Source organism: Magnolia sinica, chromosome 15, assembly GCF_029962835.1.
Source record: "Magnolia sinica isolate HGM2019 chromosome 15, MsV1, whole genome shotgun sequence".
Taxonomy (NCBI): Eukaryota; Viridiplantae; Streptophyta; class Magnoliopsida; order Magnoliales; family Magnoliaceae; genus Magnolia; species Magnolia sinica.
Genome location: NC_080587.1, coordinates 10,691,625 through 10,763,713, shown reverse-complemented (window position 1 = coordinate 10,763,713; position 72,089 = coordinate 10,691,625). Strand labels below are relative to the sequence as shown.

At 38.7% G+C, this 72,089-nt stretch overlaps 2 protein-coding genes across 14 annotated transcripts; one reads left to right on the top strand and one right to left on the bottom strand.

Annotated features, from left to right (window-relative positions):
- The first annotated feature begins 13,506 nt into the window (after positions 1-13,506).
- On the top strand, positions 13,507-19,964 carry LOC131227661 (dihydrofolate reductase-like). Its single transcript, XM_058223457.1, has 6 exons — positions 13,507-13,662; positions 15,431-15,523; positions 16,567-16,665; positions 17,445-17,486; positions 18,211-18,442; positions 19,685-19,964. The coding sequence occupies exons 1-6, from the start codon at positions 13,564-13,566 to the stop codon at positions 19,951-19,953; spliced, it is 834 nt and encodes a 277-aa protein (XP_058079440.1). The 5' UTR covers positions 13,507-13,563; the 3' UTR covers positions 19,954-19,964.
- A 7,519-nt stretch (positions 19,965-27,483) lies between these two features.
- Positions 27,484-51,460, bottom strand: LOC131226599 (CBL-interacting protein kinase 32-like). Of its 13 annotated transcripts, XM_058222167.1 has the most exons (17): positions 51,221-51,365; positions 47,720-47,959; positions 46,726-46,788; positions 45,211-45,282; positions 44,133-44,240; positions 43,575-43,655; positions 41,857-41,910; positions 40,880-41,005; positions 40,708-40,797; positions 38,814-38,936; positions 38,430-38,540; positions 37,705-37,818; positions 37,263-37,319; positions 37,101-37,175; positions 34,881-34,980; positions 32,523-32,541; positions 31,956-32,488 (listed from the first exon to the last, which is right to left on the bottom strand). In XM_058222167.1, the coding sequence occupies exons 2-15, from the start codon at positions 47,894-47,896 to the stop codon at positions 34,900-34,902; spliced, it is 1,332 nt and encodes a 443-aa protein (XP_058078150.1). In that variant the 5' UTR covers positions 47,897-47,959; positions 51,221-51,365; the 3' UTR covers positions 31,956-32,488; positions 32,523-32,541; positions 34,881-34,899. The 13 variants fall into 13 exon arrangements, with proteins under 13 accessions (XP_058078151.1, XP_058078149.1, XP_058078150.1 ...); XM_058222168.1 differs by lacking the exons at positions 31,956-32,488; positions 32,523-32,541 and adding an exon at positions 27,484-27,591; XM_058222166.1 differs by lacking the exons at positions 31,956-32,488; positions 32,523-32,541 and adding an exon at positions 30,972-31,345.
- Positions 51,461-72,089: the final 20,629 nt, after the last annotated feature.

Below are 72,089 nucleotides of genomic sequence, written 5' to 3'. Positions count from 1 at the left end.
CATTCATGGGAGGGTATTTTCATCCTCATCCATGACGATGTCGGAGAGCTCACAAACTGCATTGGTCTCACGACTTCTTGGCCTTTAGGGCTTTTAGTCGCTGGCTCCATCCACTACCCGCATGGGTATGCATTTGATGTGACGTATATGGGCTTTTTAGGGCCGCTAGCTCCACACTGTTGTCCCGAATAATATAGGTCTTATGCGTAGTTGGCCATATAGGGCTTGACTAGGCTGCCTTTAGACGGTGAATCAATACTTGATATATCGTTGTTGCTTGCTGTTGCTTGCATGATAATCTGATGATATTTATTCTTTATATCCAGCCAGCTTGATCTGATGATATTTATTATTTATATCCAGCCAGCTTGGCGATAATAATTAATTTTGATAAGTAACTCGTAGTGACGGCGACGGCGAAAATTTTGTCAATAGTGAATGACCAATAATGATAATGATGGCTGGGACTTCGATGATAGTGATGTGCTTGAAAATTTACCTTTTATTCATCATTCGTGAAGAAAGAATACAAGGCTTCGCCTTTAAAGGCTATTTCATCATTTCATCTGTGATTGCCTCCTTTTGATGGAGAAGAATTATCCTAATAATCTTCTAGATCAAAATCTCTCCCACTGTTAGGAGTAATATTTCTTGATGAAGCGAGCATTGATCGGTATACTGATGCCTCATCTGTCTTGATCTGTTACTCTGTATGCTCCATTGGAGTAGACTTCAGTTATGATATACGGTCCATCCCACTTAAGGTCAAACTTGCCCCCTGTTCTCCGAGTGACTACTATTGGCCTTTTCAACATAAAAATTAGATCCCCTTTCTTGAAAGATCGATGTTTAACTTTTTTATCGAAGGCAGTAGAAATTCTGGCCTGATATAATTGCAAGCGTTGCTGAGCTGCCAGTCTTTTTTCATCAAGAAGATCCAACTCTTTCAACTGTATTCTTGCGTTCTCATCATCTGTAATTGATTGATGCACTGCTACCTTTAGTGAAGCGACTTGTATTTCGATTGGCATGATAGCTTCTACACTATAAACTAATGAATACGGGGTAGCTTGTGCCATTGTACGATTCGTTGTTCTATAGGCTTATAGAGCTTCCTGCAGTTTTTCATCCCAGTCACGCTTATTTCCGTTCACCGTTTTCTTCAGTATTTTCACAATCGTCTTATTGAATGCTTCTGCCAGCCCATTGGCTGGTGGATCATAGGGTTTTGAGAACGACTGATGAATTTTGAACTTAAGACATAACTTCTCCATGCCTCTATTCTTGAAAGGAGTGTCGTTGTCTGTGATGATGTTCTTCGGGATACCATGGTGATATATTATCGCGTGCTGAATGAAATTAACAACATCTTTCTCTTTAACACTTCGGAGCACAATTGCTTCCGTCCATTTAGAGAAATAGTCCGTTGCTGCTAGTATATACTATTTTCCTCTGGATGACGGTAGATTTATAGGGCCGATGACATCGAGCCCCTATGTAGCAAAAGGCTATGAAGTAGCTGACTGATGAAGGTCTTTAGGAGGTACATGTATGATGTCCCCGTGGATTTGACACTCGTGGCATCGCTTCGCGTAGTCTATTGTATCTTTAAACATTGTTGGCCAGTAATATCCCATCCGGTGTACCCGGTGGAACAAATTTCTTCCCGCTTGATGCACCCCACATTTCCCAGAATGTGCCTCTTGCAGCACTTAACCTGCCTCCTCTTCACTTAAACATTGCAATAGTATTTCATTATAGGACCTTCTATATGATCCTTCAATACACATAATGAATCTCTTCGCCCTTTGCTTAACTTGCAACTTTCCCTCTGAATCTTTCGGAAGGATATCATATTTGAGATAATCAATGAAAGGCTAACGCTAATCATCTACTGTCACTTCTAGGCATGATATGAGGAGTGCTTCCATTGTGTCATTGATTATATCTGCCAAGGGCAAAAATCTCCTTTCTTCGATTATCACTTGCAGGGGACTTCGATCTGGGTGTGACAGTGCTGCTGCTAAACTGGCTAAAGCATCGGCCCTCGCGTTCTCGTACCGTGGTATATGCTTGATTTCAACATTCAGAAATTGTTTCAATAAATGCTGCGTCCTTTGACAGTATGACAGAAGTTCCTGTTTCCTTGTTTTAAATTCAGTCATCAACTGATTTATAACCAGTTTATAATCCCCATAAATTCGTAGTGCTTTTATTTTCAGTTCGCTGGCTATTTCCATCCCAATGATAAGCGCATTATATTCGGCTTCGTTATTTGTACATGCAGTACCCAGCGTGAAAGAGTAGGGCAACAAATCGCCTTGTGGAGTGATGAATATTACTCCAGCATTTACTCATGTTACCAGGGCTGCTCCATCAAAGAACACTTGCCACACATTTGACAATTCTGTCATCATGACCTGTTCATCAGGAAACTCATCGAAGATGGCTTCGCAGTTCATCATACGATGAGCCGCTAGAAAATCTGCCACTGCCCGTCCTTTTATTGCTTTCGCTGGTTTATACGTAATCGCATATTCTAACAATAGCAACATCCACTTTACCAGCTTCCCCGACAACATTGGCCTTGTCATAAAAAACTTGATGAAGTCTGCTCGGGATATTAAGGTTATGTCATAGGACAGACCAGAATGTCTTAATTTCTGAACTGCAAATACCAATGCTAAGCATATTTTTTCGATTGGTGTATAATTGCATTCTGTGCCAATCAAGGTTTGACTTAAATAATATAGTGCCGCTTCTTTCCCATTTTCGTTCACTTGTGCCAATAAGGCCCCTAGTGAATTCTCAGCTGCTGATATATACAAAATGAGAAGTCTTCCTTTCACTGGGGCCGTTAATACTGAGGATTGTTTCAATATTCTTTTATCGAATCAAAGGCGTTCTGGCAGGATTTGTCCCATATGAATTCTGCTCATTTCTTCATCAGATAAGAAAATAGCTGGCATCTTCCTACTAGGTTCGAGATGAAATGGCGGATATATGCTAACTTGCCTTGTAAGCTTTTTAGCTATTTCAACATTTTCGGGGGTGGCATTTCTCAAATAGCTCTAACTTTTTCCGGATCTATCTCAATACATCTGTGTCTCACCACGAAACTAATGAATTTTTCTGATGATACTCTGAACGCACATTTGGCCGGGTTCATCTGTAACTGTTTCTTTCTGATTCGGTGGAAGACTGAAGCCAAATGTTCGCGGTGTTCCTCGTGATGATTTGACCTGACCACCAAATCGTCCACATAACACTCAACATACTTGTGCATCATGTCTTGAAATATATTTTGCATTGCCCTTTGATACGTCGCTCCTGCGTTCTTGAGACCAAACGACATGACTTTATAATAATATATCCCCAATGGAGTTCTGAAAGTCGTCGCTTCCTCATCTTCAGGTGCCATTCATATTTGATTGTAACCGACGTAGCCGTTCATAAAGGCATGACAGCATATTGCGTAGTACTGTCTACCAACATTTCGGTTATCGGTAGTGGAAAGTCATCTTTTGGACATGTTTCGTTCAAATATCTGAAGTCGACGCAAACCCTGATCTGCCCATTTTTTTTACTAGGACTATATTCGATATCCACTTGGGATATTTAACTTCTCTGATGAATCCGACATTTATTACTTTGCTTATTTCTTTTTCTATCTTAGGAACCAAATCTGGGTGAAACCGCCTCTGTGTTTGCCTGATGAGTCTTTCGTCTTTAGAGATATTTAACCGATGCATCGCTACTGTCGGCTCTAGACTTGAAATTTTCGCGTACATCCAAGCAAAGACGTCTTTATTTTCCTTCAGAAGACTAACATATTGATTAGCTTCTTCTTCTGATAAACCAGCACTTATGAATGTATTCCGTGGTTCTTCCTCCGTTCTCAAATTTATCTCTTTCAAATTGTCAATTGTCGGCTACCCCCATCCTCCATCTACTTTGGAGCTGTCTTAGGCTTGTAATTATTTTAAGGTCCGTTTCTTCTATCTGTTTAACTGTTACTATGTTCACTGAAGCCTCTGCCCCCAGTCCTCGAAATTTTCCTTGCTTATTTTGATATACCCCGATTGGAATCTGAATTCCTTTTCCATAATTTAAGCCAACAGACTCTTCGTGATCAAAGCCCATTTTCTTCATGATTTTTCGACTCCCTGAGCTATATCTTTTCAGCTCTTTGGGTGTTAATCTTCCATTCCCTGCACCACTGTTAATTGCTTCATCTTTCTTCATTTCGGAGTGAGCATAGAATTTGATCGGCTCTGGATATCTTGCACTGGGTTTAACATGAAATCTTTTTGGAATGAGGGGAAACGACTTACTCCTTTCAGCATACGGGAGCGGTACTGTGTAATTTTACTGTAGAATTTTCAATTGTTCTGGCGATAACAACGTTAATGGCGGTTGTCCTGGCTATCGCAGATGTTTCGGGACAAAATAGAACTTCTTTTTCACCTTTTCTGCTATAGACGACTTCGTTTCTTTTTCTTTTACTATTTCCATGCAAGCATTTTCTGGGACCTTGTTCTCATCATTCTCCTTTTCTTCCTTGCTGGCGAATGCATCATAATAACTCGCATCTGCGAAAAAAGCTTCAGCTTCTGTATACGGTCTTGCATCAGCTAATACTTTGTGCTACACCCCGTTCTTGCAGCATTTGAAACACTGGTGTAGGGTAGAAAGTATGAAGCCATATTGATGCATCCACAGTCTTCCCAGAATGAGATTCTATGTAGTCATTGCATTTATAACGTGGCAGGCAATGTTTGTAGTTAATTCTCCTATCTCCAGCGTTATTGTGATCTTACCAAGTGCACGTTATCCATCTTGATTAAAGCCTTGTATCATCATTCCACTAGAGCGTAGGTTCGAGCCTCGATAACCTAATTCATTCAGTATTGTCAATGGCAACAGGTTTACAGTAGACCCATTATCGAGCATTATTCGATTTACTTGTTTACCGCGAATATGACCCACTATCATCAACGGCCTATTATGTTCCCCATCACAAACCAAGTCGTCATCGGAGAAGGAGATAATTGGCATACAATCTTCTCATTTCTCATTCTCCATCTCAGTCAGCAACACTCACCTTATACCTTCATTAAATAAGGCTTTAATCAGGCTTTATCGGGAGTCTTACGACAATTTTAGAGCATCATAGACACTCAATCGAGCTGGAATGCCTTTCAAGTGGCTTATAATATCATAAGTTACTTTTCCTGTCTCCTTTCCCATTTCTTTTTCGCTACTGTTATTATTGTTGGTGTGATTCTTGACTGCTTTTGTCTTTGTTTTTTTGCTTTTCAAATTTGGTGGGCTGGCTATCTTCTTCCCTGATGCAAGGTAGTCACTGCAACTTTGCCCATTGTCTTCTGATTATCCACCCTTGTCCTTCCCTGATAATCTTCTTGCATGGTAAGTACGTTTGTTGTCGCTCTTGTCTCTTTCTTTCTCTTTCCCGACTATTATCTTACCCTTGTTTATCATCCTTTGTACAATACACTTCAGTATATAACAATTTTCTGTCGGATGCCCCACTATGCAGTGATAATGACGGAAGTCTCTTTCCTTTGTTTTAGATACTTCTTCAAGACGTTTCGACAGGGGCAGTTTAATTGTTCTGACTTTTAGTAACTGATTCATCATAGGGAGTACGTCCTCTTTTTCAAACGCAAAACCCTCGTGAGAATTCAATGATCGGGGTTTTTTGTCGTAAAACCTTCCTCTGGGGCGGTTCGACTCTTCTTTCCTTTTTGTCATTTTACCCCTTACTTCTCTCGCATCCTGACTTCTCTTTTCGTGCTCAACCACATTTGTGATCAACTTCTGAGATCCTCTTCTAATCATTTCATAATTGAACACTGGCATTTTCTGAGTCATAAGCTTTAGAGCGTGCGCTTTTGTAGCCAAGTTGCGGAAGGTTTTGATGTCAGCACTGGTGAGACCAAACGCTATTCCGGTTTCTATAGAGTTTAGACACATTTTCACCTATTCTTTCTCTTCTGGAAATTGTCTGCAAGAAGCCCCCAAGGTCTTCCATCTGTCTATAAATTTTTCCACTGGCTCTCCCTCTCTCTGTCGCACAGAAGTTAGTTCTGTGATACTGACATCATATTCTGATGAGAAGAAGTTTGACATGAACGCATCCTGCATCTGTTCCCACATTCTTATCGACCCGAGTGTTAAGCTAGAATACCACCTGAACGCTTTATTTGTTAGAGAAGACCCGAATAATCAGAGGCAATACTGGGGCACTGTGGAGACATTTCCCATACTGGTGATGAAGTGCATTAGGTGTTCTTCCGATGACCCATCCCCGTTGAATTTCTGAAAATCAGGATGCTTGAAATTGTTCGGAAATGGGATATCTTCTACTTCTCTTGGGTATGACGTTCGATATCTGAATCTTTTTGTGCCCTCACGTTCTCTTTCTGACCTAACCACTTCTTCGACAACTTGTCGTACTTCTTCCTGTGTCACTGCTCTCATTGTGGGGGCATATCTGTGTGACCCGGTCCTCGGCAGTTACAACGCTTCGAGGTGTTGTTCTCGTTCATTTGCGTTATCAGTCACTGGGGGTATCGTCATCCGGGCTACGTTATGTGCAAGAGTCCCCAAGGCCTCCCCGTTGAATTCTTCCATTAATGCTTTTTGTGCCTCTGCCATTTCAACGATTCGATCCTCTGAGTTGGAGAAGACCGTCGGTTTGTTCCCGCCATGTGAACGGCAGCCTCTCCATTCCCTGACGAGGCAGTAGTTGATGCTGAATGGGAGTGTATTGACGTTATAGGAGTTGCTGAAAGAGGAGACTCATATGATCTTTGTGTATTTCTGGAGTAACCGGCCGATTGGGAAGACAGAGATTGGTGATGTGGATCCTGGTAGACTTGTTAGTAAAGCCTTTCCTTTTTGCTATTTTGTCCACCGGGAGTTCTTAACAGGCAAGGCAGGAAAATCTTATGTGTCTAGAGGAATCATCACCTGCATAGGGTAGATTGCCAGCGGAGCAAGTTCAGGATGTTTCCTAGCTGTATTTTGCGTTATCGGTCCCCTATCTCTTCTCAGTGGTGCATTCATTTCTGTCATAATGATATTCCGGGTCCTTATCCTTCTGTAAGTGGCAACGATCCAGTCATATCTTTCTTCCTATGCAATTGGTGAAGCAGTTATAACTGTAGCAACTGCCCGTGGCTTTATACGCTTGGTTGACGCCGCTTTCTCAGCATACTCTATGACGAAACTCGTCGCAGTGAAGTAGAAGACTGTATTCTTCTGAACGATTGCCATTGATTGGTTGGTTGGTTGGTTACAATATCTTTTCTCCTGAATCCTTCATATTGCAAAACAACATAAATTAGTAATTAAATCAAGTTATATTCTAATTTGGAGATGAAAGGTAGGATGTTCCCACTGAGAGTCTCCATTTTAGCACCTTACAGGCGCCAAACAGTTGTGATTATCTTTCGTACAATTCTTAAGTGAATATGAGAAAGGTACCCAGTAGAGTCGCCATTTTATTTCGAACAAGAAACAAACGCATTTGATTTGGGAATCTCATTCATTCATTCACTTAATTACAAGCAAAAGAAGATAAAGAAGATAATCACATCATTTATTCATTCCAAGTTTTTTTACATCATTTTTTTCCTTTGATTCCAAAATAGAATGTTATGAATTATAATATAAAAAAATAAATATTTGGCAGCAGCATTATGCATAAGGGCATTAAGCACTAAGACACTATGCCAAGTGTTGTGTTGGAAGCCATTGTGCGCTAGAAGAGGCCATTATGTGTTGGGCCTATTGTGCACTTGCAGCATTGTGCACTAGCAGGGTTGTGCGTTGTCTCCTGTTGTGCGCTAGCAGCATTGCGCGCCGCACAACACCTGTTCCACAAAATGAGCGCGGACTCCACCTCTCTCTTCTTTCACAATCTTCTCCTTTTCTGTGATTGGATGCTCATGACCCCCTCACACGTGTGATCATGCCACGTAGTCATTGTGCGGCATTCCTTGCGTGAACTCCACTGTGCAGACTCCTTTGTGCGGATTCCACTGCGTAGATCCTGTTGTGTGGACTTCACTGCGCGGATCCCTTTTCGCGGACTCCACTGTGAGGATCGCTTCGTGCGCACTCCTTCCGCACAACAATCATCTTCGCACAATGCTCATTTACGCACAATGATCATTTTGCGCACAATGATCTTTTTACTGTCTTTCTCTCTCTTTTTATGCCTCAACACACAGTCACTATGGGGAGGCTCGTCATCCCTGCGTAAGCCAACAGCATGGACACAATGTCCCATACCACCATGCCTGAATCACAAGTTCTAAGGATTGCGATACTAATGGTTAATAGTAGAACTTCACAAATGTTAAGAGGGGTGTCCCAGATTCATGCGATTGTGGCCATACATGGTGAACATATAGAAGGTTAGTTGGTTCTTTGGGCAATTTCGGTTGCTACGAGCGAACACTGGCGTGACCAGCATGAAGCGCGTAAGCACCCCGCGTGGCCTAGCCACTGTCGATAGTCTGTGTCCGACCCGAATTGATCAAACTTTCCCATGATGGCCAACCTAATTTGGCCAACACATATTTGAAAATTTACCAATTAACAAGACTACTCTCGTAGTACTATTTTTCATTTTAATCGACTCAAATAGCATTTAAAACCAAATGTATCCACATTTGATAATTAAATTTAGTAATGTACTCATTTAGGCATTTTATCGAACACATAGGTATCGCTATACTACAAATTTGTAATTCATTGAATAAATTGATTGAAATACACTTAAGATAATATGTAAATTCCATATTAGCAATCATAAATCATTAACTAGAAAATAGCATTGATAAATCGTAACCTAAGTACTTATGGTACATACCTTAAGAGGGTATTTTCAATCTTTGAGCTCCTAGGATTTGAAATATGGGAAAAATCACTAATTTTTAATATAAAACAATGAAGTATTGTTAATCACAAGTAAAGTATGTATAAGTTGTGAAATCGAAGGGTTGAAAGTAAGTCTTATCTCCAATTGCAAGTGACGGTAAATTCGGTGAAGAATTCGGTAAGTTAAAGGGTTTGATTGATGAGCTACTAACCCCCAAATACCAAAGTCCTTCACTCACTCACTCTCTCTCTCTCTCTCTCTCTCTCTCTCTCTCTCTCTCTCTCTCTCTCTCGTAAGGTATAAAATTCGTATGAGAGCAAAGGATGCCCCCAAATGCCCTATTTATACCACTAGATTTTGTGCATATGTCCCTAAGGGTCCTTTATTTATTATATTAACCCTTGAGGGGGCTGTTTCTAACATTTGGGGCCCATTATGGGGTGTAGGGATTAATATACACCATATGATAGTTAGTCAAAATGATGATCTACGTATGGATATGATTGGCCCACCATTTGGATGTGTCGATCGACGGATATGATTAAAAGTTTGTTCAACGGTCATCGGTAGTCGATCAGGGTTGCGGCTATACAGATATGTTTGGAGAAATATCTTTAGTCGGAACCCCAATTTTGGCCATGAACCGACAATCTGAATGTTACAACTTCGCGAAAGAGCAATGGACTAGTTTCACTTAAGTTCCAGATTTTCATATAAGGTATTCAGACAACCCAAGCACTCGCTTTGCAAGTCTAAGTTGAACGATTCGAGATACGATCTCAGATCGATGTCCCGTGATGGACGTCAAGCACACTAAGATGAACATATTTCTATATCCTCAGGTTTAGTGGCCCACTAACGAGTGGTATAAAGTTTGTTTAGATAATTAAGGTATTTCTGGAATGGATTGGGAATTGAGATTTTTTGTGCACAATTATTAGGGTTTGGATTAGCTAAGTTCATATTGTGGCCTATCCGCAACTAGTGGAAATAATGATTAGAACATAATCACCTTAAACTATTAGTTCTGAGGTTAAAATGATACTATGTCAGTTTGGTTTGTTAATTGAGATCTGACCCATAATTGTCACAGCTTTGGGTAGATCTTTATTTAGTTACGATTGTCTTGAGTCAGTAAAAGGTCGGCTAGATTTGAGGCCCATGTGAATAAATCATGCGGCTAAACTCAGTATTTAAATGATTGGCCAGATTCATTGGCTTTCTATTATTGATTTATCTAATTTGTGAGGTTCTTTACCGGTACCACTCGTGTATGGGTTCACATCGAATATTAAGGTTCAATTAGTGATCACGTGTGCTAGTTATAGTGAAAATTTTTTAAGGATTTTTGGAAATCCAAAACAGTGAAAATTAAAGACGTTACCGCTTCAAGAAGCTTTTAATAGTGGATGTTCAATTAACAATGTTTTCCTACGTTGTGGTTCAGGGTGTGGATAAAACACATACATCATGGTAAGGTCCAAAGAGCTTTGACACCAGCTAGCTGGCTGGTGCTGGGAGGACGAGCCAAACCGCATCTATGGCGGACAATCCACTTCTATTTCCTTGTAATATGGCCCACTTGAGTCTTAGATGAGCCCATTTCCAGGATCAAGTCTTACAATGATAAGCGACAACTGATGAATGAAGTGAATTTCAGGCCAATGTCACGATGTAAATGCAGGTAAATCATGGTAAAAGCATAACCATGAGAAGCCCCCACTGTTTGAAATATAAGATGAATTTCACATCCTATTTTAAAATGTGAAAAATGTGAAAACTCTGTGGGTCCCATAATGATGCATGTGTTATATCCACTTCGCCCATTTATTTTCTTAGATTATTTTAGGATATGACCCTAAAAATGAGGCATCATTATTCCCACTACTTGCTTTGTGTGGTCCACTCAAGCTTTAGATTTGCCATATTTTTAGGCTCATGCGGCAAAATGAATGAAAGGAGTGGATTAAACACATACATCAGAGTGGGACCCACATGGCTTTGCCACAAAGATACGGTACTTATGCCATGCAAATCTAAATAACCCTATCCTGTATAATCTCATTGGAGGAAATATAAAAGTATATAATTATTATCTATTTTCACTAAAACACCATCAATTACATCCAATCCAATTACACAAGAAAAATGGTCCAGTGCTCTCACGCATTATAAGTTACAGTGCTCCTACCTGAATTTGGTCATTTGAACAGTTTGATCAATCAATCTGAACTGTCAATTAAGTCCACAATACATTTCAAGGGCTACGGTAGGAAAATCAAACTGATCGGATGATCCAATCTATCCTTAATTTAGCTTCTTCTTTTTTTTTTTTTTTGTAACCATCAATTTTCTAACCAATAAATTGGATGGTTAGGATTGCCTAACAAGAGTGACCTTTTTACAATCATAAGCCATCCATGATGTGATACAATGATCAAATTGTTGATTGGACCTATTTTTGTGTCAACTGATCTTGACCGTCAATATTAAAAGCCATTAATCATATGGTTAAGGTTGTCAGTTCAGTGTGATGTTTGCAGGGTAGCCCATGAAATGAGCTTTGGATCTGATGAACAATCTATATGAATGGCTTGGATTGTTTGTGTCCCAATGCAACTAGGAGCAATATAACTTTCAGTGCTCTGAGAGGGTTGTTAGCAGAGTGGAGGTTCACATGCATGCATTCTTGCACACAGAGTATCTGTGCCAAAATCAAACCATTGAAATTGTGGGGCCCACTCTAGATACATTATAACCTTAAAAAGTTAAATTGACTGAGCAATATTAACCTCTGATTAATGGACTCATGTTTGTTGAATTCTAACCCTTGATTCTTTTACAATTTAACCTTGAACTAGATGTCAGGCTAATTCAGCACACTTGTAGGGTTCATGGCCCATCTAAAGTAGGGCCCACCATATCACCGATTCAATTAAGATGACATGTTTAGTAGGTAAATAATTTCTTAGGGCATTTTATATGGACCACTACATTTTATACAAGTATCAAAGTTTGGGAAGTGGGTACTGAGTAAAGTAAACTCTGTGGAGCCCACCGTGATTTATGTATTTTATCCGTTCTGTCCATCCATTTTACCAGAGAAGTTTAGGGCTTGAGCCCAAAAATGAAACATATCCAAAACTCAAGTGGACCACATCACGGGAAACAGCATGAATTAAACATCTACCGTTGAAAAATTTATAGGGACCACGTAAGTTTATTACCAACCAAAAGGGCACAGCTTTATCCACCAAGGTGGGTGGATCCCTGACTATGGGGACCACCGTGATGTATGTTCCTTACATCCAAGTCGTTCATCCGTATTGACAGCTCATTGTATGACATGATCACAAAAATGAAGCATATCAAAATCTTAGGTGGACCACACCATAGAAAATAGGAGTGATTGGATATCAACTACTACAAACTTCTTAAGGGCCACTGGAATATTTATTTGCCATCCAATCTGTTAATAAGGTCAGAAAGACATGGATGAAGGTACCATACAAATGTCAGGTTGATCCAAAACTTTCGTGGCCCACAATTTTTTTAATGGTCAATCACCACTGTTTTATATGGTAGGGTCCACCTAAGATTTTGATCTGCTTCATTTTTGGGGTCATACCCTAAAATGAGCTTTCAAAACAGATAGAAGGCATGGATGTAAGGAACATACATCAAGGGGGGTCCCACATCCCCAACCAAAAGGTGCCAAAGCCCGATATATTCAACACATCCTAAGCCCAAGAAAAAGAAAGAGATGGTCCATCACCCTATTACAATAAATAAAAACAAAGCATAAGGAAAGAAAAGGGCACAACCCTAAAAAAATAAGGGAATTAGAACATGAAGGCCAAATTCACATTTCCTTGTATATTTGGGTTGTTACACTACCTACCTTGTATAATTCCAAAATTGCATTGACTTCCTTAAAAAATAATATCACCTACAGCTCATTAGCTAAATTTTAATATTACCTTCAGCTCCCCATATCAGGTTCGCCCCGGCCTCACCCACGACGAAATTAGATTGTATGCTGAGTAACTCTATACGTTTTCATGGCACCGAGTAAACTCTATTGAGCCCATTGTGAATGCATGTGGTTTATCCATGCCATCCATCCATGGTACTGAGTAAACTCTATCGGGCTAGGGGTGTACACGAACCCAGCTAGCTCGGCTAGCTTGCTCGATTCGACTTGAAAAAGCTCGATTCAATTTGGTTTGAAGCTGAGTTCTAGCCAAGTCAAGCTGATTTTTTGAGCTCGAAAATGAGATCGAGCTGAGCTCGACTCAGACTGAATCTAGGCCGGATAAAACATATACATCATGGTGGAGCCCACAGAGATTTGACATCAGCCAGCTGGTTGTTGTTCAAGTCAACAACCAAACCGCATCTCCATTAGGTGGGCCCCACAAAATAAATCATGCCAGCTACCCATGGCTGTGTAGCCCATGAGGGTGGAGGAGTACAGTTTAGGTTACTCCTGCGAATCACCAGACATTTGCCAATCTAATTCCAAACACCAACCTCCCGGTGGTAGCTGGGAGCGGAGTGCAAGGACTGGGAGGTAGGTAGTACTAACGTTGTATTAATACCATACAACCCTCTCCTTGAGAGAGAGAGAGAGAGAGAGAGATAAGAAAATGAAGGTGCTGTGCCTTCATGGATTCCGTACAAGCGGAAGCTTCTTACAGAAGCAAATCAGCAAGTGGGATCCTTCCATCTTTGCTGATTTTCATATGGTATGTTTATTTTATTTTAAATTATTATTATTATTATTTATTTATTTTTAATTTCAATCCAACCATTTGATTCATATGTGATGGACCGTCCATTAGGTGGGACTCATCATAGGCATCCCATGATCCAACAATCAGGTGGGTCTAGTGATCATGTGAGCCGCATGTGTACTTCAACTATAGATGGTTTATCTTTCTTTGAACCGTCCATTTTTTTCACTTGTATCTAGCCCACATGATGAATGGACCGGCCTGATTTTTGGGTCAGGGAATGTTTACTGTGGGGGCTGGCTGATGACTGGCTCGGATCAGTCACATGTGTATCACAATTCGCTTTGCCTGGTGACCATACTACCGTTGGTTAAGGTACTGTTGACCTATGTGGGCCCTACCTTGATGTGGGACGGAATCTGAACCATCCATCAGTTGGATCGCCTAATTTAGGCGCAGTTCACTTATAAGCTCGAACTATAACTCAGTTGGGCCCCACCACAGGAAAAGTATGGGGGACGCCGGCTGTAAGTTTGTGTGTGTGGGGTCCACCATATTGTCATCCGATATACGGTTCGGATGCCTTGTATGTCTGACACACATCACGGTGAGCCCGGCCTTCAAATGCCATTCCAAAACCAGCGTCGGACATTAGCCAGTGCATCGCGGAGGGAGCCTAGTACTGTAGATGCTCTGGCCCTTGAATTAGGCGGGCCAACTCACTGAATGGGCCACACATTTACAGAAATTACAGATCGGTTGGCCCTCATATTTTTTGGGCCCACCTATATATATGGGCCCCACTGGTTTCACGATCCTCAACGGCCAAGATGGCATTTGGTCCCCATTACTGAAACAAAAAAGTGGGGCCCACCCAAAACTGGGCCTGGCCTAAGCATGTGACTTTAATCCTGATCCAGACCATACAAAATCGGCCAAGGCCGCGCCTGATCAACCGTCCAAATACCAGTCCCATCCTGGTCAGTTGTCTACTTCATCCAGCCCATTAATCACTGGGCCCAAATGTCAAGGCCCATGAGACTTGAGGCTTATCTCAACCATTGCAAAGGTGGGCCTTCCTCTGGCCATCAGGCCCACCAGCTAGCCCACTTTACTTTCATAGTTCCCATCATTCCCACCAATTGGAGAGCTGGGACCCCCCAATTGAAGGACGCGCCGGTGGCTAGTGGTCGGTGCTCTGTGGGCCCCACCATGAAGTATATGTTTTATCCATGCCGTCCATCCATTTTTAAAGATCATTTTAGATCTTGATCCCAAAAATTAGGGGAATATAAGTCTCAGGAGGACCACACCACGGGAAAACAGTAGTGATTGAATACACACCATTAAAATCCTATTAAGGCCCACTGTCCTGTTTATTTGACATCCAATCTGTTGATTAGGTCATGATGACCTAGATGAAGGAAAAAAAAAATCAAATATCAGCTTGATCCAAGACTTTTATGGCGCCCAAGAAGTTTTTAATGGTGGACGTTCAATAAACACTGTTTCCTATGATGTGGTCCACTTGAAATTGGCCTATGACTCATTTTTTGGATCATATCATAAAATGATCTAGAAAAATAGATGAACAGCATGGATGAAACAAATACATCATGGTGGGGCCCACAGAGCACCGGCCACTAGCTAGTGGCAGGGTCACTAGCCAATCCGCTCTCAGCTGGGCTGGTAGACTACCAAAATGCACCACATATCTTTTTTGGACAGCCCACAATTAATAAGAGCAGGGTGTATAATACGCACCACCCCCTGATTGCAGGTTTTCCCAGACGGTCTATTTCCAGCCGGTGGTAAGTCAGACATTGAAGGCATTTTCCCACCACCTTATTTTGAGTGGTTCCAATTCAATCAGGTACCCTTCCTCCCCTTTTGTTATAAAATCAGTCTCTTATTATATGATCCAGACCGTTCATTAGGTGGGGCCTTCTGCGTACGATCTGTATGCCAAAAATTACAATGATCGGTTACATAGGACCCGGTCAGAACGGGTTTGAAACAGCCTATTCCGACTGCACGAATTCTGAATTGCTGTATTTTAATTAGGTTCAAAGATCAGCTCCTGGCCCAGCCCATTTATTAATCCGGCCGTCGATTTCAGGCACAAGCTGGTCCATTAAAGTCACAAATCGGCCTCCGGTCAGGCCTGGCCCATGAATCTTTATCACGGGTCTGACCACCGTCATCCTGAAAGCTGCTGGGCTGACTTGGCCTTTTCCCGGCCTCCTTCCAGTCATATTAATGCAGGGGCATTTTCAAACTAAGCTATGAGTGAAGTGATTTGTGGGATGTAGGGGCACACTAAGGATGAGCGGCCCGCAGAATCCATGTGATTTAGAGCCTGTGTGAGGCGGGTAGTTCGTGTGAGATGGAACCCATATGATTTAGGGTTCACGAGAAAGGTTAGGCCGATAACTTGACCCATGGATGTGGAGCCTGGGTTATGAGATAAAGGGATTAATGCGTCATGCTCTATCAATTCGAGCTTTTAGAGTAAGTGGTTAATTGTCATGAATCAAATTACCATTAGATCGGAAAATCTTGTAGGCTATGATTGAGTGGCTAAGAGCCCTTGATTCATGGATTACTAACTCAGCTGAGCCAACTTAGACTTGGTCGATTAAGATCCAAAATATGCTCAGCTAGACCTAACTCGGATGAGTCACCTCCGAGTCAACTCAGGAATGGACAAGTCAGTCAGATTCCCCGAGTCTTGAATGTGATTCTTGACTTGTGAACGATCTACAGTTAGGCCCACTTGATGAACAGTCTATATAAGCTTCCAACGCCACGTGTACAATTTAGATTAAGGATAGAGGGTACTTTATTAGTCAACCACACATGAAACTTTCATATATAAATATCATTAATTAATGGATGTTTTGTTGGATTGATTAGGAGTTTACAGAGTATACAAACTTGGATGAGTGCATCTCCTATCTATGTGATTACATAACCAGCAATGGCCCATTTGATGGACTGCTTGGATTCTCTCAGGTATGTTACCCACGTCTCCTGTCCACATGCTCTCACAGCACCATCAATGCAACCAGCTAGCGAGCTGGGCTTCCATGACTGGACCCTGGTCTAAAATTCAAGCCCATCTATTCATTGCACCGGGCATGGGTTAGGTGGCCCTAACCCAACCTCTAGGGGAGCTAGGGCAAGGGCCGGGGCATCTTTAACCCAGCCAACTGCTCCAAGGTAAGGGAAAGGGCCAGGTCTAGCCAAGGCTCAGAGCCTTGGCTAACCTCATAATGGCATTAAACCAGCTCATTGCCACTCCTGACGGTCCTGTCTGTGGGGCCCACTGCGATATGTGTTTTATCCACACTGTCCATTACTTTTAAAAATCATTTGAGGCGATAAGTCCAAAAAATGAGGCATATTAAATGCTCAAGTGGACCACACCATAGGAAATAGTGGGGATTGAATGCCTACCGTTGAAAACCTCTTAGGGCCACAAAACTTTCCGATCAAGCTGATATTTATGTTCTCCCTTCATTTAGATCTATGTGACCTTATGAACATGTGGGATGGAAAATAAACATCATGATGGTCCCTAAGAAGGTTTTAATGGTGAGGATCATTGTAAACATTGCTTCCCATGGTGTGGTCGACTCGAGCCTTTGATCTGCCTCCTTTTTGGGCTCATGCCCTAAAATGATCATTCAAAATAGATGAACAGCTTGGATAAAACACATATACCAGGGTGTGCCCCACAGGATGATTGCAGGGCCTAATTTAGTAATTTGATTGTAGTTTTTTACCTGCAGGGAGCTACATTGTCAGCCCTCCTACTCGGCTACCAAGCTCAGGTAAAATTAGGGCTGTACACGAACCAGGCCAGCCCGGTTAACTCACTCAGCTCGGCCCGAAAAAGCTCAACTTGGCCCGACGTGGAACTGAGTTCGGTCTGGGATGGGTCATTTTCTTCAGATCCAAATTGAGTTCTGGCCGAGTTCGAATAGGTCATAGTTTGGCCCGACTTGTTCCATATATATATATATATATATATATATTCCTAAATCTTTACCCTAACAATTTGAGATAGAGAAGTGAGAATGCCACCCGATCCATAAACTTAGTGTAAGGTTCGAAACTGGCCCGAACTTGCTCGATTGCTGACCAGGCTGAGTTCGGGCTAGACATGACCGAGCCAGGCCGGGTTTGAGCTGGGTTTGAGCTGGGTTTGGGCCGGGTTGAGCCCAATTCGACTCGGTTCGGCCGATGTACATACACAACAACTCACTTTGTAGTGATACTGTACACATGCCTCACATGTATGCCAATCCAAACCACCCAAATTCCAGGTCCATCAATGATGGACCGTCGCCTGAAAAATAACACTAATTGGATGATTCTAACTGCTCGATTAGAGGCCATCAAATGGACGGTTGAAACCAAAATGATCTCGTATCCAAATTCGATGGCTGAAATCAGATGTTTAGGATCATCTGATCAATTCGATTGGTGGGCATGAAATCCACGTGGCATTTTTTTCGAGATATATAAAAAGTGGGCCCTTTTTTTTTTTGACAGGGGAAGTTATTGAAGGACCATCCACCGTTCAAACTGTTCGTTTCAATCTCTGGTAGCAAGTTTAGGGACCCAAGCATATGTGATGTGGCCTACAAGGACCCCATCAAGGTCAGATCAGTGCATTTCATAGGAGCTAAGGACTGGTTGAGATTGCCATCTGAGGAGCTAGCTACTGCCTTTGATAGCCCTTTGATCATCAGACATCCCCAGGGCCATACTGTCCCAAGACTAGGTGGGCCACTATCCTCCCTAACATCTCATCATAACATGAACTTATCAAAATGCCCTTATATAGGTGGGCCCTATTGGCCATGCCCCATTGTCTCCCTATTAGACGATCATAACCATCTGTTGATCGATTGGAATGGAAAATTGTAGGCAACGGTCCATATTCAATGCAGAAATTATCAGACGGTTGGGATCTTACAATGGGTGAGAGATTTTTTAGGGTTTCATAATTTCAGTATAATAATGTTAAGAAATGCTTATTCTACAACAACTAGTGTGGGGCCCACCGTGATGTTGATATCAAATCCACTCCATTGATAAGGTGCCCCCCTTTCAATTTCACCTAGTTTCAAAAATTCAGGTTGATCCAAAACACAGGTGGGCCACACCACATGGAACAATTGGGATCTGGACGGCTAGCATTAAAACCTTTGAGGATTTTTGTGAGGCCCACCTTGTTTTGTACACTCCATCCAATCTAGTCGGTTTAGTTTGAGTTAATACACGTGTCTGTAGTTTATGAGTGCCTGCGTATGAAGTGTCGTGAGCTGCCAGAGTATCTAATAACTTGCCTGCATAAAAACGCTCGCATGCAAAATGGTCTAACCAGTGGATACGTGCCAACTTAAAACATGTGTGTGATATCCAACCCGTTCAAATGGCTGGCCCTCTCATGAAGATCAAAGGGTGCGAAAACATGCCCGGTCCAGTAATGGGTGGCCCAGATTGTACATTGGATCAGATCAGTGGATTTTCATTTATTTCCATTATGTGGCCCACCTGATAAGTGTACTAGCTTGATTTCTTTGCCAGATGTTCTGCACGGTGGCCACACCATTTGTATGTGTTGGATCATGAATGTTGTATACAACGTTCAATTTGGTGGGGCCCACTCTTTGGTGATCCACATTTTCCACATGTGGGGCCCTTGATGGATGGAGCTGTACCTGAAATCAAAACATCCAACTGGGCCCCACTACATATGGATTGTTGCCTGCACTTTTCCATTTTCATCAGAAAGAAGATAGGCCCATCTGAGGCAGGAGATGTTGGATAGGCATGGCCCATCTCACTATAATGGGCTTCCCATAACAATGGCTTAGATTACAGAGAGGTGGGGCCCACCTGTACCATCTCTAGATCAAGCATAACACCATTCATTTTCAATCTGGCTCCATATGGTACGGTCCATACGTAAACCATGCATGTAGAGAATGTTTTAGTAACAGATCATAGCCGTTGACAGATGAGGCAGTCGTTGAGCAGCTCAGAGGCTGGACTATGAGCATCCTCCAGAGCAGCAAAGCTCACCAGGACATCGGACAATGTGTGGAGAATGGAGAAGCTGGGCCAGCAGAAATCATGCCAGAAGAGGCCTACAAGATCAACGGTGGCAATGATAATCAGTTTAGTGGGCCAACACCAGTCACGCCCAAAGAAGCCCATGAGAACAAAACCAACGGTCAAGATCCAACGGACCCGAAGATGGAGATAGAAGTCACACAAGAAGCTTGAGTAAGACTAATTGAAAACCCGGCCCGGCCCGGCCCATAGCTTGTGTGGGCCCTCACCAGATGGACTGGGCTTGATTTTGGGCCCATGGGCTAGTTTCTAGACTGTAATAATCGGACGGGCTCGGGCCCACTGAGTCCACATGAATAGTACTCTGTTTAAGGTGGGCAGTTCATGCACGGTTTTAGTTTCCGCAAATAATACTAGATAGAACAGCTACATCCAATGTTTCAGGTGCAAGCTCATATGGAGTGTGCCAAGCTCTCTGTTGCATGTGTATGGGTCAAGGTTGGGTTATCCAAGGCCGTTAATATGGTGGGCCCATCATGGATGGACCATGCAATCAAAATCTTCCAAATTGGAAGAACCTAGCCGTCCAATCTTTCGCCTCTTTCCACCTGAATGTGGACCGTTGGTTTATTTTTATTATCACATACCAGCCATTGCTCCATCAAATAGCAACGGATTTAACAGGTGTTTCTCCGTATGAATTGGCCCAACCGATAATCGGACGGCCTGATTTTTGGGCGTAACATTTTCACGGATCAGAATCCTCTACGACACCTGTTTTATGGAGTTAATAAATCAGAGAAGTTCTTTAGGGCCTATCGTGTTGTATATGTGAAATCCACTCCATCCATCAGATCCGATCCTCTGTTCTAGGACATTGTGCAAAAAATTAGCAAGATTCAACACTCAGGTGGGCCACACCACAGGGAACAATGGGAATGGGACACCAGTGATAGGTTTGTGTGGAGACCACTGTGGTGTGTTTCAATCATCAAACCCGTTCATTGGGTGTGCTTCATCAGGATAAAGGGTGGATACAAAACTCTGCATGATCGAAAATTCATGCTGACTACACCACCCAACTTTGACCTTCTTCAGCACAATTTTAATATTGTGATAATCTCATATTTCACGTTTAATCTCAACCACATTCATAAATGTTAAATTGTGTTTGATGTGATAATTGATAATGATATTTAATTTTCTACACTTTATACCTTTTAAAAAAACTAAGATAGATGAATGTATTTCTTTTTTATATGTGGAGGTAAGTATACGAGAGACTTTATTTATAAGAACAAGAGATGTTAAATCCATAAAAACTATTCATTTAAAAATCTTCACACCCTAAGAGCCCCGTATCTCTAGAATATTGTGCATGAATAATACAGTCCAAGCGCAATACCCCTTAGTATCTAAATAATCACAACTACAGTGGAGCACACTAGTATATCAAGTCATTAATCATGTAAGCTCATCTAATAAAAGTCTGACATTCTCTCACTTAGACCATAATAATCAATATCAAAACTTTTTTTTTTAATATTTTATAAAATAGATTTATTTAAAACCTCCTAATGAGTACCAACTAAATTTTAAATCACTACTATTAGATAATATAAGCAATGCTTAGATATCGTCTACTAGACTTTTAATATTGGATCATAGTAAGTCATAATAACATTTAACATTTTTTAAGTTAGACGAATTACAGTTACAAATATCAATAATCTTAACAACATAATGAAAGACCTGAAAATATGGTATTGAGATTGTATACATATTATAATCAAATATGCCCATCTTGAAGTGGTCCAACAATCTCTGTTAAGAGCTTAAATGTCACTAATGATACAATAATATCCAAAATTTTACTTACTCATAAAATAACGTGCACATTGAAGGAGAAGAAAAAAATAAGTAAAATGTATAATTGAATTATCAAAATAAATGAAATATCTAAACATATGTATATAAATCGAATCAAACTCAAACTCCCACTAATTAAATATTTCTTTAAGATTGACAACCCCAAGAAAAAAACACATGTTCCTTATATAGTGTTATAAAATGGCATTTGATGGATCCATTGTCATCTACTTCAAGTGAATGAATTTTACAGGCACTTGACAATTCCGTACTATTTCTTTTACAATAAGATACTTAACGATAAAGTATTATAACTTGGATGATTTCTTATTGTTATTAAAGAAGTTAACTGTAATTGAATTGTCACACATATTCTCAATGGTAAATGAAAATTTGTGTTCAATTATTCAATAAAATTTCAATTAATCGGTACGTGAGTGCGAAGCTATTTATTATAAGTAGAGTAATACTTTTTTCTCCTGCTTAGAGAGAAAGTCTTCTTAAAATCAATACATCGACATTAATTAAAACTTTTAACAACTAATATGGCTTTATATATTTTGATATTACCATTAGAATCTCACATGCAACCAATTGGCTTAGTTCCTTTGGCAAAATAAGATTCCAGACTTTGTTGTGATATATGAATTTTAATTTATCCTTTATGGCATCAATTCATTGGGTAAAGTTAACACTCATTATTTTTTGTCCTTAAGAACCCAGCGTTCCTAGTCTCCACAATCCTAGTAGGAAAAGATAATATATTTCAAAACCTTTTGACATTTCTATGTATCCAACAATTAACTATTATGACTTAAGTTTTCTTTTTGCGAGTTGAAAAGTTCAATTTTGTTGGGGTAATCCATACATGAAGGTGTCACTTGTAGAGTTTTCAATACAGACCCGCTCAGGACTTGATTAGGATATGGGGTTGTAATTTTGATCATGTCACCTATGGATGCTGACGGGAGGTTTTCCCCCGAGGCTGCTCGTTAAGTATCTAGATTGGACCATATAATGGTTGCATGAGTCTATATATATATATATATATATATATATATAGTTGATACAGATTAAATCATGTGAAAGACAAAATCCAAAGTTTATCCAGATCCGGTAAAACCTATAGATAAGACCTCCATACCTGAATCTCGCAGAGAGGTTGAGAATAGGTTAATAATTTTTAGATGTTCGGTTGATACAGGCAATAGTATATGAAGTCCCAGATCGGAAGTTTATCCATATCCAATGAAACTCATAATTAAGACCTCCATATCTAAACCTTGTAAAGGAGTTGAGAAGATAAGCTAATAATTATGCTTATATCATTCGTAATATTTCATGCAATGTACTTGTGTCCATGTATTGATTAGAGTTGCCACTAGCCAAAATGAAGGCTCCGTAATTCACGGTTGGATAGAATCTGTGGAATCATCTAAAGATTGGAAAAATTGAATAATTTCAAATTCGAGTGACTCTTTTGCACTATAGATTCTGGGTAAGGGCCTCGATTACGGAAAATAAAGAGATTAAACACCCTTTTACCGCTCGTATGAAAACACGGTTTCTATTTTACTAGATTGTACGCTTTCAAAGGGGATTGAAGAAACTTCTAGTAAAATACTAAGATTTAAATGTCTAAACTATATGAAATAAACTAAAAACGAAATGAAAGCGGAAGAAAAAAGATTTGTCAATGAAAATACGGAAAAAAAAAAGAAAAGAATACGGAATTTTGGTTACTTTTTTAAGTTAGGTATTCTGATATAGAATATCCTTAAAAGATGCAATTATAGATCATACTTTACGTGATATTAAAGAAAAGCCTACTACCTCATGTGTTTAAAGCCGTGGGGTTAGATTAACAAGCTGGAAAATTGATAGATTGAAAATACGACCTTAGTTTTGAAGTTGAAATGTGATAGAAATGATCAAAATAAAAGAAAAGATATAGAGTTAGTTTCAGTCTCAATCTCAATCTCTAGTTGGCTCTCTCTCTCTCTCTCTCTCTCTCTCTCTCTCTCTCTCTCTCTCTCTCTTGTACTCTCTTTGGCTGGACACTCTCTGGCCAAATGCTCCCCTCACTCTCCGAGCCCTGAAGTTTCTTTTATAAGCCTTTTTTTTTGTTTGGGGGGGGGAAGCTTGGATGTAGAGTTAGTTCGTGTGAACCATGCCATCGCATGAGTCATGGATGGGCATGAATGATGGTGCGAATCATGACGTAAATGATAATGGGGATGACGACATGAATCATGGCATGGGTGAGGCTATGTGAACCATGTAAGCCAAGCCAATGTGTCAGCTAGCAGTTAAACGGTCAGAACTCATAAAAAGTGGCAAAATCCAATTTTCGCACAAAGACGATAGTGGCACCACTATCTTTGTGTAAGACAAAAAGCTGGCACTTAACACAATATTAGGCTAACCCTAGCTCAATCCAGACCGTTGGTTGCCTTTCTGTGATGATTTTAGCCATGTGTGCCCACTCGGATCAAGGTCCACCCAAGTTATAAAGTCAAGTAGTCATGTTTTGATTATGGGGTGTCTAAGGTTACCCTATAATAATTTTGGCAAAGTCAAATTACTAATCATGTTACACACTATGTCCTTTAGGGTGTGCTTACTCATTTTAGTTGTACCATTATGCTTTGGTATATCAGGCATGATACATTAAGTGACGATGACATAATCTTATAAGTATTTTATAAAACTCGAATGCGTTTATGGTAACTAATTTATCATATATAAGATATAAATATTTATAACGAAAGTAATCATTTATAAGGTAATAATAAAAAATACTTCTATCCATTCTAAAAATGTAGTAAAAAATGATTCATAGATGTTTATATCTATCACTTAAAAGAGTCCTACACTCCTGGAGACATCCATCTTTATAGTCTTGATCAACTTCCCTTTAGGGCCTGTTTGTTTTCCTATTTACCATTGTAAATGGTGGTAAATATGTAATTATAACCTATTTCTATTGTTTGGAAGAGAGGAAATATAAAAGGTAATTACGCCCCGATTTTCAGAGTTTACTTTTTTTTTATAAAAAAAATGGGAATGACTGAGTGAAATTTTTGGATTTCACCATGAAGTATGTGATCGATCCACGCCGTGTATCTATTTTATTAAATTATTTTAGCGCCTGTGGCAAAAAAATAGGTAGATTATAAGCTCAATTGGACTACACTGCAACAAACAAGGGGATATTGACATCCATCGTTGAAATGTGAAGCCATCCGTGGGTCTCACATTGATTTATGTCTGTGATCCAACCTGTTCATATGATCACACAGACACAGATGAAGGAAAAACACAAATATCAACTGGATACAAAACTTCTATGGCCCACAAGAAGTTTTCAATGGTGTGTGTTTAGTCCTCGTGTTTCTTGTGTTGTGGTAAACATGCACTTTGGATTTGCCTCGATTTTCAATTTATGTCCTAAAACGAGCTGCTACAATAAATGGATGGCTTGGATCAGACACATATATCATGGTGGGCCCTGCAAAATTTTGAAATATTTTATTGGTATTAGTGTCAAGTCAAATCAAAGCTTACTGTGTCTAGACAGCTCGGTGTATTTCTTATGGAAAATAATGATTATTTATTTACTTTTATTTCTAAATATAATAAAAAAACAAACACCCTCTGAATATAATTAATGTAAATTCTAAAGTCTGGAAAGTTTAGATAGTAAAGAATTCTTTCTCATGTAAAAATTATCAATAAATGCTATTAACAAAGTGTCACTCCTATTTCTATGCAAAAACTAACACTACAAATGTTCGATGCATTCAAATCCAATTGGTAAATATTTATTAACTAAAGTGCTAATGTCAATAACATTTGAATTATAATAAATATCAAGCTTCTCATTTTCAAATTTAAATACGCCTGTAAGCACATATCTAAATAAGAAATGAAAATTAAATTGCGACATTAGGAAGGCATATAGATTGCATCTACTAGATTAGACATGTGACTTAACACTAATCTAAGCATACAAACTCTAATTGTCTCTACATATTAGCCTTATATGATTGTCCATATAAACTTTATTTTTCCGGCATTAATTGGTCTTCAGCTCTACAACATATCTTCCATGGAATTATATATGTAAATATAAACAGAATTTATTAACATATCAATTAAATTTTATTTAAAATATACCAAGGTATAATTGTTACCATTCTTTATGAGTCATTCACTAAAATTTGTGCATTTATTTGTTTGATGGTTTGGTTTCTTATAAAAGAAACAAACACCATTTTTTACCGGCTTTTTCTTAGATTGATCTTCAGGTTTAAGCTGATTGCTAAGTATAATATAAGAAAGTCATTTTTCAGTATTTTGTTATCTTTTTTTTTTTTTAATGATTCCCATTATATCTTTCTCCAGAAGTTACAAGGTGAGTACTATGTGCCTTTCCAGCCTATTGAGTTTTTCTTCCTCTAAAACATATTGTGAAATCAACTTATTTAATGTTCATTTCTCTCTTTGAGTATTATAGTTAATTTGGAATTAACTAAAAAAACCAAATTGAGTGAAAGAGTTCAAAATCACGAAAGTCAATAATTCATTTTCAATCTTTAGGCACACTGCATGGGTTTCTTTTTAAACCACATTCGATAACTTCATGAACCCTCAAATATTTCCTTGACCGTTGTAGAATGCATGAGTAAATTTGTATAGAAGTGAACTCGTTTAAGCTTTATCCAATTCTTTAAATCATTTTCTTATTTTAACCAGGTTCTTAGCATTCTTAATATCAAGTATAACACTTTTCATTATCTCATAAATCGAATGTTTCATAATTTTTTATATACATTTTATTAAACTCCACCAAGCCTTATAGTGTACAATTTTTTACTTTATGTTAGTGTCAGATGGCTTAGGAAATTCTTCATCTTCTAAGAGAATATCTAAATCTATGTAACTTAAAATATTTTCAATGAACTCTTTTCATTTAGGATAATTGATTATAATTGAAGATGTTATGAAATTGTATTAAGTCAGAATGTTGAAAATGTTCATACCCAAATACACAAAATAAATACCCTCATACAAATTAATAAATATTTTCAGCAATGTATAAACATAAACTACAGAATAAACATGTATTACACTTTCATTCAATTGACAATCGAATTGCTCATAATGATGACATGCTTACTTGATCAATTCTAGTAAGAACATTATATATTATCATGATTCCTCTTTTCGGTGAAATCACGAGACACGAGTAGTTTTATAAAACATGAAGTCAATATATGTCAATCGCATAAATCTATAACATCTAATATATTTAAATGAGATGGATCTCTTAAACTTTTACCAACACTAATCGCTCCACATTGCATGTATCGTCCTAAACAATAAGTTTTCTTTGCTCCAATCATCGTTTGTTATGGGCACAAATGAACCTAATGCAATTATAAATTCATATGGAGAATTATCAAATTTCACACACACGAGTTTAAAATCAAAGATTTTTATCAATCGAGGTTGCTTCGATGACTAGTAGATTCAATTCTAACCTTCAAACTTTAGATTCAAGAATCCCTTCATGGTCCTGCCCTCAACGGACAATCCTAAATATATTTGATTTCATCCAGATATGGTTTGTCATGCTATGAAACTCAGAACCCAATTATGGAGACCCTGATCCCCGAGTTTTACAGCATGAACTATAATTTAATATATTTATGCATCAATTTTACATCCAATTCATTATACATCCAAACTGAACAATAAATTAATCATCCAGACCATGATAAAATAAATGTAAACTTTAAATTAATCTTTATAAACTTCAAAATCCAAATCTATAATCATTACTGAATCTCTCTCATCACTCATTCTACTTTTAAATAATTTACAAGCTGTCAAAAATAAAATAATCAAACACCGAAGCCTAATAGAAGTAGTCATCTAAGTATTCTTTATTTCCAGCTTCTCTCTTATCCCATAAACCTGCGAATGTTATTAATTTGGTAAGTTAAAAGGCCAGTGACATCATATCCATCACAAGTATGAAACAGACGTGATGGAGCCAAGTGAAACACTAGTTTAATGCACAACAAAATAATATACAAGGATATCATAATCTGAAATATACACAATAGAAATGGATAACATATATAACAAGATGTGATGCTATGATACAAGATTTACAAAATAAGTATGATGTCATGATGTATGAATTATTTAATGCATACAATGCAAATCATCTTGAAGTTGATCCTCCAAGGAACCTCTCCTCGAGCATCTCAACGAAAACAAATCATGCAATGTAAATCATATTGCAGGTGAATTTCTAGGCAACTCCTACTCAAATATCCCACATGAATCAATCATTCTTGCCATATAGGCCAAGGAAACCTCTGCTCGAATATCCTACCAGAAACCACAATTGATCAATCATCATTGCCATGTAGGTCAAGGGAACCCCTGCTCGAATATCCCACTGAAAACCACAATCGATCAATCATCATTGCCATATAGGTCAAGGGAACCCCTGCTTGAATATCTCATTGGAAACAATCATTCAATCATCCTTGTCTTGTAGGTCAAGAGAACCCACACTTGAGTATCCCACCGAAATCCACAATCATATAATTCAAATCTAATTTTAATGCATTCCATGATGAGCCAAGCAATCCAATCATCAAGTACTCAATGATTTTCAACGCAAGTCAAATACTTAAAGCATATAGGTTTAAGTACTCATAATCATGATGCATACAGACGCAAGAATCAACCATACAATTTAAGATACACATGTTAAGATACATTCACAGTTAAAAAATTGCACATCGTGTGTAAGAAAAATTCAATATTGTATATCAAGATTCAAGGAGATACAGAAAATGGCTATCACCAGCGAATTATAATATATATATATATATATATATATAACCTTAAAATTTGAAAGATGCGAAGTCAAGGAGAAGGCCTTCAAGTTGAAAGGAAGGAAAACGGTTCTTCCCATCTCACAAGAGTAGACTTCAAAGCGAAGATGTCTAGACTCGAAGCAAGAGGGCTGGACCCAAGGCCAAAAGGAGTTAAATTAAAACCAAAGAGGGTTAAACCCAAAGCAATGCAACTTTATTACAAGTAAAGATAGAAAATTCAAATCAAGAATGGGGGAAATCCCTTACCAAGACCTTTAATCACATAACGATGAAAGAAACAATATGAAAAGTGGAATTGAAAGACAAATTCAAACTCGATGAAGGATCACGCCCTTTGATTTGACCAATTCCTCGACCTAAACTAGACCCAAATTAAGCTCAACGTAGTTGCGACTCAGTTGCAACTCAAGGCGGCTCGACTTTTCTCAATTCCTCAAACCATCTTCTCAGCCACTAAGGGATTTTTAGGTGTTACTAGACTGGACACAACCTGGATTCGACCTGACTTGGCCCAAACTTGGATTGACTCGCTAGGTCAACTCGGTCTCTCTCTCTCTCTCTCTCTCTCTCTCTCTCTCTCTCTCTCTCTCTCCTGCTCCTTCTTCTTCTTCTTCTCTCTTTCTCTCCTTCCCTTTCTCTCTTTCCCTTCCTCAAAGACTCAACCCAAACCTAAACCTGACTCGACTTCGAACTGAGTCGACTCAACAACTCTCTCTCTCTCTCTCTCTCTCTCTCTCTCTGGTCGAGAGGGACGAGAGGGTTTTTATAGAGCCATTAGCTCTCTCTTATATCTTCCATAACCTTCCTCCGCGTCCAGTTAGCATTGAGTTGATGCAGGTTACAGACAAAAGTTCCAAGAATTCCCTCCAACGCTGAATTTGTTTGGGTTGCTATTTTGGTATGTTAATCTGATCTTAACATAAAGAATGGTGATTAAGTGGTGATCGTGAGGCCCATGTATATGACAGTTTGAATCTTAGATTGCTAATGAAATATACTCATGCCCGTGGTGCGTTCTCAATGAGGAATTGAGGAATTGAGGAATTGAAGCGTTCTCAATGAGGAATTGAGGAATTGAAGATGATTATCGTCAATGGATGATATTTGTGCAGTGGGTATCTCAAGATTTCATCACTTATCGATGACTTAGATTCGTCTATGGATGCTTGTGGATGAGAAAAATCGAAGCTTCAAATGCATTTTCACGGTGTTTTTTGAGGTTCTTCGAGGTTCGAGCGTTCGGTTCCGCCACTCCTCTCCTTCAAATCCAACACTAAAACCGGCGTCATTGACATTGTTTCTTTCGACAATGTATTAGGATGTATCTTCTGGGTGTTGAAAGAAATCGTTGTGGAGATTCAAACGGTTTGGATCACAGCAATGATCATCCTGAGATCTTACTACTGTTATATTCAATTTCTAAAATTGGAGAGGATACAGAGGCGTTGGTCGGGTTCTCATTGATAGTTGGATTACCTGAATGGTTTGCTGCGAATGGACAATCCATATTAATGTGGAATTTCTCACACGGATTATGGTTACAAGAGAGAGAAACGGGATAACCCGTTTAAACGGTTTCGCACGTTGGTTGTTGTTTCAAGTTCACAACAACACACGTGTTGCTCGTGTTAATGGCGTTGGTCTACACGTGTGAGGTTAAGGTGATGCTCTAGGTTGGTTAGAGGTCAAAGGACCCAAGGGTCCACCTTGTGCATGATTTGGATTCGTTGAAAATGCTGTGTATTTCCATATCATGAACTATTTTGATCAAATCACCATAATCCATGACTAGCCCATCCTTTGGTTATTTTAAGTCAACAGATGTTTGCAAATATGCCAATTGGACCAGTAAGTGAATTTTAGTCGCCCAATCTGATATAAAATAAATTAAATCTATTTCAAAAATCCCATAAATGACTACGAGGTCTGAACAGAATCCGGTCCAATCCAACCAAACCATGTCAAAGAAAGAACCGAAAACATATTCAAACCAAAATTCATCTCATTCTGACCAGTGGATCATGGAATAAAGCCCACTCAGCGAACAATTAACCTTGCATGTCCAATAACTTCGTGATCCAAAGTCCGATCGAGGCAAGTGACGAATCATTTCTAAGCTCTCAACGATGACGAAAAAACTACTAGATCAGATCTTCCAAAGAGCAAAAATTAAGCGACAATCTACTGATGTCATTGAGGCTACACGAGGGCGGCCACACATGCAAATTTAAGGCCCCACATGCCAATTTAGTGGTCTAGAAGTAATGAGTCTTGATCCAAATCAAGCCGAGGGTAAGCCCCACATCCCCAGGTAGTCACATGGTCCGATCCATGCACTGATGGACAGTATTTAACAAAAAAAAAAACCATTATAAAATATGATATGACAAACATTAAATGATGTAGATTGCATAGGATAGGACATACAGCCCACTGATATATGGAAAATTCCAGATTTTGGGTTTTTAAAAGAAAACCCTAATTTTGTATATTTAGAATTGAAGATGTTTTAGGATATTTCAAGTTGAAATTTCAACCAACAAAAAGAGATGGATGATGTGGCATGGAGGAAAACTATGCTGTGGGAGGGAAAGTGAGCTTGTGTATACATCCCATCCTCTCCCTCTTCCCTCTATTTGGACTAACTTAGATGGGAGGAAAACACTAACTAGGCCATGAGCCCCATGTGGGCCCGCGAGCGATTGGGATGATTTGAAGCATCCATTACCCTCCTCTCGTCGCAAGCTTTCCAATGAGCCTCACATGCACATGATTTCCAAACATCCACTAGATCTACATTATGCATCAAGATCCTGTAAAATTAGGGCAGACCAATTCAGAAGGCAAGGTAAGATCAATCATCGGACACAAAAACTTGAAGAACAGAACTAAGAATGGCTCAAAACTAGAGTTGTACACGAGTTGAACCGAGTCAAGCTTGGCACAGCTCGGCTTGGTTTGGTCAGCAGCTCGGGCCAATTCGAGCCAAGTTTGCGCCTATGAGACATTTTCTCAAACACATGTACTGCATCTTCAACCTCTCACAGAATGCAAAACAATAACAATACCTCATAGGTATTTCATCAAACACTCAACAAACAGCATTTTTTTATTTTTTATTTTTGCATCCATTCCTTCCTCGCCACCAGCCAATTCTGTGGAAAATGTACGCATCCGATACTTGGCGAGCAGCATCATGATAAAAATAACTGAGTCACCGAACCGATTCGATTCGGATTGAGGTTCGAGCCGAGTCGAGCTTGAATTCAGCTTGAAATATTTTCGAGCTCCAAAAACCAGCTCAACTCAGTTCGAATTGAGCTTTTCCGAGTCAAGCGAGCTAACCGAGCTGACTCGACTCGTGTATAGCTCTACTCAAAACCACCCACTTCACATAGGCCATACAATTATATGATAAACATGGAATCATAAAAACATCATTAATTTAAGAATTAAGACAAACCAATATACATAGGACACATCAAATAAACATAGACAAACCGTTCTGAACGAAAGGAATTGTCTAAATCTGCCCACACACACTCAAACAATTCATCCTTTCATTACATTATTAGCAACAAGGAGGAATTGAAACAACATGATCTTCTAATACGGGAATCCGTATGCATGGTTCTACTCAATCCTCATTCTGAGTACTACAATTTAACTAGTTCAAGTGCCAAACAGAATTCAATTACATTGTTGGAAAAATTCAAAAACCGATGATTATTGTAGAACAAGACCACTCTGATACCTTGTATTTTCTAGATCGAAATGCAGTAGAATAAAACTTTTTCTTCTTTTTTTTTTCCCAACAATCCAATTCAATACGTTGAGCCAAGGATCTCTGTTACAACGATCTCATATTTCACACTTAATCTAGATCACATACCTGAATGGGAAGCCACATCTGACATCGACAGATGAGGATGAGGATGAAACTTAATCTTTCACACCTTGAGGATGAGGATGAAACTTAATCTTTCACACCTTACACCCTCGTAGAAAACTAAGATTAGAGTGAATTTTTTTATTTTTTTATTTTTGTATATGTTAGGTGAGGAGATTAAGACTTTGTTTAGAAGGAGGGCTAGTAGTTCAACCCATCACAACTACTATTCTAGGAGTCTTCATATTGTAGGAGTCCATGTTTGTCTAAAATACCGTGCATGCGTAATATAGTCCAAGCGCACTACTCCTTGCGTATATGAACAGACCACAACTACAATGGGGCCCACCAATATACACAATCTACATATCCAACGGTCAATAGGTTTGATCAATCTGAGCCATTGATCATAATGTAGCCCACCTAATAGAAGTCTTACACCCCCATCAAGCAGGGGACGCACATATGAGGAAAAATGGATGGTTAGGAGAAAAATGTACCATGGCTCATATTATGCCCGGTCTTCCTAGTGAGGATCTTGAACAAGGCATGCGTAGAGGAACCTTTTGATGAATAGCTCAGATCTCGCACACATTGCCGCAAGAACTGGACTTCGAGAAGGTCGGACAGCTAAAGCAGTAGGAAGCTCAGAAGCAGGAACTAGCCCAATATCCACCCTTTCCGCTCATCAGGTGGACCACACATTGTGCAGAAGTAGCATCGATTGATTGCCAAGTGGTCCACACCATACATGTGTGGGCCACCTAATGCTTGGACACATACATTGTGGGGCACACTTGATGAATGGCTCAGATCTTGCTTAGTTTTGGTTGAGTCTAAAAACCTCTGTTAGTAGCAAGGTGTTCCAAAACGGTAACGGTAGCCGTAACGGCCACCACCGTTACCGTTATGATACGGGTTGTAATGGCCGTTACAGCCCCCGTATCAGCCGTTACAGCCCTTTTTTTGTATTTTGTAAAAAACTGTTACAGGGCCATCATGACCTGTTTTTTCTGTAACGGTCGTTACGGAAGTTTCGATCCCATAACAAGTAACGGTTATGACTGTTACCATAACGTAACTGATTTTGAATACCTATTGGAGACTCTTACCCATTCCCTGGTGTCTTTGGATGCCCAATTGAATCAAAATTGCAATAATTCAATACAGTAAAAGAGAAGATGACCAAAGTGCAAGCCATTTGAATTCAAATCGGCAACCAAACACATCTACAATCCAATGCATTTCAAGCCGTACTTGGAATGATCAAAATGTAATTTGCGTCCAGCGCATCATCATGAATGAAGTGGGACTGGCCCCAGATGCACCATTTCCTCTTCATTGGATTGAAATAATGTAATTCAATTCAATCGAGCATCCAAACACAATGAGAATCTCCAGTAGGAGGAATTATATGTTCCTCTGCCCAAGGTTAAGCATACCACCCTTGACTTCTCAGTTTGTACTAGTGGGACCCATGGTTCAGTGATCCAGTCCGTTCATCTGATGCACCCCATCTTGGATGTACTTGTCCAAACAATCTCAGATTGGAAGATCCTAGCCATTGAATCTCTTATGACTCTTTTTTTTCCCAGTTGGGTTTGGACCTTCACCTGTTCTCTGTCTATTTGTAGGTCATTAATCAACAGGCTAGATCCTCTTATGCCACTTATCGAGGAGATTTGGGTATCCTTACACCACAACAGTCATAACTCAACCACAGCCCACTAGCATATGGTATGCACATAGCCTTGGCTGAGGTCATGCACTTCCTCATACAGAGCTTATACACGTGCACATGCATCTGCAATAAAGATCGTGTACATGCCGCAAGTGTGCCAGCATGGCTCGACAGGTCCCAGATCCAATCCAATCCATCCATCAGAAAGGAATCACTATATTCATGTCCAAGCCCAAGAGTCAGGTTTATCCATTGGTTGGATGGGCCACCGTTTGCAAAAAAAAAAAATGTACGGCTATGACAAAATTGGCTTAAACTTTTCTAACCCACCCACCATTTTCCAATAGTGAGACCCACATGCTGACTAGGTCAGATACACTTTTCAGAAAGCATGTAGAATTTTGGACAAACCTGATGGATGGATTGGATCTTGCACATATGTGCCATGCTGGCAGATCCATGGCGTGTGCACGAGCTTCGTTGCACACATCATGTGCGCTTAGCAGAGCTCTCCTCATACAATATTCCGAAAAAGAAACAGTCCTTGTGCATGAACATATCTCATAAATGAATTTGGGGGAAATGAAATACAATTCCAACAAGCTCATGGGGAATCCACCCATGTGTGTTTCTTCATTGAAAAAACAGCCATGCAGCCACGTTTGATCTAAAACTAGTACAGTGGGAAAATGACGTTTCTTATAGACTTTGAAGATTAAGGAAGCGGGCATGCCAAATGCCAAAGGTTACACGCCTACACTACTTGACTAGAAAATACCTGAAACGAATTTCTTCCGTCAGCCTCGACTGTTGTCTTGCATGTCCTCCTCAGTTTTCCAAACAACATCCTTGAGGCGCGTTGATAGTTTTTTGAAAAACTGCAAAGGATAATTCAATCCCATGTGGTCAGTGAAACAAGGGCATTCAGTCCCATGCGGTCAGTGAAAGAAGGGCAATATTTTCAACTGAAGCATATCTCAATTGATGAAGTGTTTATCCCATATTCGGGATTTCATGCAATTTCAACCCAATCCACGGAATGGTTTCGCCCATTCCCTTCAAATTGTAAAGGTAGTCATGCAATCAAAACCATAGTTCTACAAACTGGTGACTTGATCCAAAACTTGGCTGGGCCCACTCAACTTGGCAAGATTTCGATCTTAGTCCCTATCGCACGGTTGACTCGACACAACTCCAGTGACTGGAACTGGGTCACTTGCCTTAATTGGTGGGATTTTACTAAAAAGAATGAAACATGCTAGGAGTGAGATTCAAACCCCCAACGTTACCTCATACAGTCAGCGACCTTCACCAGAAAGGGAATGGTGTTGTTGCTATGAGTAAGATTTTGTATTACGTATTAGAGATGACTGCTTTAAATGTGTGTGTGTGTGTTTTGAAGATTTGCTTTAAATATCTATTATCACTCCTAATATTTCAATTTATACTAATTAAACATTGAATCAAGCCAGGTTGAGTCTTCAAGTCAACCCGACCTGATTGAACAATGAGTCGAGTCTCGGGTTTTTGAACTATTGTTTGGACATGACATGACATGGGTATGAGAACCCACATGTTTTAGATTAAAACATAATATAAACAAATATAAACAAATTAAAAATCACCGAACCAGAATTGATGCTATACCATGGATTTACGACTCGGTTGAGTCAGATGCAAGTGCGACTCGTGTGATCCAGTTCGGACTCAGTTGAGTCCATTCCTATTTGGCACCATGAGTCAGTATTGACGAATAGAGGGTGATTTGGCTGGTCTTGTAGAAGCCACCCCATGACTCAGCCAAGTTGCGATTTGACTCAGGACCAAATGAGTTGGTCCGAGGGCGAGACAATAAAACCATGGTCTACAACCCACTCTAGCTGATAAATACACCCTTTTCATTCTGCTTCTGGTAATAAAATCTCAAATATTAGAGCTATGGAATTAACAACAGTAGAAAAAACGGTGTATCTATCAACGAGGGTGAGTGTACATGTCAGTTCCTTTATATGTCAAAATTATTTTTCTGCGAAAATTACTTCAATAATATTAAATATTTGGATCCAGGTGGTGAGGAAGAACATGAAGGTTTGTACTCTTTATCACGGTTAGGGCCACAGGATTGATGGGCTTACAATTGGATGCCTCAAGATGACACCAACTAGCTGGGAGCTTGGGGCAAGGCTATGATGATGGTGGTATAGCTTTGAGAAGTTCAACCAAGCCAGAGTAAGCAACCCATACAACTGTGGTCAAAAGACTCGGCGACTTGGATCAACTCATCTGGCCCTAAGTCGAGTTGTGACTCACCCAAGTTGTGTTCGAATTGGCCAGACTCACCAGAGTCGGGGATGACTCTGGATAACAAACCAGATAAGGTAGTACCGTATCCAAGTCGCCTAGGACGATTTGTATTGGACTCGTTTGAGTCTTAAAACCATGATACAAACCCCAAGTTACAACAGGATTTATACAGGGTCTGCCTGAGAGTTTCCTTGCTGTACAAGTGGGACCGATATTTTACAAGAACATTGCCAATGGTCCGCATTCCATATATGTGTGTGGCACGATGGATGAGAGGACCCGAATTTTTCTTGGGACCCAGGTCATAAACATATTAGGCCCACATGATGCATGGCTCACATGTTCCGACCAGCTGTATTGCAGAACTCTCCTTTACCATATGAGTTAAATCGGACATTTTCTACTAACTTCAAACATGCAGCTGTTTGGGATCAGGGAAATGAGAATACGGATTTGGTGAATCCATAAACTCATCAAATTCATCGATTTGCATTGGATATGGATTTGGCAAATGCCGAAGTCCATTTGTCGGTAATCAAGCTACAAATCCATGGGATTTGAGGAGCATTTATTGCAACTTTTGTTGCTTTGAGAGTCATTATTTGGATTTGAAAAGTCCCACATTCATGGATTTACGCAGGTATGGATTTCAGAAATCCAAGGAAGGATTTAAGAGGGAGGGAGGGAGAGGTACCTTGTGGAATTCCAAGGTATCTCCTTTCGCTTTCCGCACCTCGACCATATGAAGAGACGGTGCTACTTGAAATACCTGATTAAATGGAGTAGATTGTAAGAACAAAAGAATTACCAAATTCCTTCCCACCAGTTATGTATGATACCATTTTCAAATAACTACCTCTGTAGAGATATTAAGGTTCCCTTTCCTCCCTGCTTCCAAGTTCTCCAGCCTCATCTGTAACGGAAATAGGCGATCATCATTTCATAGACAAGAAAACATGAAAGCGTGGATCATTTTCCTGTTGACCCACTTCACTGCTGATATGCTAAAGCATATCGGTTTCTCCACTTGCACACGGCCGAATCCGCCAGTTGTCAGGGGTTGTATTTGGCCAAGTCACCAATTGGGCAGCTCTTAAATAATTTTCTTTGGATTTGGGGTCCTCTTATGATCTCATCCGCTAATTGGGCCATCCATGGATTGCGTGGGAGTAGAAAAATGGCCCAAGCAAACATACTGCATGAATGCAGGTATGGTTGAACGTCGCTTGAGTTTTATAGAGAGAAAGGTAACCAATATCTTAAACTGAATGCATTCTGTGATCCTGTACGCATCACACCTTGTAGTTTTTCGTATGGACATCAAAACCAAGAGGTTTTGCGGCTTCTTCAATTTTACTGATGATTTCATTGGGGGGGCATTTTGATGTAAACCTTGTTTCCCTCTTGAATTCCTGTCAAATGAAATAAAGAATCAATCAGATCAGATGCCAAAGGATTACAACTCCAATGAACCAGAACAAGAATATAGGGGGCCTGATGCATCCAGTTAGTACAATATGGGCCCACAGTTTGGTGAGCCAAGCTGTTGATCTGATTGCCCCACCATGGAGAGGAAATGCCCCATAAAAATCTTCCAGATTGAAGATCCTACACATCCAATCCTTGGCCTTTTTTTACCCCCCTACTGTATGTTGGTTTCCTTAACCGACTATTTGTAAGCCGGGGCCCACTTGTATACATGAAAGGGTGCATCACAGCATATATATGTCCTTATGCAATATCAGGCACCCAACAGTTCTAAAACTCCGTGATAAACTCAAGTCGAGTCGAGTTTTCAAGTTTTTGAACTACGCCACATTGCCACCTGATAATAAATTTTCAAACTGAAAAGAACCTCAAAAGGTTATTTTGAGTGGAGTTAAAAAATCCCAAAGATATGGATCATGCATGGTATCAAGAAATATAAGCAACCACGTTTCAGAAACATGCACATGCATTTTTCATTTTCTGGAACTTGAAAATGTTAGCAACAGATACAGAGAGAGGCTCGAAGTAGGCGAACCTGCTCTACCTCGAACAGATTTCCAAGATTCAGTCCCTTCGACATTGAAATCAATTCAAACGCATTCATAGCCACTGGCTGTTCTTCCCTCTTCTCCATCACGTGATATTCCTGATACAGTACAAACACAGTTAGTTGAATTATTCTGATATAAAAGACCCAACTTCAGTGCACATTGTATATACCAGATGCCAGTGCACACCTTTCTCCCAACCTCAAAATACGGCATGCAGCAATCCCAACACATATAGAGATAGGATATTTTGTCATGCTAATTTCAAAATGGGATTTTCAAATTCCCTTGTTTGCAACATGTTGGGATTTTCCGCCTGTTTTCAGTCAATAGTAGGAAGGATGTTTTTTATTTCCTTTTTCTTAACTTACTTCTGAGTCCTTGAAGACAGCATCCACATCATCTAAATTTGCATTGTATTTCTCTTCAAATACAGGCCTCTTAAAACCCTTTTTAAACCATTCATCCTCCAAAATTTCGGGGATAGTAATACGCTGCAGTAAGTCACAATGAATCAAATTAGAATAGAAAAAAGCAAATCGATGGCAACAGCCATTTCAACTGTTTGGTTTTCCCTAATTTATTTTATTATGAAATTTCATGATTATTCATTGATCATAAGAAGCTTGTCTTGTCTATGTACATGGTCATTACACAATTTCATTATGGTTATGTTAGCTACGTGACTTAGACATGGAGATGTGTTGGTGTGAGACACCAATCGGCAAGCCAAACTTGCAATTAGAGGTGCAGCTCAGGCAGGTTGGGTCAGTTGAGGATCAACCCACGACTAACCTGACCTCAAGAGGACCCAACCCCGAAACTGACCTGACCCGACCCAAATCCCAGCCCAAGATGCCCAACCCATATTTCTCTATACCCAACCAAACCCGACCCAACATGACCTGAATACATGTGATTATTCCCAACCCGAACCCTACCTGACTTCAAATCAGGCTGGTGTTTTCCAACCTGAACCCAACCTGAGGACCTTGACAACCCAAACCCAACCTGACCCAAACTCAGGTTGGGTCAATCAAATTCGGGTGACCCTAAACCAAGTTGCAGCCTTACTCGCCCTGAACTCAGGTTGGGTCAATCAGGTTCGGGTGACCCTAAACCAAGTTGCAGCCTTGCTTGCAAGCCATAAAACCATCCTATGAGAAGTTTAAAAGAGAGAGGGCTACACAAACATTAGTTTATAAAAGAGTGAAATGTGGGAAAGTATCATCTTGATGGAGGATATCTACTAAAAGGGGCTGATGTTAGTAGTCTTTGGGCACATGGAGAGTTGGTGCATACCAGTGTTTTTAGACACATGGGCAGTTGGACCATCGATCTGAACCACCAAGTGGGTTCAATCCACTTCTCATGAGCCACTACGAAAAAAATTCAAACCGATCAAGGAACTCTTCCATCCAATATTACTATGCAAAATGGACAGTCTGGATCAAAGGTCCAGCAAATTCTTTATTATTATTATTATTTTGAGCCGGCACCTATATTAGATTAAATCAAAGGTCCAGTGATAAACATGAATAGTCTATTCAATAGTCCACTTTTGATAACAGCCCTTCTAGTAACCAGCTTGATCAGATGACCATAACCATCCTGTTTGTGGCTTGGCAAACCGACAGTTATAAAAAAGAGAAGCCAATGATTTTTAGGTTAGCATCCAGTGATCATCATGGACTTTTCACGGCAGAACCATGAATAACCATGATAGTGGCGGAATCTAATGGGCAGTCGACTATCCACTTGTCATGTGGTCCTGGAGTGCACCAATGGCATCATTGCACAACTGAGCAACCACATGAGCTTCTTCCTTATTGAAATTGTATAAATGGTTGAGACTACTGTGTTTGACCATTTCCTAAGCAACGGTTGGTCACCCACAGTATATTTGTCATACATGAATCTCGATCCAGATTGTCCAAATAATGGGCCCATTTTGGATGGCACATATCATGCTAATGATCTAATGTTGAAATGGGTGTTCATCACGTGGAAACTAAAGAGAAAATGGTCAGTGTTCCAGATTCAACAGATAATATCAGATGGTTAAGGTCTTCTGATCAGTGTGAATTTGGGCTATGCTTCATCTACATTGGGCCCCACATCCTAAGCAACCTGAACGTTGATGTACATCTATGCCACATGTACAATGGATGAGCCACCAACATTTAAGGAATGCTGGAAAATGTTTTAACCGAGCTGAATGTTACATAGTGCTTCAAACACTGTCCACAGAGAAGAAATACTCACAGTCATAGGATTCGGATCCATGATTCTAGAAATCAATTTCATGGCACCTAAGGAAAGCCAAGGCGGGCAGGTGAATTCGGCAGCTGAAATCTGTGGATATGAAATTGCATCTAATAAACAAGAGCGAGAATAGAAAATGAAAACGGCAGTCTATTATTGGCAAAATGCTCACTTTTTTATACAGGGTCATAAGATTAGAATCATCAAAAGGCAAATACCCTGCAAGCAATACATATAGGATGACCCCACATGACCACAAATCGGCAGTTGCACCGTCATAGCCTCTATCATTAAGCACCTAGTCAAGGGAAGAGATTAAAACGTTAAGTCATAAAACACTGCACGACAATGAGATTTACTGAATGGCTTATATCTGTTGAGTTCATTTTTCTGGGCATCAAAGCTGACACTCATCCAGCGCGCATCACCCTATGGGGCCCACATGCAGAGATAATCAAATTATTGAACAAGACCATATTTTGAGAATTACCTTGGATGAGACAGACCATATATCAAACTAGGCAGGGCTGTAAAGGGCACAGCAATCCAAGCCCAGGCCAACAAAGTAAAACCGAGGCCTGAGAGTGGCTCAGGATGGTTATGCATGGCCCGAGCCCACCCACCCATTTTCATGCAATACCTGCAATGTTCATTTAGTGTGCCCCATCATGCAAGAGGTATGAGAAACATGCCCTTGAAATCCTAGATGAGCCAGTCTGGCGGGCCCTTAAATGAAGCCCGAGCAAGGCCTGGTTATCAAACGAGCTTAAATGCTAGGCCCATGTCCAGTCCTTAGGCCTAGTATTCCAGCCCAAGCCCAGTCCAATGCATGCCGGCACATCCCATTGACAGCCCTAAAACTAGGTAGATGATTCTGATAATAGATTTTTTTAATTGAATTTGGACCGTTGATGATTTTTCTCTCTTTTTTTTTTTTCCTTTTCTTTTGGACCATCCTCATTCAACTGTATACATCAATTGTCAGGATCATCCATTCTGAGTGATTTTTGGACCGTGGCTCATCCTACCCAGACGATGGACAGTTCCAATCATTCAAATATCTGCCAAATCGAGCCCCATGGGATGAGGAGTAATGATGTGTGAGCTGCTCATTAGAACAAACTCATATCTGCTAATAGCAATTGGCACCTCTGGAGCAACATAGTTTGGAGTTCCACAAGTAGTGTGAAGTAAGCCGTCATCCTGCAACGAACCACATTAAATATCAGGAACAAGTTCAGGCCATCAAGAAGAAAATCAATGAAATAAGGCATTGCTCAAGAAAATAACATACCAAATCTGATAAAAGAAAAGAAGGTAAGAGGATCATCCTTGGAAAACTAATAGAAATTTTAATGAGATCTTGAAATATGCTAGTGGAATTTAGGTGTCACGTGGGAGGGCAGATACCATGGCTGACAGCTTGGATAACCTGGTTATCAACCAACTACACTTCCATCCTCAGCTCTCACCCATCTGGTTCGAGGAAAGATACAATCTTCAAATCACACATTCACTTGACCCAACGGGCCGTACATGCGTGGCCCACCTTTTGGCAGTTCATATGACCAGTGAAGATGAAAGATACCCCAAAATATCTCCCCAATCAAGTGATCTTAATCATACGATTAGGCACCCGTTTGGTTGTATTGCCCATTTTCATCAGATGATTGGGATAATGCTGGTACAGAAAATATAAAGCCCATTCTATGATGGTGCCTACCAAATAAAAAAGGTCGGCCCCGCCTATAAATTGATGCGCCAAACAAGAAAACAGTGTTCTTTGACCAAACATCATATAATACCTCCTTGGAAACTTCATTTCATTCTTAATAAAATTCTCATTTGAGACAAAGTTTATACAATACATGGGCTTGGTGCAGCATCACTACATGGTGAAGTATATATAATAAATAAATAAATAAATAAAACTCTCATCTCTATGAAAATTCACCAATAAAAACCCCACCAAAAGGATGTGGCATTTGTCACTAGAAATAGTTCAACTCAGGTATGGAATTTCTGCATTTGCGGCATACAGGATATGCTCCACGGAGATCATAAGTGGGATAAAATTCTTGCCACACTTGCAATGTGGGAAAGATAAAGGCGGGAAAACAGGAACCTGACTAACAAGGTTTCCATTCCCAAGGCTTCACAAATGCAAAGCAGATTGGTTCCACCACAAAAGTGGAACAGTCCGATATGCAGGGATATAAAATGGTCCCTCATATCTTCCTTCTGTAGTGACAAGTGTATGTCATGTAAAATAACAGGAAGGTGTTTAAGAGAAACAATCAGTGGCAGCTATCCAGTACAGTAAACCTGAATATTGCAGTGCCCCGCTCAATGGGTGGATCAGACATGCGTCATACTCAAAGGCACAAGTTATAGATCTCATCTCACGCAGTGGAGATATCACAAACACGCAGCAGATAAATCATGAACATGCAGTTGATCTCATACACATACAGCACATGCAACAGTTCACCCAAGCGGATGAGAGAACCTGGGTTACACAAAAAGCAACGAACCAGCAACAAACATTTGGCAAGAGAGAAACCCGACTCTTTTTATTAAAAGAACATTTCTCTTAAATTGCGTATTCTACTCTAAGCAAAGCCCCCTTTATATAGAGGGAATTACAACCAAGTTTTCAAGCTCCTATCCAATGTTGGACAAAATAACAAAGCAAACTAAAGCAACCTGAGAAACCCATAAAGGAAAAATACGCACAAAAAAACAATAACTAAGCAATGGCCCCACAAGTAGGACCCACAAGATAGCCAAAAATGCTGAAGAGATATTACAGTGGGCATTCAATGCAAGCACCGAAGTTTTTTTTAAAAAAAGAGTTCGATATGTACCCTGACTTGTTGGGATAGCGCGCTTAATCCAAAGTCGGAAACTTTGAGGTTTCCAGATATATCAAGTAGTAGATTCTCTGGCTGCAAGAAACGCAATGGAATCCAATCAAGTTTTATGTTCTGCCATAACCGCTGGCTTATCTAATTACAAAATCAGATAGGAGGTAAGTATGGGTTCCCAAGCCTCAGGCAACATGCATTTTGCAGATGCTCCAAATTCCATTCATCTGCAGCCCATGGTTCAGTGATCCAGAAAGTTGGTCTTGTGGGCCCCCTTGTGGATGAGGATGCCCCAAAAATCTACCCAATCGGAAGATCCCAACCTTCAATCACTGGCACAAAGATGATGCCTGTGAGAGCGAAAGATCAAGCTTTTAGGATTGTCCAATGTGGGAGAATTTTGGGGCATCCGTCACCAATGATGGGCCCATCAGCCCAATGATCTGGATAACCAATCCATAGGCCTAAATGCATAGCACTGGAACCATTGGCAAGTGAATGTCTTCTAATGTTCAGGACCCTATAATTCCTTCAAATTGGATAGGTGGTGCAGCTTACTTTCAAGTCTCTGTGGTACACACCCCGACTATGGCAATAATCAACGGCATTGATAAGCTGCTGGAAATATCTCCGTGCTTCATCCTCCCTCATTCGGCCATGGTTGACCTAACCAAAAGGACCCACATGTTAGTTTACACTGGGGAGCTGTACAGAAAGTAAGAGAAAATACAAGACAAAAGAACTATTCTAATTCACAGAAAGGTATGCATATGCCCCCTCAAATGGTGCCCACCTTTCCTTTTGCTTTTTTCCTTTTTTTTTTAAAACATGTCTGGGATTGAACTCCTAATGCCAAATTCATGACAGTGTGGCACGTGTATGCGAGATCAAGGCCATTCATCTGGTGCACCCCAACGCTACATTTGTTGTGGCGCAGAAAAACAGAATAGTGTGGCCATCAGATAGCCCACAAGAGTACATCAAATGAGGATTGTCAATCAATTTCTTTTCACTGCCCATTGTCTCATACACATCGCTCAACTGGCAATCCAACTAGTCTGATTTTTTGCACCAAGGCAAATAAACAGTTGGATATGTCAGATCCATTGGCACATCTAGGGTAGGGGTGGCAATGGGCCAGCCCACTGATATAGGGCCAGGGCTTGGCCCCTAAAATTGGCCTGAGAGCCAGGCTCAGGCTTGAAATCTAGGTATGGTGTCTGGGCCATGCCAGGCTAGGGCCAATGAAGAATGGCCCGGTCCACTAACCAAGAAGTTCACTGCTATACAAAAGGATAGACAATTTGAAGACGCTTGTGAGGGTCCCATTCAATTCCATGTGTAGTTTAAAGCCACTTTTCAGATCCAAGGTCATGTTTCTATCATCAGAACCATTTATATGATGTGACTCATTGAAGATGCTGTAAGGCCAGCGCTATGACGGAGGCCTTTTTAGCCCGATTAGGGCCAGGGCTTAGGGGCCAAGGCCAACCCCAGCATGGCCCTAGCCTTGCCCATCGCCACCACTAGTCTGGGAAAGCAGCATTCATAGTCCTACCATGGTGAGGACATACTACTTCAGCCATCAGCATCAAGATTGCTGCAAATATGATAAGGATCAAATTCTACAACTTACAATTTTGTCAAAGAGCTCTCCCCCAATAACAAACTCAAGAACAATAAAGATCTTTGTCTTGCTTCCCATAACCTGAAGACAGAAAGATATCTCAGGAAGAGCGGAACAGCTATTAGTCACCACATGCAGAATTATTCTTCGTTCCATTACATGTTTGGCAAACATTAGGCCATTCACAGTTTAAAGGCTGACAGGATGTTTCACCGCCAAGTCGCCAACTAATGGTTGAGAAAAGAATGGGAAACTTTGCGATTCTCATCTCAACTGCAAATTGGGGCAGACGAGGCAGGAAAACACCAGCCTTTTTACTACAGATTCTGTTTTCAGTGACATCCCAAACACCAAGCGCATCGCATACACTTGGGAAGCCATCCCAACCATGATTGGTGGCAAGCCAGAAACTTTAAGATCAACACTATAAGTAAAAGTCTTCCAAGTTCCAGCAATTTGGCTATATGGGTCATGATGGTTTCCAAAATAGCATAAAAAACGCATGTAAAATGACCAGATGAAATGTTAACATCCTGTTTGGGCGCCACTTAAAAATGAAGTCATCTCATTTTTGTTTTCATAATTATGGAGTAGAGATCATAATTGTTGGTTATCATGAGTACTTTTAATCCTTTCCAAAAAGAAATATGATCTCTAATATGTAATTATGATTAAATAAATTGAGATTAACTCATTTTTAAGTTGCAACCAAACAGGACCTGAACAAAATAATGAGAAACCAAGTTTTCCTTGAACGAACCAAGTATACAATGGTCGGCCTGCATTATTGGCATTTTCACTCAAGCCAGCAGGCCCTGCTGATGGGCCCACTTTACGGTAATCCATTAATCATGGTGGCCCCACAATAGGATTGGTGATACTCCACAAAATTCCCCAATTGATTCTCATGCATCCAATAACTGGTCTCTAAATGGATGGTAAGGAGAAAATATAGCCAACTGTCCATATGAAACGGTAAAAAGCCAGCCTACTGGATCGCTGGCATTCTTCATTTGAGGACATTTTTAGTCCATCACCAATCTACAGTGGAGTTGACTAGATAACAACACAATTGTTGAAATATAGGCCCATCTGTAGAGAATACTTAGCCCGAACGAAAAGGCTGGTAATATGAACCAAGCATTGTATGGTACTTTTTTCAAAAAATGAATAGTGTGAGAGTATAGGATATCCATCTACAGTTGTACATACTATAGATAAGTATATGATGCCTATGTATGGATACATGTGCATTTGTTAAGATTTTCTATCTCTTTTTATGTATTCTTGTCATTTTCAATGGAATACTACACAAACAACATTCTCCACAATGCAGTCCCTAATCTAACAAGGTATTAGAGTCAAAATCGGACAGTGATCTTGACCGTCCAGCTTCCTTTGTCTCTCTTTATCCCATCCAAATCCATTATATATCAATCTATAGTATGTACAGTTGTACATATACACGATACATATCCTATACTCTAACAATAGCATTGCACAGTACTTACGAGAAAGGACTACCTCATATAGGCGCACTACATTGGGATGCTTTATTAACTTCATTGTAGCAATCTCCCGCTGTATCTGCACAAATGCATAGAAGCTCTCTTTACGAAGAAGGTTCAATATGTAAATCACAAAAAACTCACCAAAAAAAAAAAAATGGTGTTAAGGCATCTCTTTTGGTTAAGTTTACAAGAAGCATAATACAAGTAATGCTTAGCAAAAACAGAATGCAAGATTTAGGTGGAAACAGCTAAACCTTGGAGTTTGGTGTTTGTCGCTTCTTTCACGTACAAGATCTGAACCAGTCATCAAGTACGTCGTATGGTACCTTAGATGGCCCATAACACAAAAATCACACCAATCTGACAATCCTAAATTTCTGTTGGAGGGGAAATCTAGGACCTTCAGAGGTAGGATAAGAACCAACTTAAACACTGACTTGGATTCCACAGGTGTATCTACCGCCACATCATGAAATCAAATTGAGTGATTTAAGAATAAATAAGCTGAGATGTTGTTTAAGGAGGTTTCCTAATTCTGCATAAGTGTATATTACAGCCCTTTACATGCAACCGTGCTGGTGGCGAACGTGGAGGTAGCACATCAGGTTGGCCCCACCATGTAGATGGTGTTGCCCAAGAATCAAACTAATCCACGCAGGCCATAGTATACGAAACAAACAGATGGCAGAAAAGTTGGCCAACGTGTACAAAACATTGTAGCACAACTGATTAGAAGATCAGCCTAATTCATGCACTAGGGCATCTAAAATGTCGGGCCCACTTAAATGGATGGCTTGGATATCACACCCAGGCCATGATGTGGTGATGTGTAGAGGGATGACCTAACACGTATGGAATTAGCAAGCCTCTAATGATTCAAACATTCCTATTGAAATGTTTGCCAATTACGGAATCCAATTCGAAATTCACATGAAATTATCAATGGCGTAATCGACCATAAAGCAGGGCAATAGCAATATCCAACAACAAGGGAATTCAAAAGGGACCTGTTCGACCATCTTGTGCTTGAGAACCTTCTCTTTGTCAAGAATCTTGATAGCTACCGGTTCTCCAGTCTCAGAATTCTTTGCAAACTTCACTTTTGCGAATGTTCCTTCTCCAATCGTCCTCCCAATCTCATACTTACCCACCCGACGCTTGACCTTAGGTGCACTCATCGCCATCCTATCCAGCTTAGTATCTTCTCCTTGCAGCTAACCAGCTCGCATCCAGAAATGTCGTCCTCCCTGACACGAATCCCCAGAACTAAAATTACGGCAGAGCCATGAAAATGTTAACAGAACTTTGAGAATTCAAAATAGACAAAATGAAAGAACCTCTAGCATTTAAAGAAGCACTTGGATGTACCCCTATGAAAGATTTTTCTGGCAGAATGGATGTTCTGTTCCATGTAGTGTTTGGAGTTGCAGGGATTTTGGGAACCACATTGCACCATTTTTCCTGTTGTTCCTACCCCAAATCAATATCCGGAATGTTTCGGATGAAACTTGCCCGATGTTGATTTGCATAGAAATGCATTCCACCCACCCAAAAAGGATGGAAAATCCAAATGCAGCCAAAACCACAAAACAATATCAAATTTCAAATAGGAATAGTAATTCCGAACACGAGCTCCTAATCGTTACACTGGAAATTGCCTTCCATCATGCAAAATAGAAAAACTAAATGCAATGAAATTTTTGACATGAGAACAAATTCAAGCACCCAAACTTCTCTTGCAACCAGTACAAATAAAAAAATCTCCAAAAACTAAAAGTTTAACATTAACAGAGGAATCATAGGGTCTGCATAAATCCGGTCAGGACATGTATCGTGTCCTATTGCACCCAGTTCATACAAGTGAGGCCAAATGTCCATTGATCCAGACTGCTGTTTTATGGGACACGTGTGGATGGCAATGCCCCCAAAATCTCATGGATAGAAAGATCCTGACCCTTTGATTAGAGGCCTAGTATAAGGTTGTAATAGGTATGAGCTGTCCGGGTGTGAAATAATCACATACAACCCACGTATGTGAACTTCACATACAGCCCCATCACATGTGCCAACCTGTCATGTGTATAGGACATCCGATCCATGCAAAAGGTGGGTCCCACCATGATGATCACCTGGGACAAGAACTAGGCTAGCCCACTTATCAGGCCAGGCACACAAGGGCGTCAAACTGGACCATTAACAAGTCTGATTCAAATCATCCATTGTCTCATACAGGCTAGCCAATATGATGAGTGGACAGGTCTGAATTTTGCATGAGATAATCTTCATGGCAGGACCCGTCTTTTGTACGTATCAAATATCCTACAAAAGTGACAGGTTGCATGTGGAAGAGTTATGCAAAGCTAACATACATGGGTTACACTTACATGTGATCATTTCTTTATCTATATATGCTACATTGGCATCGAAAAGGGGCCAAAGCTTGGATAGCTAGGATCTTTCAATTTAAAAGAGTTTTGGGACATTCCCATAGTCACATTGTGACCCTTCAGATCAATCATCTGGATCAACGAAGCATGCACCCACTTGTACGTGGAGGGCCAATAAGGATGCTATACACATCTCAATACATTGAGATCCCAAGTTCTCTATTTAAAAAAAAAAAAAAAAAAAACCAGTGAAAAGCAATGCAGCTGTTTATACCCATACACCTACTTGCATTGTCAGCACTTCAAATAAGAAAACAAATCCAAGAACTAAAAGAGCTTATTGGAATTTGTATGCCTAGCACATTTTAAAAAACTTACCAAAATAACCTTTATATATGTTGAGATTCACACAGTAGTCCTCTTAGATTTCACAATCTTGTCAAAATCTTGTGAATTCTCCAGCCTGCCCAATCGAGTTCCCACTTTCTAGAGTTTTAGACTCTCTAAACCTGATTTTGAAATAAAGGGTAAAAAAAAAAGGAACTCTAAGAAGCCAGATTTCAGAGATAGAAAAACCAAAATTCCCAACAATCCAATTCAAAGCAAACCAGACCCAGCTCTTAAAGCACTTTAGCACCAAAATCCTGATACATAGAATAAAATCCAACCTTTTAAAACACCACAACAACTCAAAACAAAAGATTTTGCTCTAATTCCAAAGGCAGCAACCAACCAAGTTCTGACAATTTCAAGCAGAATTTAATCAAATCAGTTCAAAATTCCTTCCACACCAGATTTCAGAGATAGAAACAGACCAAAATTCCCAAAAAGTCGATTCAAAGCAAACCAGACCCAGCTCTTTAAATGCTCTCTCGCCACAAAATCCCAATACATACAATGAAATCCAGGCTTTTAAAACACCACAAAAAATCAAAATAACAGATCACACTCTAATTCCAAAGGTGGCAACCAGCCAAGATCTGCCCATTTCGAACAGAATCTCATCAAACCAGTGCAAAATTCCTCTCCTGCCAGATTTCAGAGATAGAAACAGGCCAAAATTCCCAACAAATAGATTCAAAGCAAACTTGACCCAGCTTTTAAACCACTCCATTCCGCAAAACCCCATACACAGAATAAATTGCAGCCTTTTAATACACCAAATAAGCTTCTTCTTTTTTTTTAAAGAGATTTACACTCTACAACCGACCAAGATCCAACAATTTCACGTGGAAACTAAACACACCAGCTCAAAATTCATCCCACAATAAGATACAGATAAAACTCCAACCATTTAAAGGTACGCAAATATCAATGTATGAAAGAAAAAAAAGTAGCTTTTAAACCTTAGATTCCAAAGATACCAAAAAGAAAAAGAAAAACTTCAAAATCCCACAATCTCTCCCATAAAACGCAGACAATTCAATTTCTACCCCTACAAAAAATAATAATAATAATAAACAACCAAAACCCACTGCAATAAAAAGAGAACAGCTTATCCCAGAAATTCATATTAAAAAGAAGAAGAAAAGAAAAAAAAAAAAAAACCAAGAATTTGAAAATCACAACCCAACTCCAAAATCATTCCCCCCCAAACAGATCAGCTTTAAAAATCCCACCTTTCAAACCCCATACTCCAGAAACCAATAGAAAACTATATATAAGAAGCATACTCCAATACAACAGACCTTGCGTGTGTGTGTGTGTGTGTGTGTGTGTGTGTGTGAGAGAGAGAGAGAGACAGAGAGACAGCACCCCAGACCAAGATCAAAATTCCCACCTTTCAAGCCACACAATTCAGAAAAGCAAAAGAAACCTTGCAAAGGAAAGACCCTTTTACACGAAACCCATGTGTGTTTGTACGAGAGAGAGAGAGAGAGAGAGAGAGAGAGAGCGCACAGAAATAAAAGCACCTGTGAGAGAGAGAGAGAGAGAGAGAGAGAGAGAGCATAGAAATAAAAGCACCTCAGAATTTGAAAATCAAGACCCACCTCCAAAGCCACTCCCCACAATACCCAAATCAAATTCCCACCTTCAAAGCCCCAGAATCCAAATCCCAATAAAACAAAACAAAAAGGGAAAAATCTACAAAAATAAAAGTATGAAAGAGAGAACACATACATGTACACACCAAAATCTATGCATATACATGTGTAAGAGTGAGAAAGAACATAAAAATCAAAACACCCCAGAATTTGAAAATCAAGACCCACCTCCAAAACTCATTCCCCCAAACAAAAACCGCGTCAAATTCCCACCTTTGAAGCCACAAGAGTCCAAATCCTAATTAAAAAGGTTAAAAAAACCAAGGCTAAAAGAGAGACGTGCATCTACTCACCAAACCTCCGTACATGTGTGAGAGAGAAAGATTGTTCCGTTTAGTCGGTGGGATTAAATGGTATGAATTTGTATTAGAAGGATTAACATCCATATTGCACAGTAATTGCATGTCCGGAAATACTTATAATATTTTAGCCATCCAATTCCATATTTAGTGTAAAATTCTTGCTACAAGAAAACAATGGATTAAACAAAACCTCATTTAGTGGACTATGAAATTATAATTAACAAATCAAATTCACAGTAGTCACCTATACATGTATATAACTAGAATGTCATTTGTAAAGGTGATGTAGAGTGGGCCGCGAATAATTTTATAGTTGAGATGGACCAAAAAAGACCCACTCGAATACGGAGATAATCCGGATTGTCAAAATTACGGACGTATTTCACAAAATGAAATGAGTTATCAAACGTAAAATATATGATTTTGGAATAAGACGAGCTACTTTAGCCACCCAACCCCACTACACTAAGTTGCGCAAGTTGGATTTGCAAAATACTATCAGATTGACAATCATTGCTCTGTTTTAATTTCATTTTTACTATAAATAGTAAGTTTTAGTTTGATTATAACTCTTCATCCGTTGGGCTCTAGAAATTGCACGCAGCATGAAAAGTGCTTCGAATAATTAGGAGAATAACGTGATGCAATCAATTAGAAAACGTACTATTTTTAGCTGAAAACCTTGAGCACTAGTAAACATCAGCATTTGTAAGTGTTATAGTTTCTATCCCTGTTTGTTGTCAAATTTGTGGTGCCAAAATCACTATTATACTCTGTTATATATAACTTGCATAAGTGAAGCTCTCTCAAGGATCAACATTCATGAATAAGCTAAGCTCACAACAAGCACTGCTCACAAGACAAGACTCAAGATCTTGAATACAAGCACTGCTCACAAAACAAGACTCAAGCTGAAAAGAAAGTACAAGGCAAGACTCAAGCTGAAATCAAGACTCAAGCTGAAACTCAAGCTGATCTCAAGACTCAAGTTGAAACTCAAGCTAAACTCAAGACTCAAGCTGAAACTCAAGCCACTTTCAAGATTGAGCTACTTCAAGGTTTAATCTACATCAAGACTTCAAGGCTCATTCTTCATGGTCTCTTGTTTCAATGTCCATACTTCATGATTGAGGTTTGTTTGACCATAGGATGACCTTAGAAGTAGGTCATTTCGGATACATAAGTCGAATGTTTATTTTACATGTGATTGGTCTGTTCTTCGACTAGTCCTAAGCCTTCTTCGACTAGTCCTAGACTTGCTTCGACCAGTCTAAGAAATTTCTCGACCAGTCGTAAGTTTGTTACAAATTAGGATAAAATCATTAGCCTTTGACTAGTCCCGAACTGCCTCGACCACGTAGAACAGTGTCGACCGATCTTCGACCAGCCGTACATTCTTCGACTCGAACTCCACGAAGATATATCATGATATGAGGAGCTAGTATACGACCAGTCGTAGGAGAGCTACGACCCGTCGTAGGTCAAAGCAAATCCCGCCGGATTTTTCAAATATTCTGTTAGAGCTTCGACTAGTCGTAGAGCACTCTGCATCGAAGACCCGATCTTCTCACCTATAAATAGTGCACGAATCTCAGAAGAAATTATCGATTTAATAAAAGTATTCAAGCCAATCTTCGTCGAACTTCTGAGAGATAATTCAGTGCTCCATCTAAGCTAAGTGTGCTTATTTAATATTCTCTTTCCTTAGCTTTATTTTAATTGATTTTGTTTCTTATATTCCAATCTGATTTGATAAGAGGAATTATTATTCCCTTTCTTTGGAATCAAAATCAATTAAGACAAGCCCTATTTGGTTTAATTTAAAATCTATTAGAACTAGAACCATTGTAATCGAGTACTGGACATTGAACTTGGACATTCAATCATCTACTTTGATTTGGTTCTACCGGGCTGCTACAACGAAGGAGATTTTCAGGTATTTTACATATTGTAAATTCCTTTCTATTATTTTGGTTTCTTTCAAGATTTGCCAGAAAAATTTTGTTATTTTGGTTATCTGAGGAAAGCCAGGAAAACTCAGAAGTGGGGTTTTTTTAATTGTGTAAGCCCACAGACAAAGACACAATTGTAAGGGTTTTGGGTAAACCTGGGAAAACCTATTTTTAGTGAACGCTAATATCCCCTGTGTGAGGATATTAAGAGTGGAGTAGCTTTTTATGTGGCTGTTGTATAACAGTTGGTGAACACACAGGCGAACCACTATAATCCCTTGAGTTGTGGTTGATTGTTTTATTCTTCTAATTTTTTATTCTTTTTGTGGGATGTATGTATGGTGGTGAATGTTGTAATTATTTCAAGCTTTGTGAGAATGTTGTAATAGCTTAGAATTTACTTTCTGCTATTCCTTTATAAGCTTGATTTTCAATTTCATTTGAAAGTTGTTCCAGCAAGGTTGCCCTGCCATTTTTATGGTGTATGGCTGTCCCTAGAACAATACATTTTTAATTACAAGTTATTTCATTTCAGTTTGTATTTAATTTTGTATTCCTCTTCGATTTGAGACTTGATACAAAGACCTTTCTAGAAATAAGGTTGTCCTACCATAAACTCTGTTTTTGGTGTAAGGTTGTCCTTAGAATAACGTTTGTATCAACCTCTCAAGATCTGAATTTTGAGGTTGTTTTTCTTTCCTGCATTGTTATTTAATTTGGCTATCATTTTCTTTATTATTCCGCTATTATAAGTTTTTATTTGGCATTGTCCTATTCACCCCCCCTCTAGGACATATAGCTTGGCCTTTTCAAGTGGTATCAGAGCCTAATAGCTCGTTTTTTTTTTTGGATTTAATTCCTAAACTAACGATTTAAGCTATTTAAGATGTCAAATTTTGATAGCCTTTCAGTCACTAGGCCTCCACCCTTTGATGGCTCCAACTATGCTTATTGGAAAGCCAGAATGAGGATCTTCCTCAAATCAATGGATAAAAATGTGTGGCAAGCCACAGTGACTGAATGGAATCCTCCTCTCATGGAAGTTACTGGGGTTGATGGTTCAAAATCTATGAAAACCACACCATATTACCAATGGACCACCCTTCAGAAAAGTGAGAGTAGTGCAAATGCTAAAGTACTAAATGCAATTACTTGCGCACTATCACCGGATGAGTTCAAAAGAATCATTTATTGTGATACTGCAAAGCAAGCTTGGGATGTATTAGAAATGACACACGAGGGTACTACAATTGTCAAAAAATCTAAAGTCCAACTCCTCATAACCAGATTTGAAGAAATTCATATGGAGGAAAATGAAATGTTTATGGACTTCTACACTAGATTGAATGACATTGTAAACTCAATGTGGGGTCTTGGCGATAAAATCCCAGAAAGTAAAGTGTGTGCAAAAATACTACGCTCACTTCCTGAACGGTTCAATTCTAAAGTAACTGCAATCTAGGAACTTCGTGATACAGATAACATGAGGGTTGAAAAACTAGTTGGTTCTCTACAAACCTACGAGTTAAACTTTAAAGCTCCTAAAGGTAAATCTATCGCGCTAAAATCTTCTAAATGTAATTCAGAAGAAAATTCTGATGATATGGCTCTTTTAGCTAAAAAATTTTACAAAATTTTCAAAAGCAAGAAAAGGGTTGATTTTCAAAAATCAAATGATAAAAAGAAGTTTAGACCCAAATCTCGAAAATCTTTGAAAGATAGTCAATGTTACAACTGTCAAGAATATGGGCACTTAGCAAATAAATGTCCTAAAAGGGACAAACCCAGGAAGAAGGGTATGTTGGCTACATGGGATGAATCATCTGATCCTGAAGGTTCTTCTGAATCAGAAGATTCTGAAACTGAGTCGGGCAATGAGATTAAAGCTCTTATGACTCTAGCCAAATTCACATTTTCAGATAATGACTCTATAAGTGAAGAAAATCAATAGTGAATGTGAAAATGAAGATGATCTTCAAGATGCTTACAATGCCCTATATAAGGAAAGTTGTAAAATTGTGACAAACTTCAAATTCAAAAAGAAAAATTTTCTAAACTCAAAAATTGTTTTGATTCACTTGTCTTAGAAAAATCACAAATTTCAGATAGTTTTGAAAAATCAAAATGTGATTTGGAATTCAAAAACTCACTAATTGTTGATTTAAAATCTGAAATTGAGAATCTTAAAACTGAAGTATCTTCTCTTCTGAGTTTAAAGGACACATGGAAATATGCCCAAGGTGATCCAAAGTTAGAAAAACTTTTATCCGGATCAAGAAAATGTGGCGATCGATCCGGGTTGGGCTATGATAAAAATCTACCTCCTAAACAAAAGTATACTCCTCCTATGTTTGTTAAAGGAGAGTCCTCAAACTCAAAAGGGAAAAGTACTTATCAAGATTTTTCTAAAAATTCAAAAACTTTTCAAAAACCTAGAAACAGCCATGTCAACTTTAATCAGAATCGAAATCCACTAGCTGAAAAGATAGTTGATTTACTCAAGGAGCTATTAAAATCTAACTCTATAGGTCATTCCTACAAGTATACACAAAAGAAGACCAACTATGTTCCTAAACCCAAAACAGTTATGAAATGGGTTCCTAAAGTCACCTGCTTGGTTGCTCACACTACTTTCAAAGCAACAAGTCATTCAAAGTGGTACCTAGACAGTGGATGCTCCAGGCATATGACAAGTGACAAAGCCTTATTCACCGATCTGAAAGATATGACTGATGGTTCAGTCACATTTGGTGATGGTAGCAACTGTAAGATTATAGGCCAAGGTACGGTTCAACTTTTTAATCTTCCGGTGTTTAAAAATATTTTATATATTGAAGGTTTAAAACATAACTTGCTTAGTATATCACAAATATGTGATAATAACCATAATGTTCGGTTTTCTAATCAAAGCTGTGAAATACTAAACAATAAGGGTTCTGTAATATTAACTGGACATAGAACGTCTGAAAATTGCTATATTATTAGTGAATCCAGCTCATCTAATCAAACATGTTACATGGTCCATACAGACGAGACCGACTTATGGCACAAACGTCTTGGACATGTACATTATCGAAATCTATATCGATTGAGCAAACGAGAACTTGTAAGAGGTTTACCCAAACTTCAGAAATTAGATAAAATATGTGGTGAGTGCCAGATAGGCAAACAAACAAAGAACTCACACAAAAAGGTGAATTCAAATACCACATCAAGACCACTCGAACTTCTCCACATGGACCTGATAGGACCTACCAGAACGGAAAGTCGTGGTGGTAAAAAGTATATCTTGGTAATAGTTGATGACTTTACCAGATTCACTTGGGTAGTCTTCTTAAGGGATAAATCTGAAACCCTTGAAGAAGTAAGAAAAGTTCTCAAAAGGATTCAAACTGAAAAATCTTCTCAAATCAGTAAAATTCGTAGTGATCATGGATCTGAATTTGAGAATAGCAATTTTGAGAAGTTCTGTACCGACCAAGGAATATTACATGAATTCTCTACTCCCAAAACTCCACAACAAAATGGAATTGTAGAAAGAAAGAATATGGTGCTTCAAGAAATGGCTAACGTCATGTTGAATAGCATGAAGCTCTCTAAAAATCTTTGGGCTGAAGCAGTCAACACATCTTGCTATATTATTAACCGAGTCTACACTAGAAAAGATAATAATAAAATGGCTTACGAATTGTGGTTCAATAAAAAGCCTACTGTTAAATACTTTCGAGTTTTTGGCAGCAAATGCTATATTTTACGTGATCGTGAAAATTTGAGAAAGTTCGATACGAAGAGTGATGAAGGTATTTTTCTAGGATACTCTTTAAACAGTCGAGCTTATAGAGTTCTGAACAAAAGGACCGGTGTGATTCAAGAATCCATTAATGTTGTCATTAATGATCACTTAAACACACCAATCTCTAATTCAGATAATGATGAAGTACTAATCATTGATAAACCCGATACTTCATCGAATCAGACTGATTCTGAGTTAAGGACTGTTAAAGATCATCCAACCACACAAATTCTTGGAAACCCTCTCACCGGTGTTCGCACCCGTAGACAACTTGAGGATATATGTAATTATGTATGTTTTACATCCCAAATTGAACCATCTAACGTAAAAGAAGCTCTGGCTGATGAAAACTAGATTGTTGCGATGTAAGATGAACTCAATCAATTCGTAAGAAATGATGTTTGGTATCTCGTACTAAGACCTAAAGATAAACACATCATTGGAACAAAATGGATTTTCAAAAATAAGTCTGATGAATGTGGAAATATAATTAGAAACAAGGCTAGACTGGTGGTACAAGGTTATACTCAAATTGAAGGGATTGATTTCGATGAAACCTTTGCACCAGTAGCACGTCTTGAATCTATCAGACTATTTATATCCATTGCATGTTTTAGAAAGATAAAGATCTATCAGATGGATGTGAAAAGTACTTTTCTAAATGGCGATTTATATGAAGAAGTCTATGTTGAACAGCCAATGGTATTTGAAGATTCCAAAAATACTGATAATGTATATTGGCTTAAAAAGGCACTTTATGGATTAAAACAAGCACCTAGGGTATGGTATGAGAAACTAACAAAATTTCTTTTAAGTCATAATTTTCAAATGGGATCTGTCGATAAAACTCTATTTGTTAAGAAACATAATGATCATATCTTAATGGTACAGATTTATGTTGATGATATCATTTATGGATCAACTTGTACTAACTTGACTACTGAGTTTGCAGATTTGATGAAATCACAGTTCGAAATGAGCATGGTTGGGGAATTGACTTATTTCCTTGGATTGCAAGTAAAGCAACAACCTGAAGGAATATTCATTTCTCAATCTAAGTATGCCTTAAATCTAATCAAGAGATTTGGATTTGAGAATGACAAGAATTTCGATACTCCTATAAGTACTACCCTGAAACTATCAAAAGACTCTACTGGTAAAAATGTTGACTCAAAACTTTATCGGAGTATGATTGGTAGTTTGTTATATTTAACTGCTAGTAGACCTGATATTTCTCTAAGTGTTGGTATTTGCGCAAGATATCAATCTGATCCAAAAGAATCTCACTTGATTGTTGTCAAGCGAATTATTAGATATGTCGCAAGTACTGTAAATCTTGGTCTCTGGTATCCTCATGAAACCAATGTCCAATTAGCTGGGTACTCGGATGCTGATTGGGCTGGATGATAGAAAATCAACCAGTGGTGGTTGTTTTTCATTGGAAATTGTCTAGTTTCCTGGTTTAGTAAGAAATAAAATTCTATATCACTTTCAACAACTGAAGCTATCGCAGCTGGTAATGCATGTACACAGCTTGTTTGGATGCAACGAATGCTAAGTGATTATGGAATTAAACAGGATTCTATGTTATTACATTGTGATAATTCCAGTGCGATAAATATTTCAAAAAATCCTATTCAGCATTCTCGTACTAAGCACATTGACATTAGATTTCATTATATAAGGGAATTAGTAGAAGAAAAAGTTATATCTCTAGAATATATTCCTACTGAAGATCAACGTGCTGATATTTTCACAAAACCTCTTGATAAAAGCAGGTTCAAAAAGATGAAATTTGATCTTGGCATGTACATTTTAAATTGATAATTTATGCCTTCTTGTATAATATTGTATATATTTGCTAGATTAAATTCCAATTTTTGTGTAAATTGCAAGAAAATTGAATTTTTGAGGAACTGGATTCGGACTCAGCTAATGATCCAGATTTTGTACCATCTGATGTTGATGCACGTCTGAGTGCATTAGAGGGTAGAGTTGAGGATATAAATGTTAAGTTGGAAAACATGTCTGTTGCTCATGATTTGCAATTCAAGTACATGCGCAAATATCTTAGGCGCTTGAACAAAGGCATGCACCAACTTGATCCTTCTATTCCTGTTCCATCTTCAAGTTCTAGTTCTGACTAGTTTCTATGAGACTTTTTGTATGTAATAACTTTATTACTTAGCTCTTGTTTGCTAGAGTTTGAGTTGGATTTTATGCTGGATATTTGTTCTTAATGTAATATTTCTGCTGGGTATATCTGATGCTATCTTGAGTATCTCTATGACTCTTTTGCTATACTCTATTTCCTCCTCATGTTTACTCTCATTCCTTTATTTAGTTCTCCTTTGTCATATTGTGACAAAAAGGGGGAGAATGGTTTGTTGTTAATGTGATTGTGAGAGGAGTAGCATTGGTTATGTTACTCAGTGGGAGTGGGGTGTCAAGGAGAATATATGTTTGATCTTGTTGAATGATATTGGTTGAATGTTGAAACTGGTTGAATGTTGAATATTGATTTGCAGGTATTAACCAGTTGTTTTACTTTTGTTTATCATGGTTATGTGTTTTGTCACTAATTTGACAAAGGGGGAGATTGTAAGTGCTATAATTTCTATCCCTGTTTGTTGTCAAATTTGTGGTGCCAAAATCACTATTATACTCTGTTATATATAACTTGTATAAGTGAAGCTCTCTCAAGGATCAACATTCATGAATAAGCTAAGCTCACAACAAGCACTGCTCACAAGACAAGACTCAAGATCTTGAATACAAGCACTGTTCACAAAACAAGACTCAAGCTGAAAAGAAAGTACAAGGCAAGACTCAAGCTGAAATCAAGACTCAAGCTGAAACTCAAGCTGATCTCAAGACTCAAGTTGAAACTTAAGCTGAACTCAAGACTCAAGCTGAAACTCAAGCCACTTTCAAGATTGAGCTACTTCAAGGTTTAATCTACATCAAGACTTCAAGGCTCATTCTTTATGGTCTCTTGTTTCAATGTCCATACTTCATGATTGAGGTTTGTTTGACCATAGGATGACCTTAGAAGTAGGTCATTTCGGATACATAAGTCGAATGCTTATTTTACATGTGATTGGTCTGTTCTTCGACTAGTCCTAGGCCTTCTTCGACTAGTCTAGACTTGCTTGACCGATCTAAGAAATTCCTCGACCGTCGTAAGTTTGTTACAAATTCGGATAAAATCATAGCCTTCGACTAGTCACGGAATGCATTCGACCGATCGTAAGAACAATGTCGACCGATCTTCGACCGATCGTACATTCTTCGACTCGAAGTCCAGGCGAAGATATTCGAGTTCTACGACCCGATCGTAGGTGACCTACGACCGATCGTAGGAGAGCTACGACGATCGTAGAACGGTCAAAGCAAATCCCGCCGGATTTTTCAAATATCTGTTAGAGCTTCGACTAGTCGTAGAGCACTCTAGACCAGTCGAAGACCCGATCTTCTCACCTATAAATAGTGCACGAATCTCAGAAGAAATTATCGATTTAATAAAAGTATTCAAGCCAATCTTCGTCGAACTTCTGAGAGATAATTCAGTGTTCCATCTAAGCTAAGTGTGCTTATTTAATATTCTCTTTCCTTAGCTTTATTTTAATTGATTTTGTTTCTTATATTCCAATCTGATTTGATAAGAGGAATTATTATTCCCTTTCTTTGGAATCAAAATCAATTAAGGCAAGCCCTATTTGGTTTAATTTAAAATCTATTAGAACTAGAACCATTGTAATCGAGTACTGGACATTGAACTTGGACATTCAATCATCTACTTTGATTTGGTTCTACCGGGCTGCTACAACGAAGGAGATTTTCAGGTATTTTACATATTGTAAATTCCTTTCTATTATTTTGGTTTCTTTCAAGATTTGCCAGAAAAATCTTGTTATTTTGGTTATCTGAGGAAAGCCAAGAAAACTCAGAAGTGGGGTTTTTTCAATTGTGTAAGCCCACATACAAAGACACAATTGTAAGGGTTTTGGGTGAACCTGGGAAAACCTATTTTTAGTGAACGCTAATATCCCCTGTGTGAGGATATTAGGAGTGGAGTAGCTTTTTGTGTGGTTGTTGTATAACAGTTGGTGAACACAGGCTAACCACTATAAACCCTTGAGTTGTGGTTGATTGTTTTATTCTTCTAATTTTTTATTCTTTTTGTGGGATGTATGTATGGTGGTGAATGTTGTAATTATTTCAAGCTTTGTGAGAATGTTGTAATAGCTTAGAATTTACTTTCTGCTATTCCTTTATAAGCTTGATTTTCAATTTCATTTGAAAGTTGTTCCAGCAAGGTTGCCCTGCCATTTTTATGGTGTATGGCTGTCCCTAGAATAATACATTTTTAATTACAAGTTATTTCATTTCAGTTTGTATTTAATTCTGTATTCCTCTTCGATTTGAGACTTGATACAAAGACCTTTCTAGAAATAAGGTTGTCCTACCATAAACTCTGTTTTTGGTGTAAGGTTGTCCTTAGAACAACGTTTGTATCAACCTCTCAAGATCTGAATTTTGAGGTTGTTTTTCTTTCCTGCATTATTATTTAATTTGGCTATCATTTTCTTTATTATTCCGCTGTTATAAGTTTTTATTTGGCATTGTCCTATTCACCCCCCCTCTAGGACATATAGCTTGGCCTTTTCAGCATTGTCTATAAATATTAAGTATTCATCAATCAATTTTAAATTTTATAGAATTTATTTTCTATTTTTCTTGTTCTTTTCCTCGTTGATTCAAGAAATCCCTGTGAAGAATCTAGAAAAGTTCAATGGATTCGAAACAATTATCTCATTGAGGAAGATAGTGCTCGACCTCACATCCTTTCCAACGTTAAAAGGGCATATATGAATAGGCAGCATAAACTAAACACATGCATTAATATGGGGCTCACATTTATAGTAAATTTCAAAATCCATTGAAAATCTGGTAAAAACCGAATGCAATTTCGTATCACTTAATCCCAACTCTTCTAGTCCTTTCCTAATGTTGAATGTAATTTGCACCAAATCAAATACAATTCTGTCCTTAACAATTCATTGGGATATTCTTAGATTTTAAGCTTTTTCTCATAATATTATATAAAAAAATCTAGTTGAAAATAAAATGTTATGATATAATTTAAAAATTAAATATAAATGTATAAAATATATTACTTTAACTTCTAAATAATGTTTTACTCAAATATCAATATTTTCATGAGAAAATCATAAAAAATTAAAACTCTTGAGATTTTAAAAATCACACAATCTTATTTTAACCACATTGTTTAAAATCTCATGGTAGTTATAAAATTCTAAAGAGATTTCAAATTGTTAGTTCTTTATTAGAATATTATAGGAATATCTCACTAAAATTAAAAAAAATTATTATCATCATCACTATAAATTAATGGGTAGCTCTAAAGTTTTAAATATTTAGTTAATTTTTTAATATTTTTCACATTATAGCCGCATATTTCTGCAATAAAATCAAGAAAAAGAGAAAAATGCTGATATTTTGAAATCTCGCGATATTATCACAATGTTATCGTTCCATTCATTTCATGAAAATATCACGATATTTTCAAAATATCAGCTATATTGATAAATACGGAAAGTGTGGTTTTGATTCTCAGACGGCTTTTGAGTGGTGCAAAGAGTCAATATAGAGGGCTGTGAGATTGTCACGATTAATAGAATATATACTCTGGAGGTGTGTGATGGGCGATACACAGTCACTTTGGACTTTCTTAGAAACTGCATACTATGGCATAAGAGTCGCTCATCAATTCAAAGTCTCCAAATTAATTATATGTTGGATTGGGAGACATTGATTGGACGGTTAAAGATATACGATGGTCCTATTTATCAAACAAGTATCTGTAAATCAGAGGTCAGGATCAATTGGCCATTTGTGATAGGACGGGAATAATATAGTATATAGCATGTATACTGCACATATCACCGACGTAGGTATTGTTTGCTGCTGGAAAAGCTACGTGGATCCCACCATGATGTATGTGTTTTGTCGGTAAGAATTTTACAAGGTGAGTTTAATTGATCAACGGTCTAGATTTAGATAAGGGTTGGATAGTATATTCCTGAATACGGGTAGGCCCCTTTACAACTATGGTCAATCTCAAGTTCATGTAAAGGATGGTGTAATTGGACTATGACTCACACATGGTGTTTTTGTTTTTGTAAATCCTAAACTGCATGGAGCTTTTGAAGAGCCAAGTTACGATGTGTTTCAAACTCTTTTCTCCAGTATTTAATCATATTCCGATGGTTTTTTAAGGGTGTAAGGTGTGGAAGACTCCAACAACTAATGACCTCTCAAGTAGGTATGATTTGAATTATAGTTAGTACTTGATGCATGGCACAATGTATTTTATTCCACAATTTTGACTTACCGTTATCCACATCTGGCCATACATTTCACTGGCTCATTTTAAGATAAAAGTTAAAAAATGAGGTAGCTTCGGTTGACCCTTGAATATAGTGGTGATTGACCACCACCAAAGTTTTTGATCAAGATAATATTTGTATTTTCCCTCACACTCTAAGTTAGAGGGAACGCTAGGGTAGGCCTTGGGAAGTTCTAATGGAGGTCACTTAGCCATCACTATCTTATATGGTGCGGTCTACCCAAGATTTGGATCTACCTCGCTGGATGAACGGTGTGGGTAAAACATATACATCATTGTTAAGTCTTATGGGGCTTTTCTAGCACCCCAACACTACATAGTGCAATCAAAGTCCTGCAAGTATCAAGCATCATACTCTACTAAAGATTGAAATAACAACCCCACATGATAAAGTAATGACCGATAATAAATTGCCTGATTGAGGGTTGTGGGCCACTGGGGGACTATCATTAGTGGTGTGATAGAATGGGAAGGAGCAGACAAGATTATGGCCCATTTGTGGAATTGATCATTTGGGTCCTACCCCGATCGTCAAACTTAGTTCAGGCAGGACTTCTGTAGGGCCCACTATGATGTATAGGTTTTACCCACACCATTCGTAAAAATATGGGACAGATACAAGATTCACGTAGGCCACAACAGGAGAAGCAACATTGATACTGAGGCATTATTAAAACCTTTTATGGCCACCGTCATGTTTATTTGCCGAATTCGGATGAGAAATACCAGCAACAGAGGATCTGAATTCCTATTTGCCATCTACCATGTTTAGAAGTCACATCAATCAATGAAGAGGTCACATCAACTAAAGGAAAATACAAATATCAGCTTGTTAAAAACTTCTACAGCCCTTGTGATAATTTTTATTAGTGAGCCTTTATTCCTCACCTTTTAATCCACTTAAGCTTTGATTTGTTTTACTCCTCATACGTACTTCAAAATAATCTTGAAAAATGAGTAGGGTGTAGATAAAACCATCCATGATGGTGATCCCGGCAGAACTCCCGACAGCCCGAGTCCGTCCTGTGCACAATCAGCATCTGTCATGTTCTTGGCCTATGCAGGACTAAACAACCCTACACGGCCAGATAGTGACAAGGCCTAACCATACAGACAGCAGCCTCCTAAGAGCCTCTGGAAAGGCCTAGCCATTCAGACACTGACATCTTGTTCGTGTTCATGTTCATTTTCGTGTTAGGATGTGAGTCTAAAAAACATAACAGCAAGACTAAAAAACATATCACTAAGGATAACATATACCGTTGAAGATGTTTATATGCCGTTGAACCCATTCCTTGTGATTTCAACATGGATGAAAGGAAAACAAAGCATACACTTGATAGAAAAATGCCGGGCCAAGAAGATTTCGACAGTGGGTAAACAATTTCCACCGTTTTCAGTGGTGTGGCCCACTTGAGTCTTGCATCGCCCTCATTTTTTATGTCACTTGTTAACATGAACATGGATGGATGGAGTGGATATTACACAAATATAAGGGCCTATTTGGATACCATCAAATAAGTTACTTTTTCTACTTACAATAGTAGTTGAGTAATTAATTATTTCAAATATGTAAGTTTTGTTTATTATTAGTTATAAATAACTTTTTTCACTTAAATGTATTTAATTACTTTAGTTGATTTTTGTAGACTGTCACTTTTCTTAAGTTGCTGAAGAGAGGCATCGGGGAGAGGTGAAATAGAAGAGAAGCTTATAAACTAGATTGTTTATCAAATATGTTTATTTTCTTAATAAGCAGAAACTAAGATAAGTTACTTATGTATAAATAACTTATTTTAAGTGACTTACTATATAAATGGCCCAGAGTGATGGCCCATGGACCTTTTGATTACAGGGCTCCCCTAACGGAAACTGATTGGCTACTCCCCAGCCACCAGCCCATGGCTAGTGGTCAGTGCTTTGTGGGCCCCACCATGATGTATGTGTTTCATTCATTCTATTCATCCATTTTACCTATCAATTTAGGGATTGATCCTAAAAATGAGAGGGTTATAAATCTCAGGTGGACCACACTATAGGAAAACAATAGTGATTGGATATCCACCATTAAAATCTTCCTAAGGCTCATTGTAATGTTTATTTGACATCCAGTCTATTGATTAAGTCATACAGACCTAGATGAAAGGGAAAAAACAAAGATATGCTTATCCAAAACTTTTATAGCCCCCAAAAAGTTTTTAATGGTCGACGTTCAATCAACACTATTTCTTGTAATGTGGTCCACTTGAGATTGAGATATACCTCATTTTTGGTCTCATACTGTAAAACGATCTAGAAAAATAGATAAACGACATGGATGAAACACACACATCATGCCGATGCCCATAGGGCACCGACCACTAGCCATTGGCTAGTGGCAGGGGAATATCCAATCTGTTTCCTCTCCTAACATGGTTGATCGGAAATTCGTGAAACGGATTGGCTACTCCCCCTGCCACTATCCCAATGGCTGGTGGTCAGTGCTCTATGGGGTCTACCATGATGTATATGTTTCATCCATTCTATTCATTTATTTTTACAAATCATTTTAGGTCTTTATCTCAAAAATTAGAGGGATATAAATCTCAGGTGGACCACACTATAGGAAAACAATAATGATTGAATATCCACCATTAAAATCTTCATAAGGCCCACTGTACTGTTTATTTGACATCCAATTTGTTGATTAGGTCATACAGCCAAGATAAAGGGAAAAAACAAAGGTTAGTTTGATCTAAAACTTTTATGGCCTCCAAAAGGTTTTTAATGGTCTACAGCCATTCACTATTTCTTGTAATGTGGTCCACTTGAGATTGGGATATACCTAATTTTTTGTCTTATACCATAAAATGATCTGGAAAAATAGGTGGACAGCATGAATGAAACACATACCTCATGGTGGGGCCCACAGAGCACCGACCACTAGCCTCCGTGAGCCCCACCGTGATGTATGTGTTTCATCCATGCCGTCCATCTATTTTTACAGATCATTTTATGCTATAAGACCAAAAATAAGGTATATCCCAATCTTAAGTGGACCACATTACAGGAAAGAGTGTTGAATGGACGTCGACCATGCATTAAAAAACATTTTGGGACTAGAAAAGTTTTGGATAAAGCTGATTTTTGTTTTTTTTTCCCTTCATCTAGCCTGTATGACCTAATCAACATATTGGATGTCAAATAAACAGTACAGTGGGCCTTACCAGGATTTTAATGATGGATATCCAACCACTATTATTTTCATGTGGTGTGGCCGACCTGAGATTTAAATACCTCTCATTTTTAGGATCAAGCCATTAAATGATAAGTAAAAATGGATGAACGGAAAGGATGAAACACATACATCATGGTGGGGCCCATAGAGCACCGACCACCGGCCGTTGGGGCAAGGGGAGTATCCAATCCGTTTCCGGAAATTCGGGCCCTATCCGTACGGAAGCCGATTATGTGCCACCTGCCACAGAACATCCTGTGGCACAACGTGGCCCAATCTCTGCTGTGCCCATTGTGAGGTGTGTTTTATCCACTCCGTCCATTCATTTTTCTAGCTCATTTTAGGACACAACCCTAAAAATGATGCAGATCCAAAGTTAAGTGGACCACACCACATAAAGCAGTGGCAATTGAACGCCCACCGTTGGAAATTTTTTAGTGTGATGGAAGTTTTGGGTCAAGCTTATATTTGTGCTTTCCCTTCATCCAGATCTTGGTGATCTCATAAAGAGGCTAGAATGGAAAATAAAACATCACAGAGGGCGTTGAATCCCCACCGTTTTCTTTGGTGAGGTCCACATGAGCTTTGGATTTGCATAATTTTTGGGCTCATGTCATAAAATAAGATAAAAAGACGGATGGACGGCGTCGGCGTGGATATATAAAAGAAAAAAGATACATCAGTGCAGCCCCACCGAGCTTGGACCACGTCGTGCCACAGGGATATTCCTGTGGCGGGTGCCACATGCCATGCAATCGGCTTCCTTTGGCCGATCAGGTGTTATCCGGATAACATGTTAGCGGGTGTTACCCTTACCGTGTGGGGCCAAATTAACTATTTTTTTTGTATATCCACGCCGTCCATTCATTTTCTCATCTCATTTTAGGATGTATTCCCAAAAATTTTGGAGATTAAAATTTCATGTGAATCAAATCATTGGAAATAGCAGTGAATGAACATCAAATTTTTTTACGGGCCATAAAAGTTTTGGATCAAGCTGATATTTACATGTGATAACCCATTTCTTTTAATGGTGGTCATCTCACTTCCCACTGTTTCTTAAGGTGTGGCCCACTGGAATTTCGGATCGACCTCATTTTTGGGCCCATGCCCTAGTATGATCAAGTAAAAATAATGGACAGAGTGGATTTATATTGCCTTCTCTGTAGGGCCCACCGTCATTTAAAAAAAAAAAAAAAAAAACAATGCAGTGACGTGCAAGTGCACGTCACCGCACGACCTAACTTCTCTCACCAACTTCCTCTCTCATTCAAACTCTCCTCTTTTTTCTTCCACCATTCTCCATCCGTGGAATCCATCAAACAATCCAAACCGCTCACCATTAACCCAAGAAGATTTTAACGACAAACGTTCAACCCCACTGTTTCCAGTCTCATGACCCACCTAAATTTCGAATCTGCCTTACCTTTAAAATCATGTATTATTACGACTCGGCAAAGTAGTTAGACGGAATAGATTTCTCACAAACATCTCGTTGGAGCTACCTAACTTCCATTGCAGTAAGGGATTTGGAAAGCTTCTACAATGCAATCCATGCAGAATGAAACCTCCCCGATTTTTCATCCTTTCTCTTTTCGTTTTCGAGCTAACCTATAAATTGAGAAATCTTGACTGTCCATTTGATCCATTTCCAATCTGCAATGTCCAAACTATGTCATTCAACCTCCACTCAACACATCAGGTAGGTGATTTTTCCGATTGAAAAGACTACATTATTATATACTTTCATTTCATTAATTATTTATTTCGTATTGTTGATTTAAGTCATTTGATTTTAGTTTTACGTGATGTAAAATGCATTTATTCGATTTCTAATATGTGGAATAGATTCATTTGATTATTATTAAATGCTTTAAATTATATTATGGGTGCTTTGCCTTGAAAGGACCATTATGTTATTTTTATGGGGTGCTCTGCCTAGGGTCATTCTCGAAAGGATCGGCATGGTGCAGGTGCTTTGCCCAGGGTCATTCCCGAAAGGATCGGCACGAGTGCTCTGCCCTGGGCGATTCCCTAAAATAATCAAGACACACGGGTGCTTTGCCTTTAGTATTTATCTTAAAAGTTTATTCATCAGGTGCTCTGCCAAAGGTCATTCTCTTAAAGGATCAACACCGGTGCTCTGCCGAGGGTCATTCCCTAAAAAGATTAACACACACAGGTGCTCTGCCCTGGATTGAACCAAAAAAGGATTTTAGATGACTATATTATCTTATTTTGTTGTTATGAAAAAAAAATTGTTATTATTGCCATGTAAAATGACGATTCAATACTCATAATTAATCATATTTGTATTATTGAGTTTTATTTGTATTAACGTAAAATTTTTAATTTTGGAAAGGATGTGACCTTACGAGCTGTCGCGCTCACATCCGTATCGATTACTTTGTAAGGTTTGCATATGAAGAATTAGGTGGGCAAGATTGAAGACCTTTTTCTCTTAATTATTTAGAAGTTAATTAAAAATCAATGTATGTTGTTATTAATTATTTTTTAATATCAATGTAACTAAATATTTAATGATTAATTTGTGAATGTTATTTAATGATAATTACTTTCATTCTTTTTAGTTGCTCTAATTACCTTAAAAATGCATGAAAGTAATGTGGGTTGCGATGTATATTTTGTTTAAGTACGACTCACAATCCTGAAATTTCGGTTCAGGCATGGCCAACTTGAGTACCAAATTTAAGACGTGACATTGGATCTATTTAATTCTTGAAATAACATCCAAAATTGGGTGGAAAAAAAGCGGAGCGACTATGTAGATATACAACAAATCATTAAGGTGGGCCCCACGGCCGATTTAACACCTAATCTGCTCCTTTCTCTCTCGCGGAAGCCAATTATGTGCAACTTGGAGCATGGAACTTTCGTGCCTCAAGATTACATTTCACACATTCGGCACATGTGTACGATGATCTGAAATATAAATATTGTGTCCTAATATATTAATCGATCCATGAACAAATTTTAGTTTGAATAAACTGTTAAAATTATTTAAAATTATATTTTCCTTTTTTAATTGGAACCGTTGTTGTTTTCGTATTTTAGTGTTCAATTGTATCCACCAAATAAAGAGATATAATTGTATAAATATTTTTTTTTGTCAGGCCCGTTATCTATTTGTTCACTAAATGGACGGTTTAGATCTCCATCGTTTATGACACGTGTTCAGGATGACATGGAGCACGGATTTTGCTCCGTTTGCTTCTTTTTTTAATTTTTTTGGTCTGATCTGTCTGTACTTCGGTACTTTGAAGCCGTAATCAGAGAATCCTTACTCGTTTGTGATAGTTTACCACTATTTTGAAAAGGTAATGAGGACCGGACCAGGTGCTCCGTAGCAGACGCGGCAATACAAGCCAGCTAACTGATGTCAAAGCTCTGTGGGGCCTACCATGACCCGTCGGTCCATGGTCCAAGTATGTTTTTTTTTTATTTTTTTAATCCCGGCCGTCGGTCCATTTTGCCGGCTCGCCGTCCATCCTTTTTTTTTAATAAAGATCAAATTCACGGGTGGACCATACCATAAGAAATAGTGATAATAAACCATTAATAAATGACAAAAGTTATGAATACTTTCTTTTTTTTCCCTTAAATCCAAGTTTTTGTAACCTTATAAACAGGTTGGATGGTAAATAAACATTACAGAAATGTTAAGATTTAGATCTTATTTAATTTTGGGATCATGCCCTAAAGTAATCTACCAAATCAAATGAAAGCAGCTGTGAGCTAACGTGTGTGCGTCCGCGCGCGCGTGTGTATATATATATATATATATATACTCAAAATAAGGGCGGCACCATCTTGGGTGAGGGGTTTGTTTTATTATTCACTTTATGAATACTTGTAAACAGGTAATAAATAATTATTAGTATAATTCCCGTAGGCTGATTTTAGGGTACGTGGCCATCTATTTCACGGGCTGATCTTAGGGCATGAGTTCAAAATTAAGGTGGCTTTAAAGCTCAAGTGGACCACGCTGGTGGGAATTGAACGCCTACTGTTAAACAACTTTTTTTGGGGCCAAAAAGTTTTGGATCAAGCTGATATTTGTCTTTTCCACTCATCTATATTTGTGTGATTTTATAAATGAGTTAAAATGATAAATAAATAATCTTGTAGATCCTAAAAAAAAAAAAACTGTTCAGCGATGGACATTCTACTACCATGGTTTCGTGAGGTGTGGGTCACTTGAGCTTTGAATTTGTCTCGTTTTTGGGCTCATGCCCTAAATTGTTCCAATAAAGAAAATGAATGGCTTGGATATATCACATACATATGATGGTGCTCACAAATTTAAGTTGGTACCTTTGGGTCTACATGAAGAAATACTTAGTTTTACCGTAAAAATTAATTAATTAATTATTTATTTGTATTCCCTGGAGAAATGAAAAATCAAATACCCTATTAGGAAATGAACCCATAAATGAGGTAGATCGAAATCCCAGGTGGACTACAAATCTTAAGATCAAGCACAAGATATATTTTTTCGGACACCCAAATCCATAGCTCAACTGGCAGACTGAGTGGAGATACCTCGTTTCAACGCTTGAGGTTTTGGTATCGATCCCTAGTGGGGGCGGCTAGCATGGATTGTGTGTACTGACATGGGTGTGTACTAACAAGCTAACAAAAAATAAAAATAAAAACCTATCATAAAAACATATATTTTTTTGGGTTGTGGATGGCATGGTGACCCAACACCACTCACCACTATGGTGAACTAAGGTGATGAGATTTTATTAGACCACATGCCAGCCGTCCAAGATGGCCTAGTAAAGTACATACTTGATACGACAAATTTCAAACATGCTCTACGTGCCCATCTATAACCGAGGCACGTGGTGCTGTTTGGATCAAATTCATTCACATGTACGTGCAAAACATTCAAGAGCTTGATGTGACTCAAATTAAATTGAATTGCTTGTGGCCTTAGGTGTTGAGATAAATCGATTAAGACTAGATCCCTGAAGTTCATCCGCCTATCCAGCTATTGATGGTAACGAGATATTGTAACTTGTGAAAGAGAAAGTTCATCCTTTAAATGAATTCTTTTTCTTGCCTTTCAGTGAAAAGAACTTTAATATCGTATAATTATAGCCATAGTTCAAAGATAAAATAATATAAAAATAAGATAAAACTCAAAAGTATTTTCTTAATAATTTTATAAAATTGATACTTAGGATCAACTTGAGGGATAACAATCTATTCATCACCCAGT

Excerpts from the sequence above, each read along its gene's own strand:
- LOC131227661 (XM_058223457.1), top strand. The coding sequence starts at position 13,564 with ATGAAGGTGCTGTGCCTTCATGGATTCCGTACAAGCGGAAGCTTCTTA. Across the intron at positions 13,663-15,430 it reads TCTTTGCTGATTTTCATATG|GTTTTCCCAGACGGTCTATT; the intron begins GTATGTTTATTT and ends CCCTGATTGCAG. Across the intron at positions 18,443-19,684 it reads CCATACTGTCCCAAGACTAG|ATGAGGCAGTCGTTGAGCAG; the intron begins GTGGGCCACTAT and ends AGCCGTTGACAG.
- LOC131226599 (XM_058222164.1), bottom strand. The coding sequence starts at position 47,896 with ATGGCGATGAGTGCACCTAAGGTCAAGCGTCGGGTGGGTAAGTATGAG. Across the intron at positions 37,320-37,704 it reads TCCATACGAAAAACTACAAG|ATGAGGCTGGAGAACTTGGA; the intron begins GTGTGATGCGTA and ends TTTCCGTTACAG. Across the intron at positions 37,176-37,262 it reads ACCTTAATATCTCTACAGAG|GTATTTCAAGTAGCACCGTC; the intron begins GTAGTTATTTGA and ends CCATTTAATCAG.